Source organism: Vidua macroura, chromosome 2 (assembly GCF_024509145.1).
Source record: "Vidua macroura isolate BioBank_ID:100142 chromosome 2, ASM2450914v1, whole genome shotgun sequence".
NCBI classification, from domain to species: Eukaryota; Metazoa; Chordata; class Aves; order Passeriformes; family Viduidae; genus Vidua; species Vidua macroura.
In genome coordinates this window covers 114902337-114974425 of record NC_071572.1, presented here as the reverse complement: position 1 = coordinate 114974425, position 72089 = coordinate 114902337, and the positions used below count along the sequence as shown (strand labels likewise).

The 72089-nt window shown below is 40.1% G+C and overlaps 1 protein-coding gene across 1 annotated transcript; it reads right to left on the bottom strand.

The window, feature by feature from the left end:
- Positions 1-18992: 18992 nt before the first annotated feature.
- LOC128803183 (uncharacterized) lies at positions 18993-70522 on the bottom strand. The gene is made up of 7 exons (XM_053969839.1): positions 70300-70522; positions 23096-23223; positions 22498-22982; positions 21408-21580; positions 20410-20577; positions 20113-20158; positions 18993-19831 (listed from the first exon to the last, which is right to left on the bottom strand). Exons 1-7 carry the CDS (start codon positions 70520-70522, stop codon positions 19297-19299), a joined length of 1758 nt encoding a protein of 585 aa, XP_053825814.1. The 3' UTR covers positions 18993-19296.
- Positions 70523-72089: the final 1567 nt, after the last annotated feature.

Genomic DNA, 72089 nt, shown 5'->3' with positions numbered 1-72089 from the left:
GGGAGATTGGAAGTTTTACATCTGCCACAGAGAATATGGGACAAATGCAGAGAAGGAGAGGGGCTGAGCAGCAGGAAAGCAGCTGAAGTCATGGACCAAAATAAGCATCACAAGCAAGTTGTACTGTGATTTCCTGCAGACTGTATCTCCTCTCAGATCATTGCAGCTATTTCCTTGTGGGAGAGGGGCAGCAGAATTTATTCCAGTGGTTTCAGAATTAGATTTCTCAAAAGGAGAAAGGAGTGGGGAGGAACACAAACCACTGTGGCTGTATGGGATGCTGATTTAATTTACATTTGTGGTGATTGGATTGCAGTAATTTCCCTGGAGAGCAGCTTCTGAGATAATAATTTCCAAAGACAAGCTTAGCCATGGTGAGCTGAGGACTTCCTGAAACAGGATGGCCTACTGAGAAAAATGTCTTTTTAAACTCATGTGGGTTCAGCCAAATTTAATAGGAATTCAAAGGATAGGAAAGCACGGAGAGACTATCTTGCAGGCACAGTAAGTTCATTTGAGGGAAAAATTCTGTGTTGGTAAAATTGTTTGCTATAAAATGATCTTTCAGGCAATTGCATTCAATATTCTTTAAAAAAGATCTGTGGGGAGTTTGGGAGAGATTAATAAAGAGCCTGGTATATTTTCAGTTCTCCATGCTAAGTATTCAAAATTCTGCACACCCATAAAATCCTTAGAGCACAAGAGTGGACAGGGTTTAGCCATAATCACATGGCGTGATAGGAGAAAAATCTCAAGTTCTGACTGGTTTTGGTTTCAGTCCCACTTTTGTGCCAATGTTGTCACCTGTCTCCCTACAGAGAAGGAGTTTCAGTCCTCTTCTTTTCCTGGATGGATTCAGTCCAGCCCACCATGGTCCACCTCAAGAGATATTAGTCATTTTTTATGAGTAAGAAGAGGGAAAGAGTGAAAACAATGAGTTCTGATTATATGCTAGGATAAACAAAGAGTGAAGCCAAAACAAAACAAGAAAACCTTTTATTATCTGTCTCTGAGCATGGTAAGTTAGAGCATTTATGGGCCAGGTTTGGGGTATATTTGGGCTGCTTTTCCTGTTTGCTTAACACAAGAGAGCTGCAGACTCTGAAGGCCCAGCATAGTGGGGATTCTGGCTCTGTTGCAAAATCACCTTTGGTGTCTCTATTAATTAGGCAGCAGGGCTGTCATGCTGCCTTAGCTATGATCCATTTGTTAAACTCACTTTGATGCTAAAAATAGTCCCCTCTTGTTAGCTTTGGCTTCCATAGGACAGCTCTTGCTTGATTTGTGATGCTGTGTGAACAGGCAGAAAGGAGCTACTGGACAGTCTGGTAAAAAACCAAGCCAGAAGTACTTGTAGCAAGGAAGGTGGGGGAAATTTGTGTCACACAAGAGAAAACCCTCAGGGAGACCTTGCTTCATCCCTTCCAAGCTGTTTGCTTCTCCTACATCCACTGCAGAATGATTGCTATCAGCTCACATCAACACTTGTCATATCCTTAGCCATCAAAAAAACTTCTAATTCACTCTGTACAAAAAAAAAAAAAAAAAGAATTTTTGATGCTGTACACAAATAAAGAGTTTCATTTCAATGATGTCCATTTTAAAAGTGCCCCCTTGGAAGGAAAAACATCAGAAGAAATCCCTTCTATTTGCATTCTTCCAGAATTTTTTAAAACAAAGAATTAATTAAAAAAAAAAAAAACCTGTAAAATATTTCTGTGCTGTTGAATACATTCTTTTCAAACTCATACCCCAAAGCAAAACAAATGAAAGTCTTCATAAATAAAATTTCCCAGAACACTGTGAGTGAGACCTCATGAGTTCACAGGTCATGGTGCAGAAAAGTGAGCATCCAGGAAAGAATGTTAGATCAGCCATCGTCCACAACTGGGCTTTCTTCTGACCTTTGGCGTAAGCCTTTTAAACTCAATCTGATTTTGCCTTACTGAAAATAAGGAAGAATTGGTGGGAAAATTCTAGAAAGGTTGGAAGGGGGATGTTTGACTAAGGAAGATAGTTTCAAGGCTTAAAAGTTTTCAGAAATGCTCTTGAATCCTTTGGTCACTCAGATGAAAGAAGGACAAATATTGTCCTTCATCCCAGCCTGGACTAGGACAGAGTTTCTCAGTGTGGCAAAGCCTCAGCTTTTCCTAAACACAACCCAGTGAACCCAAACAAGGACCAGGCCACCACTGGATTTTTACTCTTGAAGTGTGGAGTTTGAGTCAGGCTGTTTTTTAAGATGGATTTCAAGCACAGACTGCATTGGTATGTGGTGAGAAGAGGACTGCTTCTTTACAGCATTTTCAGATTGTTTTGCTCAGGAGACCACAGCTGTGTGCAGTCCCCAGAAACCTGTAAGAAAAAATAATGATTTGGTTGCCAGTCAGGTGCTTTGTTAAATGCTGACAGTTTACCCAGTTTTGCTGTCACAAAGGCAAAGCCAAGATTAACTGGTAGCTCTTCTGAAGGAACCTCCTGGTAGTACCAAGCAGAGGTGACAGTGGGGTCTCCAATAAGACCAAGAGCACTGACCATGGGGGCAGAGTTTGAACAGATTTCTCCTCCAGAGCAGCTCTCTGGATGACCAGGCCATGTAAAAGCCCATGATGTGATTTAAGTGTTGCAGCAGATGGAAGTGAAGCCCAGAGAATAGATTCATCCCCTTGGTTTTGCTTGCAGGATCCATGAGCAAATCAATTTGGAGAGATCACAGTAATGACATTTCCAGTGTTACTTTTCTGATGGCTGGGGGAAATACTGACACTGGGGTGAGAGAAAAGGCAGGCAAAGAAAGGGAAGAAAAGTGTTAGCATTAAAAAGTGATACAATCACTGTTCTACTTTAGTGTAAATTTCTCAGAATTTTTTCCAGCCCTAATTCTAACCTTTGGGAAGAGTCCTCTCAATTTCACCTGGCTGCTCTAAGGTTTTTTTTACCACGAAAAACACAATTTTGCTTTAACTAACCTCTGTTTTGTCACCACATTTGTTATGAGGTGCTTGCTGGCCTCAGCATGCATAGCATGGAAATGATATATATAATTGAAAGGATTTATTTCATCAAAGCTTCATTTGTCTTATTTATGTAGGTGCACCTAGACAGCCTGGTCTGTCTAGGTTGTTGGAGAGCGATGCTTAACAATTTAAAAAACCTGGCTATAAAGAAAAAAAAACCCACATGCAATCAATCTCTCTTTGCCATCCTGCTGTCTTTTATGCTCTTGCTGTCACTTAAAAATCTTAAGATGGAGGTGTGACCCTTACTAATACATTCCCATACGTGTCTAACACTTCTTCTTAACAGCCCCAGACTTCCTCATGCACAGCCGTGCCTGGAAGTGTGGATTTATTCTTTTATGAAATCTTAGAAAAAGGTGCAAACTGAAGTGTAAATAACATTCATCTCACCAAATCGATTGGAATGAGACTGCTGCTTTTAAGGTGGATTAGAGCTTAGGGGAAAGTTAAAATTTTCTCACTAATGTTATGTAAGGGAATGCTGAAGTACATGGGCCCCGTGTTAGCAGAGACTGATTTGTCTCAGCTTTTTCTGGTGTGTGGTGAATATTATTTGAAATACTTGGCTGTGTGCAAGAATATTTCATATTATAGATGCAAAGTGTGCTACTTTTATGACCCTGTTGCTTTTTGTTACTAATCAATTGTCATACACACAAAAGGAAAGCCATTTGGTGAGAGATGGGCTAGAAACAGAAACACTAAAATGAGAAACCCACTCTGACAGCTCAGAGATAATTTCCTGACATGGCAGAGAATGAAGCAATGGTATCTCTTTGCCACAGTGGCCCATCAGACTCTGAATTTATTTTCAGATGGTTTCAGAGCATCTCTCTAGCTGTCAACACATCAAGCCTGTTCCAGAGCCCATTGATGTCAATATGAGCCTTTCCATTCACTCTTCTGAGCTTTAATCATACCCTTGAAAAGTTCAAACCTCCTAAGTGCTCTTGGGAATTTTTTATGTGTGGGGCTGGATCACTCCTAGTTCCATGTTTATTAGTGCTGTGCCATGGAGGTCTATCTAGAAATACATATCTTATTATAAGGGGGTTAAATAGAAAAAATATTTGGTATCCACTGAAACTTAGGCTCAGCCCACCCAGAGCTGTTGAAGTTTTTCCCAGAAATTATGACATAGTCCTAAACACCTCCCTGTAATTTGTCACTCCAGAATGATGTGCCGCTGACTAAAAACGAACTCGGTGTAAAAATCTGTTGATTGGCAATTTCCAATAGGAAATCTGAAACCCCTGTGACACTGTCTGAGTGATCTGCTGTGGAGAGATGCATCCCACGCTGCAGGCATGTTCAGCTGAATGGGAAATAGGGCAGTATTTATAGAAACTGAACCTTCCTTTATGGCACCGAGAGTCTGCCTTCTCTTCCGCATGAAGACGCTTTGCCATTTCGTTTTTGAAAATGGAATTTCCAAGCTGTTGAATAGCAGAGACCCAGGCAATTACAAGTAAATCTGGGGGAAATTCAGAAGTCCAAAGCAATTTCAGATAAAAGTTAGAACACAGTAATCGGACTTCAGACAGTTCTAAAAATGGGGGTAAAACAAAATCATCTGTATTGCAAATCAGGTTATCTTCACGAGCAAGATGCATTCTTTAATTTTATTACTGAGCTGTGGGACACATTTTTGCTGGACTTTCTGCCCTCCTGACCCTTATTTTACCTGAACTGCATGCAAACATTGTTTCAGCCTAGCAACACTCTTTGCTGACTGCTTCAAGCTGGAGTCATAACCTCACCCTCTTAATGAGGCTGATAATTAAAACCATTGTCAGCAACTTAGTTTTAAGTCAGTTAATTACTCCACTCAGGGCCCTTTTCGTTGGAAAATCCAAATCCCCTCATTCAGTGCTTAGTGAGGATAATTTGGAGATAGGTCCTCATGTATACACGTACATAAATTATTGGCATTTTCTTGCTCTAATAAATTAATGTTTCAGATTAAAACAGTGTTTAAGGAGTTTGTTTAGAAAGACACAACATATTTAGTGGGTTTGGCCTTTCTGACAGGCAGAAACATCTTTGACTGTGGACAGCATAAATGTATTATTTAAAGTTGTAACAGTAGGAAAACCAGGTCATACTAAGATTAGAAAGCATAGTAAAAAGTCTCTGTGTGGACTTAAATCAAGGTTTAATTAGAATTTGTCAGCTGGAGGTGACAGGAAAGGAAAGAGACCAAAAGTGTGTTGGCTGATCTGATCATTTGGAGCTGCAGAATGGAGCTGCAAAATTCCAAGGAGAAATCATGTGCTTCAGGAAATATAAGTACAATTGTAGAATATATAGGAAAATATAGAAAGAAATCAGAATACAGATAGTTCTGGTCATGGTTTCTGAAGAACAAAAAATGAAAGGAAAACAGATCCAGAAGAAAACTTCCTGGGATGATGAAAGGAATGGATTATCTCTCTTATGAAAAGAGAACTTGGTTATGAAAATAGCCAGAGGAAAGCTGAGTGAACCGATGTTGGTAAATGCATCTAGAGCTGAGGGATAATTATCACTAAGGAGGAGGAGACAATTAAATAAAAACTGTTTATCATGGAGGAATGAATAAATTTAGACTCAAAATTAGAAGGTTGCTAATAATCAGAAGAAAGAAGTTTCTGTTCAGAAGAATATGAGCCATTTTGAGCTGGAGTTCTTGAGACTGGGAGCAGAAATTCTGTTGTTGAAAGGATTTGAAACTTTTGGGCATGCTTTTGTTTGGTAATGTCCCATCAACCATGGTTTCCATCAGTTTCCTCCCTCATTGCTTCTCCCTCCCTCACATCCTCAGAACATTTCTCTCCCTATCCCCCTCTGTTCCCCTAGAAAAGTTTACAGAGAGATGATAAAAGGATGGAGCTTTCCAGTACTCCCAAAATCATAACATTTCTGTTATTTTTTTACCCAGTTCACACCATGTAACTGTCAAATCTGGGGCTGGAGAAGAGTTCTTCCTTCAGACTGGTAGCATTTAGATTTTGCTCATTTTTGGCTTCTTTCTGTGGTATGGACACAGTAGCCTGCTTAGATGTAACTGGGGCTTTTATTGAATTTTTTTCTTGCTATGTCAGGAAAGTGGCTTTTTGGATTCTTGGCAATAATTCTAGTTTTGGAGATTTTATTGTAGGTTTTAAGTTTGTTAAGGAAGTTAGAAAAGTTTTATGGTTTCTGTCAAGTGAAATAGATGTTATAAAGTGTTCTACAACTAAACATCTATGGCTTAGTAGCCAAGGACAGAAACAAGACTAGAGTTTTTCTGCTGAAATAAATTGAATTGGAGGATTTTAGAAAAAAAAAAAAACACCCCTTTTCTTTTCATCCAGACCACCTAATATCCCCCTCTTTCACTATTCCTTTTATCTGTAGAGATCTGACTGGACTGCTTTCAGATTTCTTGTATTATTCTTTCTGATACAAAGATTTTCTACATGGCTCCATTCCAATCTCCAGTACATGTCTGACAAACTGATTTGAAGATCTACATTTGGTGATAAAGGTCACAAACCAAAAAAACAAGGCTTTGTTACCTGTTCTCTATGACACTTGTGATACCTGTTAGAGGACAGTGAAATTTCTTGTTGCCAAGGGTTCTTTAATACTAATAGGTGCAAGAAATCTAAAAACAGAGAGAAAGGAATAAGGTCAAAGTGTAAAGATTTTTGAGGTTATATAAAAACAATTATCTCAACAATTATCTTGATATTTTCTGGGGATAGGATGTGAGATTTTCCATCAGTTAAGATGGTGCACGACTCAAATTTGGGTGGAAGCAGTGGAGGTCTCAGGGCAGGAGATTCACACATTTGTGCTGCATAGAAAGCTGCCTGTAAAACTTTTGAACAGAGTTGCTGGAATTATAACAATTTTATTTGGGGAAATACTAAAATTTTTAAACTGTAACTCCTACAGTGGGATTTTTCTCTGCTTTGCTGAAGGACAAGGAGGCAGAATGTCTTGACTTGAAAAGATTACTTGTCATTCCAGCAAGCAGGACACAGACTGGGGCTACCAGGAATAACAAAACAGCCTCTTCCTTTGACATTATTCTTGTTAGATTTTTATGGGAAAGTAGTTTGAGAGTTTGGTATTGATGTCAAGCAAAATAAATGAATTTTCAATCCAAAGCCAATGAAAGTGGCAGGCCCTGCAGTAGATCCTACAGAGTACCCTTAAATTCTTTTTTAGGAAAACAAGCTGTGTGCTTTGGTGTGTGCTAGCTCAGAGTGGGATGCAGTAAAATACAGAAAGCACTTCTCAAACACATGTGTTACATTAAGCCAGTTCAGCCAGGAGGTAACAGAACCACGAATTACCAAGGTGAGATCACCACCCTGGTTATTTGAGTTGCACTAGAAAGCACCACCATGAGGTGTTTCTCTTGACCAGGCAGAGTCCAACAGCTGAGCTGACCAACAGTGCTGTGAACTTCACAAAATTCCTGATCTGGCTGCATTGAGCTCCTCCTCACCTGTGGGAAATGGATTTTTAGGGAATTCTCAAAGCCTGACAGAAGGCTCACACAGTGTGTGCATCTGTATGCAAATCTTGAGATAAGAAATGCTGACTTAGAAATGCCGTGGAACAGGACAGATATTATGGAGAGAGAAATGGAACTAGAAACAAGTTTCAAAGGATGGCCTTGCAAATAAGACTAGATCCTTTGGAGAAATAGAACTATAAAAGATCCATTGTAGTAGGACCCATGAGGAGTAATTTTAGATAATTGGCATTTTCAGCATGGTGTGGCAAAAGCTGATAGGCCAAGAAACGCTTATAGTGTATTGTAATTAAGAAATAGTTCACTTCTGATTGTGATGGTGTGAATTGTAACATCTGTATTGTCTCTCCCTTCACATGAGACTGAGAATGGAATAAAATTTTTTAGAATGTCTCTCAGTTGCCCTATCTCTAGGTCAGAAAAAGACTTAATCCAACACTCACCCAAGCACTTGTTCTGTATTTGTGCTTATATTTGTTGGGTGTGTTGATATTTTCTGACAGGGTACCACACCTAGATGGCTCAAGGAAATAAAATAGATCTTTTCTTCATCCAGAGCTGTAGCAAAGTGTGGAATGCTGCATCTTTTGAGCAAGAATCCACATTTTTCTCCGTTCTGTGAGACAGCAGCAAGTTGTGCTCAGCAGAGTGTTGGAGAAGTCCAGGAGAAGAGGAAAGCACAGCTCTTTTCTTCATTATCACAAAGAATATTTCTTTTTCAAATCCATATCCTGGTCTAAATCCAGATTGTGCTTAAACCAGAAGTTTACCAATTAGATGCATTGGTCAGTATTTTCTGTGGGTTTCCTTCAGGAAGGAGATTTTGGATATTGTGGCAGTGTTTGGCTGGGACTGCTGCATCCAGGCCAGGCTTTCAGATCCAGCCAGAGCAGCTGAATTTAGAAGATGAAAGGAAGAATCCTTCTGCCAATGCAGACCTGGCACTTACCATTTGTCACTTTCTACAAGCAAGAGAGACTTTCACAAGCCCAATAGTGGGACTCCATTGAAATAACTGAAACTTCTTGCTGAGTGAATGTACCAAATTTTTGAATGCAGGGATTCATCTTGACCTACTGAATTTATTCATTTTATTGACCATTTTTTTTCTTCCCTTTAATTTTGAAATTTCTTTTTTGGGAATATTTAGCTGCCGCTTTTAATAACAATACAATTTTAATAACATTTATTTTAGCAGTTTTATTTATTTCTATTTGAAGATATTTGGTTTTATTAAAAAAATGAACTTTTGGTGTATGCTACATACTTCAAGGAAAAAAAAAAGTGTACATATAAAGTTGCTTGGAAAATTATTGATTGATTAGAAGAATAATTGATCTTTTAACATTTTGGAGAAATTTCTTGGTGTTGGTTTCCAGGTTTGGATTTTTTAAAAGCTTTAAAGGAATTATCTTTCTAAACTTCAGCTACATTCTGTTCACTTTAGAGGTTGCCAACAGGGAAACTAAAATAATATAATGTTACTTCAGAGGTTAAAAATCTTATTTCTTAAAGGATCAACTAGTTAAAAGCATTGTGTCATTAATATCACAGAAAGGTGTCTCCTTAAGATATTTGGCAGACATAAGAGTAAAATCAGCTTTGACTTAGGGTTCTTTTAGATTAAAAAGGCACAATTATAAACAGGAATGATCAAATCAACACCTTGATGTCCTGGACAACTTTTTACTTTGTACTTTGACTGATCCACAACAGTAGAACATAACCTAGTGTTGCATTGTTCATTTGTTCTGTGGTTACATTTACATTTCTCAATAAAGGAATTATTTCAGCTAAAATCAGCCATTATCTGCTCAGCTCTCAGTGCGTGTGGCTCAACTATAAAATCTCCACAGAGGGTTGCATTTTCTTGGACAGGAGACCACAAACTCATTTCAGTCAGACCTCTAAATTGCTGAGGAAACAGATTCCCACCCCCATAGCCTGGGTAGTGTGTGAACAGCCAAAATTGATGAGCAGCCTATGAAACATTTCTGTGTCTCTCCCTTGCTGCACTCAGCAACTGCCCTAAAACACGTTTTTTAAGGAAGAAAAGAGGTGCAAAGAAGACAAAATAGTTGTGTCTCCACAAAATGAACCCCAACTGTCCACCTCAGGAATAATCAAGTTTTTTACTCAGGCTGACATTTTCTCCCCTCTAGCTGGAGATATTAATTTATTGTATTAATCTGTGTAAACAAGTATTAATCTCACAGAACATGGCTAGAACAAAGACTGAGACAGAGACAACACCCAGACAGGACAGGTTTCCTTTAGAGAAACTCTAATTAATAGTCTCATTACTTTTCAATCTGGGCTTCTCTGCCTCTCTGAGGGGGAGCAGTGAAGAAGGGAAGGTCTCAGACAAAAAAAATGCTGAAAAGGAGAGGTTTGGCTGTCGTGTGTGTTAGTGATGCATCAGTGTGCCTCGAAATTGATGTTGATGTAGCTAGGAACAGAACCAAAGCCCGGTGCCAGAGGTGGCATATTTATAATGAGACTAAATGAAGGGGCTCATTAGTCTCACAAATGGTGAAGAGCTGCCTGTTCCCTCTCTGATTATCTCTCCTCCATCTCCATTAGGAGGGTGTGCATGCAAAGGGGCGGGGAAGAAAAGCCAACGTTCTCAGGTTCAGGCTCTGCACTGGTCTGCATAGCCCCACTGGGAATTAATGAACGTCCTGGTGACTCCTCCTCCAGGCTCCCCCCACCCCAGATAAATGCAGAATTCCATTCCAAACCTAATGGAAACGAAATATTATGAATTAAACCTTTATGTTTGCCTTTGATTGGGAATAAAAAATAGGAAACAACTCCCAGAATATGTAAGAGCTCTGTGGGGGAAAAAAGAAAATAAATAAAAGGCACTATGGAGTTTGCGCTGTTTAATTCAAATGTTTGATGATCTGTGGATGTGGGTCAGGTCATAACATGCAACAAAGCCATCCTGGGTGTGATATAGCAAAGCAGAAATGAGTTTTGACCCAGAGTGACTGGAAGACTGTGCAAATGACCCTTGGATACGACAGGATGGCACTCAATAAGTAATTGCAAACATTTTTTTTTTTTTTTTTCTTTTACAGTTTTTGTTCGGAGACAAGTCGGGCAAATACTCCATCCTAATCCCAACACTGAACAAATAGTAAAAGCAGCCTTTGCTGCTGGTGCTGGGAGAAAACATTCAATTAAGTTGCTGCAGAGGCTTAGTGACAGCAGCCTTTCACCTTTGGAAACCCAGCCTCTGGTTATCTGTCTCGGGTCACTAAAGAAAACGAGTTGATGTTCTCAGGCTAAGCCCCAGGGCACATTTTGCTCAGAATCACCAAACCACAGGGTAATTTGGAGCTTTTGTCCCTGTGTACTTAGGAAAGGTCTAGGCCTGGAAAAAAAAAAAAAAAGCTGAAATTCAAGATTAGAATGTGTTGAGAAGCAAGCAGCTTCCCAGAAAATTAAAATGCTGACATTCCCAGCAGTTTAATTGACATTAGATAACTAACATGTCAAAGCCTAAAGAAAACTACAGGCAACACAATGATGTATGAATTTGAAACCCAGATGCTGGAAACAGAGGGAGGGTTCATAAATGGTAGAAAATCATGTGGAGAGGGATTTTAAGCAGCTAGAGGAGCAAAGTTTGACTGCCCTCAGGACCAGAGTGATGATGTTTGCAGCACCTGCACTGGAATCTCTACATCAGCCTGTATGATACAGGGACACACCTTAATCCTCCAATTATTCCTGCCTGAGTGGAGAAAAACATCAAATGCAGGACTGGGAGGGACAGAAGAATTGCATCCATCAGTCATCACCATCATCCCCATGCCTCAGCCCCTTCCAGATTGAGACAAGGGATGGATGGGCTTCAGGGATGGCATCCCCAGGCTGCCACTGCTCACAGCTGGGACTGCTGATGCAAACACCCAGTGAATTTTGAGAAGTGTTTATGATTCCCTGAAGTCCTGGTTGGGTGTCTTTTCTTCAAAGTGAGCTCATCAAGAGTGATCAGCCACTTTCTAGCTTTAAAGTCATTTTAGAGCACACGAAAGTATGGAACTGGAACAAGGAAACCTTCTTCATAGGGCAGGAGCTCAGAGATGTGGGGGTGAGGCAGAGCCAGCTGGACAGCAAATATTCCCAAATTCCTGGGGCATCTCTTCCCTCCATGCTCCCTTTTTGCCTCAGCAGCTTTCAGCATCTTTCTGAGCTGCACAAACACTTGCACTAATCCTGTGGGTCTCTGCAAAAGCCACCTTTTTTTTTTTTTGTCACCTCTGACTTTTACCTCTCTACCTGCTCCCTGCCACGGACCAGTCCTCACCAGGCTCTCCCAGTTTTGTTGCACCTGGCCCCAGCACCCTACACCTGCCAGGAATTTCAGCAGGTGTTACATTTAAAAGGAGGTGAGGAGAAAAATACTTTTTTTTCTCCACAGGGTTGCACCTGATCCAAACAGCAGACAGACATTTTCCAGCTTGGAGCCTTTGTTTCTCCTATTTCTTCATACACCAGTAAGTGCTCAGTGGGCAGGGGGAGTTGCTGACCATGGCTTTGTCTGCATCCAAAGCTGACCAAGGTTCCTCTAACTCATCCTGGGTTCTATTCTGTGTTTAATTTTTAGTTTTTCTCCTATCATTTGAGACCCAGAGTGTTCTCATTTTCTAGACTGATAAGCCACAGAGAGGCAGCCAGGTAGAATCAGAAGACTGTTAAAATGATGTGACTGTGTCCCTTGGCTCAATTTACTCACAGGATCGAAATTTAGCAGGCTTTTCTCACTGTAGAATGTCCTTCAAGAGTCTCTGTTTCATTTATTTGATTTTTCAATAGTAGAAGAAGAATCAGTTTATATGTTGGTATATTCCAGTGTGCAGATATAAGCTGGAAAGCAATATAAAACAATCTTGGGATTGCTTGTTATGGCATTAAGATTCCCAAATCTTTGTAATTCAATTTTTTTCCCCATGATGTCTGAAAATGTTCTAGTGTTTCCCTTTCCTTGGGGAGCCCAGCCCTCCCTCCCCATGCTATATACTGCTTTTATTGAAATTAGAGGCCACAGCAGCTTATTACTCTTAGGGGTGAATTTGAGTGGAATTTTGAAATGAGACACCAGTGTTTTCCAGCCACTCTAATGGTTGAATTTACCCTTTCCTCTGAATGGGAGGTGTGGGAGAAACAGGCTATTAATGCAGTTCCTCGTTAAGCAATTGTAATGGCAAGCTTTTAAAACTTGCCAGCTCCGCTCACATCACACCCTGCTTCCCAATGACCTGATTTTGATGTGCAGCAATTTGTGCAGAGGAAGCACTTTGGTAGAACCTGGCACTGTAGGAAGGAGGGGACCTGCCTGGAGCATGATTATCATCTTCCCTTACGTTTTGACCACAGGTTGTCAGCAAATAGCCTTTAGAGTTTAATTATATGATGGAGTTTGCCGAGAAGTGTGAAAGACAAAAGAACAAATAAGTGATGGAAAGCAATTTTCCCCCCTCTGCTTTACTCTGGGGCTGCCATAATTAAACTTAAAGTGCTGCTGCTTTGCTGGAAACGAAGTTAGGGAGGTGAATTGTAATTGCAAACACTGTTTGCTCAGTCACTCTTGGCAACAGCACCACGCTAACTCCGCCTTTGTGTCTCCTGTGAGTCCTCCAGATTGACAAAAACATCTTTTCTTATCCAATTTGTTATCACTGACTTCAGAAAGTCATTAAAGAATATCAGTGGAGCAGATTGGGATCTGGATTAAGAAATCAATTATTGCCAGGAAGTACCTTTGCAGACACTAATTATGCCTCGACTGACATTTACGGGATCCTTTCAATGGGATGTGTGGTCAGTTTTTAAAGGCACAGAGCAGACATCAGTGCTATGTGTAACACCCACTGCTTTTCTGCTGTCTGTGTGCCACCCCATGCTGGAGCAGGTGTGTGCTGCCATGACTATAAAATATGAAATATCTACACATATTTGTGTACATATCTGTGTTTTCATAGATGGAAAAACACGTATCTGTGTTTTCATAGATGGAAAAAACATGTATCTGTGTTTTCATATATGGAAAAACAGTCATTGGCCTGTTGGTTTAGCCAGGAATGAAATGTTATCCTGGCTCCAGATAGGCAGCACAGGCTACACTTAGCAGGATGCCTCCTGTCTCTCATGGCTTTTGTGCAGATTGCCAGAGACAGATAGATTAGGTCTCCCCAGGAAGGAGCTGATAGAAATCCGACAGGTGTATATGGGTTTAGACATCTGTGAAAGAGAGAAAGGCCACAGGATAAGTAATCCTGCTCTGAGAGATGGGAACTGCTCCAGAGATCTGTGACAGAAGCAGCCTAGACAAGGATAATTTAATAGGGAATGGGGCAGTGTCAGGGGACTGTCTCAGGCAAGGTGGGGACAGGGCTTGTTGGCACTTCTTGCTTTATCTCTGATTGATAAACACTGTCAGTGTGATTGTCTGTGGAGGCAAACACTGGATCTTTCTTCTTCATGTGGCCTCAGCTGGGAACATTATTAAATCTTAAGTTAAACTGCATCCCATTCCTAACCTCTCCTCTGTCAAATCTTGCTCAGGAAAATACTTGATGGGTGTATTTGTGTTTTATGAGCCCTTCCCACATCTAAAATGCATAATAGCTTAATAACTGCATTTACTGTAGGCAAAACCTCTTTGAAGAGAATGTTCAGCAGCTCCCCTGCTGCATGCAAACCCCCCACCAAAAAAAACCACCAAAACCCCCAAAACAATAAAAAACCCACCCCAAACCAACAAAACATCCAAACACCCAAAGCCAAGATTGTGAAATAATGGTAAAAAATGAAAGAAACTGAAGAGGAAAGCTCAGTAAAGAAAGATATAAAGGAATTGTGGATTATGTCAGGGTAGATGCAATCAGTATAATTTGTGTAAGACCTAAGGAATTCCAGCACTCTTTTATGTGGCCAACATCAAAATGACCTACAATATTTGTTTGGGAGACTTGTACAGAAAAATTTAAGTTAATAATTTCTAACTCTTTGGGACTCAAGTCTCAAGGTTTTGCATTTGCTTTAGCTGCGTTGCTGGTAGTTAACTGTAAAAGCATTTATGGCATAAATCACAGACAGATTTATATTTCTTATGGTACATGTAAACCACCCTGAAAAGTCATGTCATACTTTTTATTTATTTCACCCAATTTTTAACACTGTGCATTGAAATGCGCTTTTAACTGTCTATGACTAAAAATCAGGCTCTCAAGTAATCAACATAGAGACAGAAATGCTGCTTAGAGCAGTTTAGAATATTGAATTTAAGGTCTATCTCTATTAATAAGACATGGACCTGAAATTTAGCTGTCTGAAGAGAGATTATCCATCATATAAGTGCCAAATAAAAGGGAAAAGACCTCATTTTAGTTCTGCAAAAAATTGAAATGAATAAAACACCTGTGAATAGTTTCCTCTATGTAGTGACTCCCCTAACCAAGCATGGTGAGTGCTGCTTAATGAAAATTCCCAACTTTCTCAGCCTGTCTTTGTAGGGAAGTTCCATGTCCATGCTTTCCAGCAATGATTCAGGATTTAACTGTGGAGAGGCTCCTCAAACCTCTTTATCTCCAGTAAGTTATGATCAGTTTTACATATCCTTCATGTATCCTAATATAGATAAATATTTCTCCTGGATTTGTAAATGAAAATTATCCTCAAGTTCTGAATGAAATCAAATGTGAATGTTTCTAATCTAACAGCAGAAATTGCATCTTTCCCCCAAACCACAAGTAAAAATCAGGGATACAGGACCATTCCTCATTAATTCTCAACCTCAACAAATCCAGCATCTTGCCTTTGGGATAAATTTTTAGTTCAGCGCCTACCCTTGATTGTGTGATTCTGAGACCTCTAATATATGGACGGAGCACATTACCTCAGAAATGTGCTGCAAAACTCACAGTGAAAATCCACATAGATATAAATGTACCTTTAAAAAGATATGTGAGAAAAAATTGTGAAGTCAAAAGGAGAAAATAAGTCCCAGACTGTATGTCCAACTCAGAGCTGTAGCAAAAGCTGAAATTGCCAGAATTATAAGATGCAAGATTAATGCAGGGTTTGTTTCTCAGGGTCTAATGATCTCATTGAAAAGGAGTTATATGGATTAATAGCAAGTTAAGAATAATGGGGAAAATGGGGATTTGGATAGGTTTTTTTTTCTCTTCAGGGTGCTTTTAGACTATCTGGTCACATCTTGCAGAATGCTTGGTGGTGCAAGGGCACAGCTTTGCACCAGGCACCAGCTCCTCAGATATTGCAAGTGAGCAAGCAGAAACCAAATATTTGAGACTTTCAGCAGCAAACCCCACATTACTGCCACGTCTCAAAACATAAGAAATTTCTGTGGAAGGTGTGATGAGGGGAGAGGACAAATATCCTTCTTCCTGGGAGGGGAATGCTACAGCTGTAATTACTGTTCCAATGGTAACCATAGCTGTTGCAACTGTGATTAAGTGGTTGTGGCAGAGCAGAGGAGCAGAGTGATTAAAGATGCTTGTGGGCTCTGCAGGGATGTCAAGGTAAGGCTGCTGAGATGGATCCAGGTTCCTTCCTGTGCCAGCAGAGAGGAGGCAAATGAGGGGAATGCCTGCGGCTTCCTGAACTCCAGTCTCTTGAGAGATGTTTTTCATGGATTAAAAAATGTCTGGGGCTCTGCTACAATTTGAGCAGGTACAATTTTCCAAGAGAAACCAACAAAAGGAGCAGTTCTAAAGAGGTTTAGTATTTCCACTGGCTCCACAAGAACTTGAGAATAACAGGTATAGAAATTTCCAGTCTCAGGAAAAACCACAAATGCCAGAGGCTTATGTCCAAAAAGAAGACAGAGGAGTCCTGCAATTTTATTGGAATAAAAAGAGAGAGTTTACCATGGCACAAGCCTGTCTGGGCTCTGCAACAAACCTGCTGCTTGAAGCTAGCAGAAACACTAAGACCCATTTCAAGGATGCTAACAGCCATACCTTCACCCATCAAATTGTTTGTCAACACATGAGCTTTCCTCTCAATCCCTCCTCTTCTTATTTCTCACTTTTTCTTTACAAACCCTAGTTATGAACTGAACCCTTTTTAACAACCTGCAACACTTGAAACACTCCCTCCTGACTTTTCCACCTCTGGTCCCTGCAAGAGGTGTGGCAAGTAAATCCAGACAATAAAGCAGACACTGGCAGGTCATATTAGGTCATTAATCACTAGAGGTCCTTGCCCATGGCTACTGATAGATGAGGTCTCTCATCTTTTTCCTCCTGCTGGGAAGTCCAAATCTCCAGGGTTTTAGAGACCTTGACCTGAGTGTGGAATGTCCACCTGTGTCCAGCTGTCCTGGATGTCCTGGATGTTATGGACAGCAAAGTCCAGAGGCAGTGTCTCTGCAGACTGGGCTTCCTGTTCAAGCCATCCCAAACTAACTCAAGTAAACATTAAAAAAAAAAAAAAAAGTTAAATTATAAAATAAATTTTTAAATACTCAAATGACCTCAAATAACCCCTCTGACCTAAAGTAACCCCAAATGTGACCTCAAATGACCCCTATGACCTGAAGTAACCCCAATCATGACCTCAAATGACTCTGAGCAGGGTCTCAAATGACCTAAAGTAACCCCTGGAAAAACAAAAAAATTCTTAAATGACCTCAAGTAACCCCTGTGACCTCAAATTACTCCTATGACCTGAAGTAACCCCAATCATGACCTCAAATGACCCTTTTGACCTCAAGTAACCCCTGTGATCTCAAATGACCCCATGACCTGAAGTAACCCCAAATGTGACCTAAAGTGACCCCATGACCTGAAGTAACCTTGATCATGACCTCAAATGACCCTGAGCAGGGTCTCAAATGACCTAAAGTAACCCCTGGAAAAACAAAAAAATTCTCAAATGACCTCAAGTAACCCCTGTGACCTCAAATGGCACCTATGACCTGAAGTAACCCCAAATTTGACCTTAAATGACCCCTATGACCGGTAGTAAACCCTGATCAGGGCCTCAGATGACCTCAAGTAAACTGTACTTCAAAATAATCCAGAATGTCTGGCCCAGCAGCCCTTGGTGGTGGCATGACTTCATTCAGGCCATGGCAACCCATGGTCAGTCCCCATTCCCCACTGGAATTAGGCACTGGCCATATAGGGCTGTTAGAGGGTGAACAAGCTTTGCTGACCACAGACCCAGTTCCCAAATCATCTCATGGAGGGAATCATGGAGAGAAATGGAGACAAGTCTTATTTAGGTTTTTATTTTGTTTTAATTAAGGGAAAAAAAAAAAGACACTTTGCCCTTGTTGAGATGTTCTACAGCAAATTTATATTATGATGAAGAATTGCTGCTGGTGCACTGTTGCTGTGGTGACTGGTTCCTGTTGTTCTTCAGCTCTCAGCAGTCCAACACAGGGGGCTCATCTGAGAGACCAGGCAGGGTATTCAGTTGTCTGTCTTCTGTCTCTACAGCAGCAATCCCAAAAGCCCAACGATGTCCTTTCGGGTCTTTGAAATACCCATTTCTGTCGTGGTCTATGCTGAGGATGCAGGAGGCTCTCTTATCCAGGCCAGCAACTCCCAGATAAATTCACTTCAGCTGCTGACATCCTGCTGTCACCCCAGAAATACAAATGGGTTCTGCTCCCACATACCTTGGTGGCATCAGGGTACATTGGTGTCCACCAAAGCTGTGCCTTTGTGGGTCAGATGTGCCAGAACATGGGATCCACACAGTCCAATAGATCCTACTGTCCCTTTCCTCCACCTGGCTAGAGGCAGGGCTCCTCTAATCCTGGTCCAGGTACACATTGGTCTCCTCCTGTAAACGTGTTCCTGAGGTCCCTTCAAGAGAATCAGAAAAATATTATCATTCCTATACCAACCGGAGTTCTGTCCACGAGAGACCAGAGCACTGCTGACTCTAGATGAGCTGCTTCTGGTAGATGTTCCTCTTTTCTGTTCAGGTACCCAGGGCTGCTAAGGAAGAGGGGAGTTTTCCATCCCATGTTCCTGAAAGAAAAAACAGAGGTTACCTCGTGGAGTGCATCCTCTCTCCCTGGCTGGGGAACATCTGCTCCTAAAGGCAGAGACTGGCTGGTTCTGGTGAGATGTGGTAAATCCCTTCCTGAAGCTCCTGTCTCACTTTCTGGTGGCCTTCTTCAATCAAGCTCCAGACGTGCTCAGGCAGCTTTGTTTCCATGGACAAGACATGGGTGTATAACAGGGCAGTGACAGTGTCCTTGTAAATTCTTAGCCTGCTGACCAGTGCTCCCACCTTGTCCTCTCCTTTCCTTCACTGCAGCATCTCCAGCTAACAGGAGGATCTCTCTGGTCCGAGGCGTGCAAATCTCAACTAGATCTGTGACGTGCACTGTACACCCTTGGGGCTCTTAGGGAAAAATGATCTCCTTGTTCCACTGTGCTCCATTTCCCCTGGTGCACCTGGGGGTCTTCTTTACAAAGGCATCCATCCCTCACACTCATCAGCAGTCACCACCAGAGGCTGAGACTTTCCTGGGTTCTCCTGGTGCCCTGGGCATAGACCACATCCCAGCACAGGGATCCCAGCTGCCTGGCCTCACTCCTGTGCACAGGGGTGTCACTGGCTGTGGTGTCCCAGAGGTGGAGCAGCCAGGCCAGGATGGACTCACTGCTCTGGGGGGCGAGCTCCCTCCACAGGTCTGGGGACACAGAGAGAGTGATGACCCCTGGCTCTGGCTCTTCTGCTGGGTGTGAGGGTCCAGCCAGCTCCTCATCAGTCACTGTGTGCATGGATTTGCTCTTGGATTTCTTCTTCTGAACAGGGGCAGCTGCTGCTGGCTCGGGCTGTCCTGGCTCGGTGATGATCTGTGTGGAAGCACTGACTGCCCTTTGGGTTCCTCCTCCCTCTGGGGCACGCTGTGCAGAAGTGGTGCCTGTTTCCCTGCTTTTGGTTTCTCTTCCCTCTGGGGCAGGCTGTGCAGATGTGGTGCCTGTTTCCCTGCTTTGAGTTCCTTTTCCCTCTGGGGCAGGCTGTGCAGACATGGTGCCTGTTTCCCTGCTTTTGGTTTCTTTTCCCTCTGTGGCAGGCTGTGCAGACGTGGTGCCTGTTGCTGTGTTTTGGGTTCCTTTTCCCTCTGAGGCAGGCTGTGCAGACGTGGTGCCTGTTTCTCTGCTTTTGGTTTCTCTTCCCTCTGTGGCAGGCTGTGCAGACGTGGTGCCTGTTGACTGTCTCCTCTCCTCCTCTTTGAGAAGATGTTGTGCCACACCGGGTCACGTTGCGTTCCCAAGCAAGGTGTACAGGATGCAGGCTGTACAGAGAAGACAAAGCAGAACTAACAAGATTATGCCATCTTTGACATCCAGAAAGAACTCAATGCTTTCAAAAACTGCCGTGTCAGGTCTGAAAGGCTGGAAGAAACCATTCCCTACTCTTACCCCCAGTGGTTGGGTGTGATTGCTGAGGAGGATGCAAATGTAACAGCCCAGACTAGGACAAACAAACAAACTGAATGTATATTATGAATGATGTTCACTGCCTCAGAGGTTATCATGCAATAGACATAATAAACCAATATAGCAATTTTCATACCATTCCCTGGTCTCAACAGGAGCATTACAGCAGGCAGGTAGTTCCCCTGTGCAGAAAAATATAGAGAGCAAGGTATAAGACCCATGTAAGCATGTTGATCATCGTGGTGAATAGGTGTTCTTTTGTAATACAAAATTGTAATTCTGACTTCTCTCAGGACTGGCCCCACATTGGGTGCCAAAATATGTACTAGTCTGAAAATAAACCAGTGGGAGATTCCAAGTCAGAACTACAATTTAATAGGGAAATTAAAGTAAATGCAATAATACAGAAACACTGACAGAGTCAGGATACAACCTGGCACCCTGGGGGTCAGAGTGGTGGCAGCAGTCCTATTGAATGGTGGCTGCAGTCCTCCTGGAGTGACAGATGTGGTTCTGTTGAAGGATCTGTGATCCTGTGGAAGGGTCTGGTCTCCTTCTGAAGGTCCAGTGGTGGTTATGTAACTCTTGTCCCCTGGGAATCCTGTAGAAAAAGTTGCTCTGGTGTTCCAAAACCCCCGGTTATATCCAGGTAGGTGTTTGGCTCCTCCCCCTGGACGGAGCAGCTCACAATGGGATGATGGAATTTATGAGGCATGCAGTGAGACTTGATAGTCCATTAACAGATAGAGATAGCCTCCCAGGGACTGCAGTGACCTCAAGAAACCCCTATCAGAGCTTCCAATGACCTCAATAAACCCCAAATGACCCCAAGAAACCACTGTGACCTCAGGCAGCCCCTGGGGTTCTGCACCCTCAGTTCCCAGGGAGGAGCAGCCTGCAGCAGCCCAGGTACCTGAACCAGAACCAGGTCCCAGAACCAGGCTGGCAGGGGCAAGGAGGCAAAGCAGACTCTCCCACAGCTTCCATCCCCGCCTATTCCCTCCATGCATCTTCCCAAGGAGCTGGCTCCTCAGCAGCAGGATCTGAGCAAGCCAGAGGACTACCAGGCTCGTGGCAGCCCTTCAGTTTTGCCACACACAGTCAGTACAGAGCCTTAAACTGGGTTAAAAAACCCTAAAGCGATGAATATTGTTCCACAGAGAAAAAGTGTAAAACAACTCAGTGGACACAACACTGTTCATGTCTCGTTCTTCCTGGCCTCTCCCAGCCCTGCACCACGTGTTTGAAGGGAATGGGCAGAGGCAGTATGGATATAACACCCAGAGTGCTCATTCCCATCCACACACATTCACCAGTAGTGCTGGAACCAAATGCACCTGCTCATCCTGCCCACTTAGCAAAGGAACAGCTGAACAATTGTTCCCCCTTTGGCATAAAATTCACACCAGAGAGAGAAGTTCCCGTGCTTACCAGGAAACACTTCTTGGTCCAGCAAGGGCTCCAGTGTGGTGAGCCTGGGTACAATAGCAGATCCTGACACCCTTAACAATCCATTTCTAATGTTCTTTCTTACAAATGGCACATCGACTCCTTCCCAGTCAGTGTCCTGGTGGCTGCCCCCTTCCCTTTCGTCCTGGGGCTCCCTGCAGTTTCTCCAGTTGGGTACTGTAAAAACTGTGCCATTATCCTTGCCTGCACCATTGCCTCTTCCTCATTCCTTCTTCCACATCTTTTATATACCTGAGATCCCTTTCTAACCAATTCCTGGAAGACTCAGCCACCTCTCCACCCCTTGCATGTGGGCTCTCACCCTCCCACAGCCACCAAACTCTGTAAAATCACTCAACTCCCCAGTGACCCAAACAAAATCCCTTCGTGTATCAGGCCAGGCTTTGGTGACACATCCTCGCCAAAGGTGGTCCCTGTGCCACACACCACAGCCTGTCCCTGTGTCATACACCACAGCCTTTCCCTGTGTCATACACCACAGCCTTTCCCTGTGCCACACACCACAGCCTGTCCCTGTGTCACACACCACAGCCTGTCCCTGTACCTTACAGGGCACACCACAGCCTGTCCCTGTGCCACACAGGGCACACCACAGCCTGTCCCTGTGTCACACAGGGCACACCACAGCCTGTCCCTGTGTCATACACCACAGCCTGTCCCTGTGCCACACAGGGCACACCACAGCCTGTCCCTGTGTCATACACCACAGCCTGTCCCTGTGTCACACACTGCACACCAAGGCCTGTCCCTGTGCCATACAGGGACACAAATGGGTTCTGCTCCCACATACCTTGGTGGCATCGGGGTACATTGGTGTCCACCAAAGCTGTACCTTTGTGGGTCAGATGTGCCAGAACATGGGATCCACACAGTCCAATAGATCCTACTGTCCCTTTCCTCCACCTGGCTAGAGACGGGACCCTCTAATCCTGGTCCAGGGACAGGGCACACCACAGCCTGTCCCTGTACCTTACACCACAGCCTGTCCCTGTACTTCACATGGCACACCACAGCCTGTCCCTGTGCCACACACCACAGCCCGTCCCTCTACCTCCCACCCCACACCAAATCCAGTCCCCGTCCAGCCGCAGTGCCCAGAGCCCCCCACACACCCAATCCAGCCCCATCCAGCCCCGGGCCGCCCTGCCAGCGCCACAAGCTCTGTACATCACCAGGTCCCTCCACCGGGGTACCAAAATGTCCCAGGGATTGCCGGGGCTGTAGGATCAATACCTCCCTGCTTTCCCTCTCCTGGAAGCCGGCGGTACAAACGACTTGCAGCTGGCCTCTATTAGCCTGCAGGTTTTGAAGGCAGAGAACTTCCCAGTCCTCGCTGCTCTTTCCGTACCACACCGCCTCCCGCTGCTGTTTGCCTGAGCCATGTTTCTCCACGTTCCCCTTGGACAAATCCTTCCCCACACCATCCCCTTGCTGCCCGCTCTGGGCGTGGGCTGCCGCGGCATTTTCTCTTATCTCCCCTCCTCGGTACCCACCGGCTGAGACACCGGGGAGGCACAGCCTTCCCCAGCCGTCTACCTTGAATAATTCCCCCTAGAACCTACTATTTTACCCCAAAGTTCAGAAGTTCAGGTTTGTGCAGACCCACTTCTCTGTTTCAGGAGCCAAGCTGTCTGGGCTCTGCAGCAAACCTGCTGCTTGGAGCTAGTAGAGACATTAAGACCCATTTCAAAGATGTTAGCTCCCATATCTTCACCCATCAAATCATTTTTAAAGACATCACCTTTCCTCTCATCAGCAAGCAGCTCCTGGAGTTTTACTGCGGAACCACATATTTATTTGTGAGCTTATTACAGTGTGAGTGGGCTGGAAAGTTAAATGGCAATTAGTCCTTCAACCAAATACATTAATCTGCATAGCATGAGTCTCCTCATCCTTTTGTTTTTATTTATTTATTATTATTACTTTTTGTGTTTAATGCTTCTCCAGCCCCCCAAGTGCGGAGTTGAGGCAGCGCAGGAGCCTGTTCTGTGTCTCTAAAGAATACATTAGAGCTGCCCCGCACAAAAGGGGGCACCCCCCGGGACAGCAGCCCCGTTAATTACCCCGCTGCTTTCCCTGCCATTCATCCCCCGGCGTGTGAGGAAGACAAGGAGGCAATGACAGATGGGCGAGCACAAAAGCTGTGAAAAGTCAGCGATGCTCAGAGCTTTTGCAAGCGTGATAATGACCTGGAGATGATCTGATTTTTGTAAAGAGAGGCTTGTTCTGCAATTGTCATCACCACAGTCTCACGTCAGAAAAGGCTGGCTTTTTAAATTTATGCATCTCCTCTGCCTTTCTTGAGTTCTGCCAGTCACTTTTCCCATACTTCTAAACAACGCAGAGTACAAACACTAATTCTAATTCCCAGTGTGTCCAACAATCAGAGCAGGATGAGTTGGGAACAAGTTTTAGTCTAGATTTTTTCTGCTGACTGTATGAAATTTAATTCCTATTTCTTCTTCTGTAAAACAGGAAAGATTTATATTTGCAGATTATTTTTAAATGAATGGTGATGTACAGGTTGGCAGTAGAAATAACATTTGTTTATCATGAAAGTTGAAGTTTGTTTGTACTTTGATGTTTTGCCTTTCATTGCGAATGCCATGATTTTGTATGCTTAGAAAGCTCTCAAAAAGCCCATCCTTTTTTCATGCAAATTTATTTAATACATCTGAGTCAGTGCAGAATATATTTAAGAAAGCTTTTACTCTTCCAGTTTAATTATTTTTGGTCTGAAAAAAATTTTAAATTACTATTAGCTTGCATCTTGTGTTCATTTTATTTGAAAGCAAATAAGATTTAAACAAATTATGTAAACCAAATAACCAGTTCAAGTAACTGAATAAGCCACCAACAACCCTTTTAACATCTGCTGCCAATTTTAGTTGTTTATTTAGCAGTTGAGATGAACATGGAGGAAATATTTGGTCTAAGGAGTTACCTGTGGTTTGACTTAGATACAGTCTCTACTGCATTTCAGGTTGAGCTCCTTTTCTTTATCCCAGACACATTAGACCAGGGTCTTAAAATTTTCCTACTGGGGTCCACATTAATTTTGTGCTGTTTTACTTCCCAGCTTAATACCTGTAATTTCACTCAAAGACTAAAAAATTCATCTGAAGCTGAAAAATATCTTAGAAACCATGTTAGGCTTTCATTTTCTTCTATCATCTTGATTTATGGATACTGAATAGAGTTCAGAATATGAAATACTCATATCAATGCAGTAGTAGCGAGAAAAATAAGTAAAAAGGGAAAAAAAAAAAAACTATACCTGTGTTCTGACACAAAGATTTGCAGTTTTTGAGTTATATCAATAAATTACCTTCCCTGAATAATTTAAGCCTTATCTCCCAACATATTGCAGTTAGTGTGGATGTTTAATTTTATGTAAAGTGAACACAGCACCCTTTTCTTCTGCTCTAGGAGGGATTTTTCATGGCACTGTCAGCATTAGAGCAGTGGAGATCACAGAAGCCCAGAGTGGGCCAGGTTGGAAGGGATCACAGGGGGTCATCTGCTCCAGCAGGGCCATCCCAGAGCACATGGCACAGGATTATGTCCAGAAAGTTCTGGAATATCTCCAGTGAAGGAGAATCTTCACCTCCCTGGGCAACCTGTCCCAATGCTCACTCACTGCACAGCTAAGTCTTTCCTCATATTCAGGTGGAATCTCCTGTGCATCAGTTTCTGCCTTTTCCTCTTGTCCTTGCTTGGCTCCTGACACCCTCCTGATACCCTCCCCTCTGATCCTGGTGGACATTGAAGTCCCCCTCTCAGTCACCTTGATGTCCTGAGCTCTGAGCAGAACTTCCAGTCCTAGCTGCTTGCATCATCCCACCAGGATGTATGTTCTATACATCAGGGAATAATCCAACACACTGCGTGTAAAAGTACGCAGTCTTGGCCACTTTCTCTGGCCTTAGGGTTATGCTGTCGTTTCATACAGAAGGTTGGAAATGGTATTTAGCAGTCAAAGCTTCCAAAAATCATTAAAATTTAATTTGCTTTTGGGGAGGGAGGCGTAAAGCACAGGAGATTATGTTCAGTTTATGAGCCCTGACCTTTCCTGCTTAGCCATTTCTCCAGTTTAATTTTGGTTCATGAAGTGCATATTTCATATGGCTCTGGTTATTATTACCTACTTCTTATTTTATTATTACTTGAATGTATATGGGAGGCTATCATTTCCTTTATTGCTGTGGGAGACAGCATCCTGCATCAGGCAGGAAGTGCATGGGGGAAACAGTTAAATGTTCTCCGTGCTGAGACTGCAGCCAGCTTCAGGAGAGGGAGCTGAACAGATGCTCTGCACCTCCAGACGTGTTCCTGCCATCAGTGCTGAGAGGACATCAAGGTTTTTAATAGCAAAATGTCTGGGCTCCCTCAAGCCCTGCTGATTTCCCAACCATCTGAGCGGATGTTCAGACCAGTCACTTAAAGACTCTATTGCAGCTGAGTGATGTTTCCCTTTTTCCCAGTGCTTTTGTAGCTGCTCAGTAATGATCATCATGGGTCACTGTTTATTATCCCAGCTTCACAGCAATGTTGTTTTTCACAGCCCCCCACATGACTGTTTTCATTCCATTCTCTCTATCCTTTTTGGCTTTGAACTCTTCTTAATCCCGGACAGAGAAAAAGCGCCAAACAATCAAAAAATGCAATGTCCCCAGCCAAAATAATGTGCCTGGTTAGTAGTCAGATCCCTAAAACTGAGTAGAAAGATGTGGTCCTATCTCTTAATGCATCCAATTTCTTCCAAACTCTCTCCCCAACTGCCCCTAAGCAGAACTGAGCAAGCAGACAAAGATAAACCATCCGATTAAAGGGACTTTAAGCTGTGAAGTCCTTGTACCTGCACCCATGGTCAAATCTCCCAAGATAAAAAGAGCCAGAGAGGGCTCAAGACTAATGAGCAGGTCTAAAACATGCAGCTGGAAGAACACTGAGTAAATGTATCATGGTGTTGAATAAAATGTAGATAGTGGCACGGCTGCTCTGTTCATTGTGTAGTGTGTGTATGTGCAGGAAGGTCTCCTTTAAGCAGAAAAGGAGAGGGGAAGAGTATCAGAACCAGCAGTGCTTGCAAAAAAATCTGTTCTTTAGCCAACAGGCTTCCATCTCACCATTTAGCATTTCCCAGCAAATTAATGATGGGGGAAAGGTGAAAGGAACTCAGTAAATAAGTCTGAAATCAACTCTCGCCGTGCCTCGTGGAGCTGCAGGCAGGTGATTAAAGGCCTCCTTTCATCAATATTTGATTTACACTGGGGGTTCTTCATTTTAAGTAATTTCTCCCTGTGTCTTGACAGGTGGGTTGGCTGCACAGCAGCCATCAGCACACAACCCTTCAGTGCTGGAATTGTGATTAGCAAACTGCATCCCTGCACACGGATTTGTGCTGGGTTTGACCACCTGCACTCACAACAGAACACACAAAGCTCTTCAAAGAAGCAGCACCTATAGAGGTGCAGATATTTGGAGATACAACAGGATAAAGTGCACCAAAATCCCTTGGAAAGCACTCTTCTTTGGGAACTGCTGTTATGATGTTATAAGATCAGCCAAAACCCATCTTTAGTAAATTTCTGTGTGCCTCAGCTAGCCAAGGATGGTAAGAGTACAGAGCTTACATAGCTTGGTTGAAAGGATTTTTATCAGGAATAAGCACATCAGACAAATAGTTGGTGGCCTGTGAGCTCTGCAGCCTCTTGGATCCAAATTTCTTTTTCTTAAAATCTCCCTGTTTCAAATGTGTCAGGAATTCATTCTCCCTCAGAAAAATAAATAAGTGTAAAATTGAGGTGGTTTATAATTCATAAGCAAATGTCTGAATTGGGAGCTGACAGTTGAAAATTTGTAAGGAGCTAGAAGGTTTTGCTTTTCTAATCTAGTTTAGTAAATTCCATGTCACATTATTACAATGTTTGTGGGCATTTTATTGACATCTAGCTGCCGTGCAGGGCTTGTGATGATGAAGCTTGAAGCAGCAGTGGCTTAATAACAGGAGCTCTTTTGGAGAACCTCAGAAATTGGGGAGCTACACAGGACTTCTTTAAATTAGCCACTGATCACCATTTATTTGTGAGAATGTTACAGGTGAACCCTGAGGAGGATTTTTCCCCACTGCTTTTGTCTGAGGCTGTCTTGGAGTAGGAGGAGAGCATGAACTTGTTTAATTCACTCAGTGTTGTTTGGTTTGAGCTGAGAGACTCCGTGAGGGGCACGGGACAGAGAACAAAGCATTCCTCTTCCCGTGACTCTGAGAATGTGCTGCTTCCCTCTGCAGCCAAGTTCAACTTCAGCACAGATGTCGTCTGTAAATATAACCAAGTGTCCTTCTGCCTCTTACTCCCTGAGCATCTATGTCAACTGTGCTCACCAGTTCTGATGTAGAAATCTCTTTGTTTAAGCAAGCAGTGGGAACAAATGTCTAGGAAGTTAGCAGAGTCCCCATCAGTGAAATTCTGCAGGTAAGTTCAAACAAACTTCTGTGAGGAATGGCACAGCTCAGTCTGATTATGCAGATTTCTCTGATTTCACAGAAAGGATTCTTTCCACGATGCAACTGAGCAAGCAGGCAGTGTCAAAACTAGTGATTGCCATAAGCATCAGGGGGTAAACAACCCAGATATTTAGGATTTAAAATTGCCCTTAACTCTATTAACTGCAGTAGCATTGACAAAGCAGTGCAACACTTCTAAAAGCAAGCAAACAAACAAAACCTGGAAATTGTCTTCATTTAAGCTGAATTTTTAACATTGCTTTCCAAAGTTGTTCTCATGGTCCACTGCCAGTGTGCTGTGCAGCCTCAGAGACTGGGTCAATGAAGGGGCACATTGTGCATCTTCAAAAGAGATCAATTGCAATCCCCTGAAGACTGGGCTGCATTACCATTACACAGGATCACTAATCAGCAGCAACTTGCTATCCTGCATTGGACATGTGTTACTTATCTCCCTGCATTAGCCCCTCTTTCAAAAATCCCACCAATCTCCAGCTACCTATGGGTAGGATTGAATCAGATTATATTTTTACCCTGCTGAACCTGGGGTAAAGCATGACTCTGACACTGGGGGATGCTGGAGTCTGAAAAAAAGCAGGAATTTCTCTCTTTTTTTTCTCATTTTGCAAGGGAAATAGAAGTGGTGAGAACTAAACTAGCTTTCATTAGATGCAGAAATTTGAGTGATAAAATTTATCCACATTCAAGGTGTTCTTCATATTAACATTAGGCAACATTTTCAGGAAGCTGACAACTGTAACTACTGTGTACTTCTGTGACTTTTAGTTTAGTTATTAGATGCCCACTTGTGGTGACATTTTGCTACGTGCTTGCTAAATGTATTTACATTCAGCCATTTCTTTTTTAAACAAGAGGAGAGAAAAATGGGAGGAGTACAAAACACATCGACCTTTCAAGATCGCTGGGATTAAAATACAAACTTTATTAATCACATGATTTGTTGCAGTCACCACAGGGACAACTGCACTTCCAGCTCACCCTGGCATTCTCTGGAATAAATAACCCCCAGAACTCACCACCCCTCAGCTGACTCACACTCTGTTCCCACCACGCACAGGCTGGGCTTCCCTGTGATTTATCACTGCTGCCTTAGCAGCCCTGGGCTCATTGTCTCTAGCCCTAGAAACAATATTCATTATAACTATCTACTAAATTACCTCCATGAAGTAAAACACGGATGTAGAAGGGAACCACAAAGAAGCAGATACAATTCCAACCAAGGAATGGTCTGTATCCTTGCCAGCTTCCTTCCCCCTCTGGTTTGCCACTTCTTTTTCATTTCTCCTTGTCTCTTGTCCCTGTGGTTTGCCTTCTTGGTCAGGCTGCAAAAACTGCTGCCTGTGTCCACCTGGAGAGCCCACGAGGTTGAACCCACCCCCTTCCCACGGCCTCACCTCCCCACCTCCCCTCTGAGACAGCTTTTAATTAATCTAGGGAGCCTTTCCATCCCTGAGCTACCACTCTGAAAAAACAGGGAAACCCTGGAAGCAAGTTCCCCTGACAGCAGCATGGAAACAAGATCCCCTGCACTACCAGACCACATATTCATAAAATAGTTACACAGCAATGCTGCGCTGAACCATAGATCAATAATGTTTCTCACAGCAGACTCCTTGATCAAAAGAATAAATGGTTGCAGGTACGGCACTGATTCAAAATTCTATTTTCATCTGTGTACTTGGATACGTGTATTGTATTCTACAGTGGATAAATGCAGTGTTGAACTGCTGGGACCAGCAGAAATATTGTTTGTCTGTCATGATGATGATACCAGCAGATATTAAGTGGTTAGCAGTATGCAAAGTCCATAAGCACTAATCTGTCATCTTGCAGCAAATGGGGCCTCAATACCATATGTAAAGATTGTATCATAATAATTTCCTCAGTTTTCCCAGGTGTATGAGTGATTTTAATACCACTTGTTCTAAAAGTTAGGGGATTTGCTAATAAAAAGTAATCTTTATGAATTTATTCATAAGTCAGATATGGCACAGAAATTTAAGTTTTGTAAGAAAAATGTGTTTCTAGAAAAAGATAATAATGAATAAAAGAAATGCACAGTTATATGATTTTTTTAGTGAGGAAGGTGTGTTTGAAAGTCAAAAGCTTGCTCCTGCAAGTTAGAAATTGATGTCAATTCTCTTCCTACCTCCATTGCCCTTAGGCTGTGGAAAGTCTTATCCTGCTTAAAGTAGATGACTTTGAGAAAAGGTTTGGTCAACCTCCTTAAGAGCCAGTTGATCTTCTGGGCTGAAGTTTATGAGTTAAGGAATGGATGTAGTGATCTCTTTTAGACAAAGTCAAGGTGTTCTGTCTTGGGTAGAGTGTATTTTTCCTTTTAAATTTTTATTTTAAGTATAGAATCCGGTTTTGAACTCAGGCTGTAAGATAACTTTGATAAAGTAAATGTTCTGGGTTTTTTTCATCCTGCCCTAGTAGCCACTGTTCATTGCACAGAGAACTTTCTGCAGTGCACAGCTGGGAATTGTGTCCTGTTTCTTGATCCTGTCCCACTTTGCTCTGTCTTGTTGAAATGAGGGGTTTGTCTTTTGTTACTACATATGGAAAATAAGAATTCAAATTGATTTTCAATTAGAATGGGACCAGGGAAGCTATAAATACATTAATGTCCACCAATTAATTTTCACAAACATGTTCCAATATCCCACATAGCACAGGCTCACAGCTGCACTGCTGTTTCCATGGTGGTTAAAAAACGAGGCTGTGCTGTACCTGATGTGGTCAGAGCAGGTTTGGTGTGCAGTGTCTGCACAAATGGAAGGCCCAAAGCAGCCATAAAACAGGTTTAAAGCTCGGTAACATCTGAACACTGCTTCCTGCCTCTAGTTCTCATTTTTATATTTGGCATGAGCTGCCATGACCTCTGCTGCTGTCCTTTAACGGGATAACTTTACAGCAGTGAGGCTGATTTGGCCTCAGATGTCTCAAACTTCTACTGAATTCCACTTGCACCATATGTGCCTGTAATTGTGCATGTTGATTTAGTGCTGTGGGCTCTAATCCCACTCTCTCCACCTTCCCATCCCAAAAGAGCTCACAGAGTTCACTTGCACTACTTAATTAAAGACTTTATTACACATAGCTGGCTGTAACCAGGGTTGTTAGAGCCTCTCTCCCTTCCCCCTCACCCTGATTTTTCTACCAGTAAATGTCCATAAGTTTCTGTTGCAAGTGCCTAGAATAATTAATCCTAGCTTGAGCATTCCAGACTGAAGAAATGTATATCTTAAAATCAGATATGTAGCTTTAGAGACCTGTAGACTTATCATAGTAGCAAGTCATTTGGAAAATCAGTCATATTTTAATGGGCTTAGTACACAGAAGTGCCTTTTTCCATGGAAAAATTATTAGGGATCTGCAAGTTTTATAACTTGAAAGCCCCTGAATTAAAGGCAGGTTCTGCAAGAAGAATACAAAGAAATATTTTGTTCCTCTGTTCTTCTGTTTGAGATTATGATGGATCTCTCCTTCCCCACTTAATTCCTACATTTCTGTAAAAATGTACCCTGACTCTAAAAATTTCATTTTAAAACAAATAATTTTGTAAGGGGAAAAAATTAATTCCTCATATTCATATTTAACTTGTTTGAGGTATTCCCTTTTCTTGTAGTGAAGAGGAAAAATGTTACTTCTACATTTGGTATTCTGGCACCTTCAAAACACACTCATCAGAACTAATATCTGTATAATTACCAGTTGCATTTAAGCTCCAGAAAAGTCTTGTCACTACAAATTCTGCAATACAAAATTTATAGTATTTATTACTCACTTTGTCAAGGAATGGTTGGAGCCCAGCTTTCCACACCAAACAAAATGAACCAGATGCCTGTAAAAACTCTGTTTATTTCTTTGTTCTTTCACTATTTATTGCTCGTTGCCTCTTTTGCTGCCTTAACCATCAATCCATCTCTGAACTTTCACTGTCATAGGAGCATCATTAATGCTGAGACATAATAACCATAATAACCAGTGGGGTTTTTTTCCCTGAAACAAAAAAATAAATGCTGTTCAGTCTACAAGATGCAGCTTTGTATTCATCCTTTGCCATAAATAAAAAGAAAAAAAACCCAAAATGTTTTAACCAGTGGCTGTGCTGAATCTTTTAGTTGTATACATGTTCAGTTGTTGACATACTTTTGAGGCACATCATCAATTATGGCTTTCTGTGTTAAAAAGGTGGGATAGTGACATATTTTCTGTAGGTAAACACCTTCCATAGATTAATAGGTGAGTCTATAGAGAAAAGGCATCTACTGGTTTATAAAACAAAGGGTTAAACATGGAGAAATTTGGTTTATTCTCTAATGCTACATGTGGTCTCTGAAAATCAAAGCAGGAAGCATCATGGAGCTTGGAAAATGATGAAACCACAAGTCATTTTTAACTAATTCCTCTATGCCCTGTCACTGAATTTTACAAGATACAGCAGAAAAAAACCCACCATGTGGTTTCATTTAAACATCTGCTGGCTCTCCTAGGGGAACCCCACGAAGCAAATGAGTGCAAAGAGGACAGGATTTGGAGTCTTGCTTGGTACTGATGTAGCCCATGTTCCTTTCTGTGCTGGAACCCAAAATCCAGTAGTTCAGGGGGATCCACAGAGGCTGCAAGGAAATGGAAATGTAATTCCATGCCAATGAAAATATGGAGAAAGAATTGGTGTTCTCTTCACTTTCTTGCCCCTACAGTTACCTCTGGCTGTTGTCAAGACCTAGATCTAGGTTAAAAGGTATCCTGGAGGTCTTGGCTAATACTTTTTTTTTTTCCTTCATTAAATTAAAATATCTGCCTTGCCACATTTCTGTTTCATATCTCTGTGATGAAAATATGAACTTGTTCAGAGCTCTTATCACATAGATAAGCAGGTAATTTATATCAAGATCATGACAGCTTCTGAAGGTGTTTGTGTACAGAGCCTTTTGCAGGGGGGTCCTCATTTCTGGGTGGGCCTTTGTGTGTGGTAATGATTTTGAAAGCTGCAGCACAACTCTGAATTAGGTTGTTTTTTTTTGTTATTGTTGTGTTTTTTTTGTTTTTTTTGGTTTTTTTTTTTTTGTGGTATATGTCCATTTTTGTTTGACTGGCTTTTGAAGTAATCAGGATTTGAGTCTTTTTTTCAGTTACTTGTTCAGCATTTTGCTAGTATAAACCTTGAGTAAATAAGATCATGAACCTTCTAAATTTCTGAGGAAAAAAGTTGGCAAGCAGGCAACATTTTAACAGTCATTTGTGAATAAAAATAGAGCTGAGATAGATTATGAATTAGAAATTGCTATTTTCCATAATATACATAATCCTATTACTTTTTATGCTATTAAATTACCTTGCAGAATTATGGCACGGGCATCCAGCTATGCTGCTGAGGAAAAACACCTGTTTCCTTTTTAAAAATTACTGATTCAAAGATACTGAAAAGATCACTGAAGTTAGTTAAAAAATCTGAAACAAGAATTTAGGCAGTTGGTCCCCTTCTAGAACAATTGTTTCAGTTGTGTCTATAGGACTATGGTACAGACATTTCCAAGTATGTTCAGTCCTAAAGTCTTACAATATTAATTTAGAAATAATGCAATTTCTTTCATCAGCAACATTTGTAAGATTTTTGCAGTGAAATATTTTCTAAGGGCAATATTTACCTAAACTTCATTTGTTACTTTGAAGCTTTAGTGATTCCAGTCTTTTCTTTACTCTTAAAACAGCACAAGATATGAATAAGGTTGTCAATATGAACAGTTCTGAATGTAACAAACAGGACTTCCAGAACAGCAAAAGCCACTTGCAGCCTTCCCTGTCATAAATGAGCAGGAACAAATGTTGCTCAGGTCCAGTTTAAATGATGCAGGACTCATGCACTCTGAGCACCCTCTAACAGCAAGGATTAAACTGTGGTACAGCAAGGATTAAACTGTGGTGCAGCAAGTCTGTCAGGGCAAAAAAGGATGGAGCACACCCTGACAAATGCATGCCCTGCTTCATTTCCAATAATTCCAGAGGCTGATGAATTCTATTGCCAAGGGATTTCGCTATGTAAATCTCCCTGCCTAAAGCTTTGCTGAATTTTATAAGAACAGAGCGTTGTCTTTGTGTTGCTAAACACAATAGTTAGTGGGTCCTGTGACCTCACTCTCCAGGGATTGGGTCTTTAAAAAAAACCCAAAAAAACAACACACCACGAGGAAGAAAAGCTCCACAAATGCACTGTGGAGCATAAACGACGCCCTAGAGATCCCCATAACCAACCTAGGAGTTGACAATAAACATTTGCAAATGCAAGAGGAATTTTGTCAGGGCGTGAATAGCTGCTGGCTGGCTGTGGGGATGAAAGGAGCAGGGTGCTGGAGGTGACAGTTCAGCAGCCACACGCTGTCCTACAGGAGAGTGCCTGGCCCTTAATAGAGTAGTCAGGGGACAGCAAGAGCTGAGGGCTTAAAGGAGGTAATGCACCAAAAGGCTGAGGTCACCCAGGCACGCTGTGGGGTGATTTCTAAAGCAAGATGCAGAATGAATCACCAATTTGTGCAGCTCTTCCTCTCAGCCTCATAGCTGGAGCTTGGTCACTCCTGAGCAAATATCCTGGTTTTGGTGTGAATTAATCTCCCTGTGGCTCCTCAATCTTCTGCCTCATCTTCTGATCTTTCCTGACAGCCCAAGTCCAAGTCTCGGTGGCTGCAGAGACCAAATCTTGAAAGTTGAAGCCAAGCCTTTAAATTTGAAAGCTGAAGGTGGCTTACTCTGTAAAAATGCAGAAAAAAATGTCCAAAAAAATGCAATTACTATAAGCTAAAATTTCAGCTATTTCTTGGTTAACTTTGAAAAACTTGTATTGCTTTGCAGAATAATTAAAGCTTGCCTGTCTTATTTCTTTTTGTTTGTTTGTTTGTTGTTTTCTCTTTTCACCTTTTTCCCTACACGTCTTTCCAGCTAGAGGAATGTGGGAGGTTGGCAGAGCTGGTGAACTCTGATAGGAGAAGGGAAAGTCCTAGACAGAGGTAGAAGGAGATGCTGCTGGAGAATCTCTTTGCAGACAATTTTTAACTCACAGTTTGAGAAGTATCTGCTTCTATTAATTCCCATCTCAGTTCTTAGAAATGCTGATTTTAAAAGGCTGGAAAACAGCACTTTTTTCCCTGCAGTTTAGGACAGAAGAAGTAGTGACCTAAACTCCTTCCTAGCCCTTTACTTTCAAATCAATATTAGGTTAAATATAAGTCAAATTACTCATAAATAGCACACATTTGCATAAAACAAATGTACATTTTCTGAAAGTGTTGTAAAATCTAATGGATTTGGGGTTTTTTTTCTTTTTTTTTTGCTCTTAAAAGTCTGTCATTGTCCCAATAGATGTAGAAGAAAGAGAATTTTCAGTCTAGAAGGTTGTCTCCCAAATGAAAAGAGATGAAAAATTGCTTTACAATTTTGTTTCTGTAAAGAATGATAAAAGCAGCAGCTCAGATGTTCCATCAAAAAAATAATAAAAAGTCTTATCAAAAAAATCCCTAAACCAAAACCAAACCCTTTTGTTTGTTTTCATGTCTTTGAAATTTTTTTTCTCATAAAAAAAAAAAAATACAGGAGTATTGTGTAGGATGGTTTATGTGGTAATTTTAAAAAAGCTGAAGTGAGCTTTTTGAATTCATAGGGACATTCAACTCATCCTGGGTCTCCTCAGTCCATTTTTTTCCTGAAGTTTAAGCCCTTTTTTTCTGAAATCTTCAGCTAAATGCATAGAACTGATTTACCTTGTATTTTTATCCCCATTTATAGCAATGTTTGCTGAAGAGGCATTAGTATTTATCATGACAGGTTCAGTTATCAGAGTAAATATCTGCTGGGTGCCTCATTCTGGTTTTGACTTGATTTATGATGTTGTGGAAACACTAATATTAGTCTTTTAAAGATTAAAACAATGCTTAGACAGAATGGACAGTAATCACTTTTGAAAAGGTTGAATACTGTGATTTATAGGATTCCTTGAATATAAAGATTTAATCTTTGAATGTTTTTATCCAGATGCCATGTCTTATGAATGGTCAAAATTAAGTTGACAATATTAACATATGACTGGCATTGCAAAGAAGTTAAATATAATACATATAGAGATACATTAAGCTGTCCTGAACATTAATATATTATAGGAACAGGTTTATTCTTCACAGCACCTCTTTAATTTTATTTATCAAAGGTACTGTACACTGAGTCCTTCTTTTCCTTATGAATTTAGCATTGATGAGTCTTGCCAGATTAACACAAAAATAGCTTCTCACTGCCCATTCTGCATAAGTCCTGCATAATTTATTGCAGAAGAAACCAATATGACCATATATATATTTATCAATGTAATTTTTTCTATTGGTTTTATGAGCCAATGTGTGTAATTCAGCACTTTTCAGTGCTGGAATTAAGGCTTTTATCTATATAGTTCACTGAAATTTTTCTTGAGAGGGCCCACACCTAAACCAGGGAGTCCTTCTGAAAATGGACAATAAATTGGTGCCTGAAGTTATTGTGGTAACTAATCTGTGGTTGATGTCCCACATGATGTGCCAACCCCTGCAATTGTCATGGTGCCTTTATGGGACAGACGAATTTGGCCAGATCCTTTTGGCTGCTCATAACCTGAACAAAGCCAAAAAGGTTCATGGTTCAGTACAGCTCTGCTCCCACAGTTGTGGCTTTCCAGGCTGGTGATTATGAACTGGGATTGAAGTTTTTTTTAGTAACCTGATAAAACTCTATCAGAAGCTAACAATTTTCAGTCTTGCATTTGTAATGGCCTTAACTTTACTCTTTGATTCGACAACTACTGTTCAAACTGGCATTTTGTGAAGAGTTTCTCCGTGGTGTGAAGGGCTTCATCTGTTATCCCTGTCCCATTCCTGTCTTAGTTACTTGCTAGTCCTGGAACAGTTATTTCTACTATTAATTATCAGTATCACAATGGTATCTAAAGACCCTGGTGAGGACTGAGCCTGTGCTGCACTAAATGCAGTGCAAATGCAAGCGAGGTCTCTAGCCTTGCCCTGGAGATAATAGCTCTAATTTATTTTTCTATCTGAGATGTTATCACCCCGTTATCTGAACAAATGTTTATCTCTCGGCACCTCTGTGAAGGGTGGGATATAATCCCCAAGTCAGAGATAAGGAACTGAAAGATTGTGACTTGTCCAAGGTCAAATGAAAAAAAAAAAAATCTGTGGCAGAGCTAAGAGAACGTAAATGTCTGATCCTGGCTCTCGTGTGAAGTGCATGGCTTCTCTCTGGTTTCAATAAGAAATAGATTATCTCATATTGGCTTTAAATTAGGAAATCTTTAAATTGCAGAGCAGCGAATAAAGTGACCTGGGCATTTGTCTATTACAATTAGCTACTAATTTCTACTTTGCATGGATGCCTGAATCCTTTCCCTTGTCTTGACAGCTACTTTCCTTCCCACCACATTTTTAGCTGGTTTCAATCAGTGTAACTCCACCCATCTCAGGAGCTTCCGTTTGAGTTTCACTTGTCTTAGCCCTCAGAACCCCCCTGAAGTTTACCAAATCCACTTACCTTGAATTGTGACTCACTGTACCTCCAGTGTCTCGCTTTTATCATATGTATGTGGGCCAGATATTCTTGGAAGAATTCAACATTGTTAATTTGCTTGAGATTTTTTTTTTTGTTGTTGTTGTTTTTTTTTTTTTTATTTACTACAGAATGTCTGTTTTCATTAGACATAAAGCAGAGACCTTGTTTTTGTTTTTGTTTTTTAATTGAACTGCTCTTGTGTCACTATTTTTTTATCCTCCTGTTTTGACTACCATGAAAAATTTTTAAAAAACCATGCAGCGGTCCAGGGAATACTTTTCAACTGAGTTTTTTTAAGCAGTAGTAAGGCTTGATGAGCACAGAGTGATGGCACACACGTAGCAATGTAGGGCACACTGTGTCATTAACAGATTTTTATTTTCAGAATAAGAATTTCCATTGAAAGCCACGAGTTTGCACTGAAGAGAAGCACGAAGGTGCCCATGGACATATCTGAGAGCAAAGGTGTAGAAAACTCTGCCTTTGAGGCAGTGAAGTGTGGGAGGCAGGGAGGGAGGTTAAAGGCTCAAAGAGCAGGATGCTATTCCTGCTGCTGTGCCTGACCTGGCCTATGACATTAGAAAAGTCACTTCTCTTTGCTCCTGTTCAGCTTTGATGTGTTCTATGTTCAGCTGCAACTTTTGGGCAACATAACCCACATTCATACCATGATAAATTTCTTGATCATCCTCTAGGCAATTACACAGGAAGTCCACCAGACTGAAGCACACAGACACACACAAAAAAAAAAACCCAAATCAGTTTTCAATTTAACAGCAAATAAACCCAGCAAATTCTGGCTCACTTTTGGTAGAAACAACCTTTGCTACAATTATAGACTGTAGAGAAAGGATCATACTGTGGAGAGACTGATTTCTTTTATCATTTCAAGAATATGTTTCCAAATTATTTTGGCTTATATTTGTCTCTAGGGACAGGCATGCTTGGATCAGCATTGTTCTTACCTTGTCTTTTCTTAACATCTGCCCCCTAAATAACATTTCCAATATATGGATATATATTTTATGGGATTAACTTTAACTCAGGACTATTGAACTTTCCTGCAGATGATTATGTTCTACCGTTTTGGGTTTTTCCTGCAAAATACTACATTCTCTCTGTAAATCATAACATCTATGCTGTGGAAAAATTTTAGGTATTTTTTAGCAGAATACTTAATATATTAATCAGAATCCAAGTGGTAGTTTGAGGAAACAGGATTATGTCAAAGTAAGAATTGAACATGTGTAATTTTATGTTATTTGCCTCAACTGCTAATGTATCCAAGCTACCCATCTCCTCTGGAACTTCTCCTCTTTAGCTGTGTTGCAGACAGTAGCAATTTTATTAGTTTTTCTATTTTTTTATTAATTTTTCCACTTCTACCATAAATACAGCAGTCATCTTTTCCAACACTCATTTGCTCTTTGCCTCACAGCCATTAGAAAGCTCCTGTAAGCAACAGGCAGGGCAGAGTTTTTGGGATTGGCTTTGTAAAAATGTAAATATTCTTCCCTGATTTTTTTTTTTTTAAAGTTACAATTACTGCCTCTTGCAACTTTCTACTTACCTTTGAGGTTTGCACCTTTAACAGGAATTTTCTCACAGCAGTAAACCCCAACTTGCATGCTTCTACTTTTGATTTCTTCAAAATTAAAAACATTGTCTTGTTTTCTCACATCAAACAGCATGAAAAATATGCTGTAGCACACGCCACTTCTCCCAGAAATTCCTCTGGGCTGATTCTGCTGTTCTCATTCCCTTTGTTTTCCTTTGCAAGCTCTTCTAAAGTATTGTTATCATTGAAATTCTTACATCTTATTCAAAATGTTGGCATTGGCTTGGTTTCCAGTGATTCCTGTGACATTTGCTGTTCCCTGTAATATAACTTATTCTTTCCAACTCGGGCCATCACAGATTTTTTTTTTAGAATCCCAATTCTTTCTGGAAATAATTAAAGTTCTCTGTCACATCACAGTGCTGGAGTAGCATGAGCATCCTTTGTTTAGATAAGTCAATATGAATATGTTGAAACAATTTTTTTCTCTTTCAGCAGAGTTTGAGTGTTTTCTCCGTTTCTTTAAATCCTTGCTGTTTTCTTTTTAACAGTTAACCTCTAAAAATTGCTTTCATCCTTAGACTGGTCCGTACATTTTCCACTTTAACTTCTGTTCATAGAAATGTGTGTGTTTTATATTCAATGCCACATGTTAATCACTACCAAAGAGAGTGACAGAGCTGCCTTTTATTTGGTGTCTGAGATTTAAAGGGGTCGCTGTTCTGCAAAATGAGGCTTATGGCTCATACCAAAGTCTATTTCTCCTCAGTATTATAAAAGTGGCTTCTTCTCATCCTTTCTTTTTCTCTCCACGAGCCTTTTCTCTCAACTGCTGGCTGACGCTGCAATGGAAAAGAAAAAAGAATGAACATCTTCTGCTGTGCTGTAATACAGAATAATAAAAAGAAGCCTAACATCTGTCAGCACCTGCTCTGCCTAGAAATTGTATCCCAATCCACAGGTGCTTGGTTACCAGGCTTTGTAATCTGAATCTGTAATTTTGTGTTTCCCAGAAGAACAAGGACACCCTGTACCTTTCACTTGTACTTTTATTTTGTGTTTGTCAACTTTGAGAATGGATGTGATCTGTTGTTGTTACAGAATCTTTCCTTTTACTTTGTTTTTTTTTAAGAGTGCTACCCCATTTCTTCTTGATTTCTCTGCTCATTTGATGCTGACCTTGCCAATTTATTTCATCCCGTGTGTCAGTTACCCTTTGTGTACTGAAAAACACATTCCACCTAAATTGCTTATAGGTTAATCCCTTCCTTATAACTTCAGTCACTGACATCTTGTTTTTGAATTAGTTACTATCATTTTCTTGACCTTATCAATCTCAACAGTGTCCTTCCTTCTTCTAAACCAGCAATCAGAACTGAATGCTCCAGCCTCACTATAATCTCAAATGCACCTCAAAAACGAATGATAATATTTCTATTTTCTCTCCAGACTCTAAAATAAATGTTTGTGATGCTTTAGGCTTTCTTACTGTGCTGCAGAGCAAGCTGCATATGCCAAATAATTAATCATGGATACTTGAGGGGTTTTGAGAGGCAGGAGCAAAGGGTTTGCAAGTCAGGTATGTCTTGGTTATACTATTGAAGTTCCACTCTCCTATTGCAGAGCCACAGAATATAAGAGGGAACAATTTCCAGGTCTCAGACACCTCTTTACTGGGCTTTGGAGGTCTGTGAATGTTATACAAGCAGTTCACTTAACCTTTGGGAGTGGGAATGTCTTCTTGTGCTTTACAGTGCATGATTTCATGAGCAGAATTTATTTATAGGATCTGAAAAAGCAATTTCCTCTTCAGCCCGTGATAGGGGGTTCAAAAGTAAAAGAAAAAAAAAAAAAGAATATCTCTCCAGATCCCTACAGGGTTGTCAGAGATAAGGCACAGACCTTTCTTACTAGAAGTCAAAACAAAGCATGTTTCAGCTCATGGCTATCACTTTTGCATTGGTCTCTTGATACTACCAAACCCCAGCCCTGGCTTCCTGTCTTCAGATTTGTCTTGCTGTTTTAATTTTTTTTATTTAAAAAAACCCCTAAAAGTTGGCACTATAGTTGTAGAGAATAAATTCTATTGCTAGAAGACAATTTTATTTTCAAAGTCTCAACATAGTTAACTCTCCTCCCTGTCACAAACCCCATTTAATTGAGAGTGGCCCATCTCAGACATTTACATTTATGTGTAGTTAGCAGCATTTATGTGTAGTTATCTTACTGTCTGGGTTCATATCTACCAGAATCAGTGTGACAACTGTGACCCTCCTCCCACAGGAATAGCACTGATCTGAAAATTTCAGCCCAGTGATGGCTGTCTCCCAAATTTTAACGCCTGCAAAGCGATGAAGGTGTGACAGTAACAGTCCCAGTGCTACCTGATGATTATCAGGGGCATTATAAGGGAGGTGTTGGCAGAATTTCAAAGCAACAGTGAAAGCAGCCCTTTTCACAAGATGTAGTTGTATGAGTTTATAAAATAGGACTGATAAAATCCTAAATTATAAAGGAGGCAGAAGAGGACAGGGACTAGAACTGAAATTCTTGTTCCAAATACTCCTAAATTCCAGTGTTACATCCATGCACTCTAAATAACATTTCTGTCATCTTATGGCAATGAATGCTATTACAAGATTTCAAATAAAAGAGTCACAGTTTGCATGAAAATTTTAAGGAATTTTCACTGAATTATTCTGAGTTGAAAATCTGGAAGCATTCAACAATTTTTCTAGCAGATTATATTCACTCTTCGATGAAATTATATTACTGCATGAAATAAATGGCAGAGAGAAAAACAATGCAATGGGTCAAACCCTTCTATATTTGCAGTCCTTTGTAAAAAACACTTTTTCTATCCATGCTGCTCTCTCTTTAGACAAAGGGGAGTAATAACTCCTTTCCCACCCGAGGTATGTTGCAATGATGAAATGTTTTATAATATGTGATGCTGATTGTGATAAGGATTGAAGAATACAGGAGATAGATAAATAGATATATATGTGTGGGGAAAAGGTGCACTAGTTAAAATAATATACATTTATTCTTTTAGCAATTTGTTCATTGCAATGAGAAAGAAGCTGAAGTTGGTACTAGATCAAATGTATGGAGATGATGAGGCATTGACAGATGCAAATTAAAAAAAAAAAACATACAAAAGGACACTTTAAGTTTCATACTGAAAAGTGTGCTTGCCATTGGCCTAGCTTGACATTGAAATAGTTTTTTTGGAGAATAGAGAGCGACAGGATCTTTCCACCAGTTACAGCAAACAACAAGATTCTATCACATTTGCTCCAGTTCTTCCCAGGAAAGTCCTGGTACTCCAGACACTTCCTTCTCCAAATCAGATGTCCCTTCCAATAACAAGTGTGAGAAAACATCTTTTCAGTGCACGACTACAGCCTCCTTCCCAGCATGACAAGATAAAAGGATATTCTCAGCTATTATGATATATCTGACGTGACAAATGTTTAATTCTGGGGAATTACATCTTATGTGAAGAATCATACGTGAAGAACTCTGGAAAATCTACTAACATAGATACATCAACATGAGAGATTCCTTAGAGGTTGGTAAGGGACAGGAAACCCAGAGTCCATCCAGCAAAAATAATGCTTTGCAAGAGTCTCTGGCTATGTGACCCCATCCCTGGCAAAGCTGTAAAAAATGAGCCTCCTAATATACTTAAGTTATTGTTTTCAGACAGCTTTAAATGAATAATTGCCTCATGGCACAAACCTACTTAGCAAATTGTGCAGCATCCTGCGTATCACTTCAGTGGGCCCCACTGTGTGCTCAGCTCATCAAGGACTCGCTCACCTTTCACCACAGTTGCTTTGGGATAATGACAGAACATCATCAACACGGCTTCCTGGAGGCAGAGATAAGGATGCTGGAAAAGTGCTAACATGATGGATACAGAGTACATGAGATCCTGCTGGCGATTGTTTTGTTCACAGGACAAAATACCACTCAGCAGACAGACACAGGCTGAACTCTGACCTTAACATCTGACACTGGGGGGCTGGCAAAGCACACAGAGGGGCTGAGACTGTGAGCATCAATGAACTCTGTCTGCATTGGGGCTGGAATCTTGAAAAGTGGTAGAATGCCACAAAATCTATGCCACGAGGATTAAATGATAGCCACATGATATTTCCCTCAGGATGAGAAACAAAAATGCTCAAGGGATAACATTTATGTTATAGGTTTCACACTGGGGAGACTGTTTTGAACAAAGTCAGATGTAAGCCACTAGGAAGTTTTACAAATTTTGTCCACACATCTCATTTGGGAAATTTCGCACCAAAAAATCCAGGACTTGAGAGCAAATTTCACTGTTGGGCTGCAAGGAACAGAAAAGCTGGATTTTTGGGGACTATTTGTTTTGGAAAATGAATTCTATCTCAGTTTATGATACTTGATAAATTACCTAAAAGAGAGAAGACTGGAAAGAAGAAAAGGCAGGCATTAATAGTGTTAACAGACTTTTCCAAATGAAATGCTCCAGAACAAGATGTTCTAATCCAAACTGAAAGTTTGATAGAATTAGAGGTATAATATAACAGTTGTCCAATACTGAAAACGAACAATATTTTCTACTTAACTAGACAAGGAGTCTTGTCTAGTTAAAAACATGGTTTTGTTCACAAGCTGTAGATTTCAGCCTTGTAGGATGAAGCTGCCTTGTAGGTAGCAGCCAGAGTAGGATGCCAGCCAGCAGAACAGGCAAGGCACAGCCCAAGACTCAGCTGTAGGAAAAGTCAAGATATCTGATTTTCATTGGTGGTGCCCTAGGTTATAATGTGAAAAGGTAATAAGTGAAAATCTCCATGTTGTAGCCATGTAAACTCCCGAATAACTCAAAAAACTTCTTTGTTTTTCACCCATTTGCTGCCTTCTTTACAGCAATAGCTTTGACACTTTGCTCCACACACAGTGAAAGAAAACCTTTGGAATCTGATGATCAATGTGCTGTTTGTGTCTGGGATGAGAATTCCACTGGGCTGAGCACACACCAAATTTCTATGGAATGGTAACCCTGCTCCTTAAATTGCTGAGACTTTCTGCCTCATAGTCTGCCCCCACGCATCTTGTGTTTTTAAACAGATTTAAATGACTCCTTTATCTTCTTAGCCTACACAGAAAATAAATCTCATGCCTTGAGCATGATACCTTTGCATTCTACAGAGCTAAAATCTGTGGGGAGTTACTTTTTTAGCAAGACAGAAGGTTTTAGGAACTACTTTGGAGCTGCTGTCTGGGACTATAATTCTTCCCTTGACATCCTTTTGCCTCAGTAACCTTGTGTCTCTTAATCTCTGCATTTTTTAACTTGATATCCTCTTCTTTATTTGTTTTCCAATTGACTCACTTTGTCTAGCAGAATAATCTCTAGCCCCACATAGTGCACAGAATTTAAGAGCCCGGGCAAAACTAATTGGAAAGATAATATAAACACTGTGCTCAGAAGGGGAGACATGACACATAAATTACCAGATGCCTGTGAGCTTGTGCCATTCTCAGTCACTGTTTCTTTTCCCTCTCTGTAATTGCTGCTGGGGGATGGATATAAAGCTGGCAAGACAGAAGTAGTTTACAAATAACTGTGCATAAACATGGAAATCCTCTGTTAGGAAAGACCATGGAGTTCATTGTTTAAATATTTTTTTCTGACAAGACTGTTCTTGAACTTTTTTGTAAATACTGAAACCTTAAGCAATTAGGGAATAAGCAATTCAGCTGAAAAGTTCTGTGTGAAGTGATTTCCTGATGCTTTTCTATTAAAAGAAAAATCTTAATGGTTTTATTTGATAAAGGAGATTAAGACCATGTAAGATGAGCAGCCAGTATCCAATGTAGCAAACTTAGCAAATATAATTGAATGCACCTTTGACTTAGTCTCTTTGTAAATAGAGGTTTTATAAGGGATTAAAAAATTATTAAAAACTGCTACAGACATGATAAACTTTGACTTGACTCTCACAATGATATTTTTTTTTTGCCAAGTTGTCTGGTAAATTATTAATAGAATCTTTAGCATGAAATCAGGATTTATCCAAGAACAACAAAAATGGACTGCATTTGTTAGCCACAAATATGAAAATCTGGGCAAATTGTATATGTTACTATGAATTTTTTGTGGGCCCAAAGTGGATCTCACCCTAGAGCTGTCAATCAAATGAAAGAATTTAGTGGACTCAGACATTCTATGGCTGCAAAGGGAAGTGTTAATTCATAAAGATCAGCAATTGCAAGTTCTTAGTTTGATCAGAGAGGGAGAATTAATTGTGGATGAAAAGTCACCTGAGGTGTAGGGGAGGAAATTGCATCTGGATTGTTTGTTTGGTCTTTATTTCTTAAAAGAAAGGTAAAATGCTAGAGAGGTGCTTTCTTTTCAGGCCCCTTGAGAAATTGTTTCACTTTGGTCTCTACAAAGTATCACTTTTTTACACTTTTGAAAGAATTCTTGCTTAAAAATTATATTGGTGGGGTTGCCTTTCCTGTTAAAAGAACAGAACCCTTACTGTGGGTGGATATTTTCATTTATTTGAATGAGACATGGATTGGTCTGGCTCTGAATTCATGGAGCAGAAGGGTGACTTAAGCAAGAGATCCATGGGGAAAAAAAATCCTTGCACTCTTGTAGCACTTAGGTAATGGGAAAAGGTTTTATAGCTCCTGATGTCTCGTTGAAAAGCCAAGAGAAGCAAATGAAGATGCAACAGTTGTGTTTATTTAGCTGTCATGTTACTCAGGTTTTACTACTGATTCCTTAGATACTGCTAAAAATATCTAAGTTCAGCATACATGTTACCTGTTAGCTGACTGCTAGAAGTGCTGTCACCAGTCAGAAACAGTGATTATTTGATTATCTCATGTTAAATTACTGCCTGCTGCATTTGTAGCAAAACCATGAAGTCTTATTGTCAACTGCAACTTGATTTATTTAGTGTTAAACAAACCAGGCTGAGCCGTCTGTAAACTGTTGGTTTTGCTAAGGGTTTTTCTGTGGTTTTGGGTTTTTTAAAGATTTATTTATTTCATTGTTCTTCTCCCCTCTCTGTGCCTTCTATTGACACCATGACACAGTCAGGGGTTTACAGCATATCTGAAGCAGTGTCACCATGATGAAGTGGTGTCATCAGGCCAGGCTTCAGTTCTTTGTTTTGACAAATACTTCTTTGAAAATAAGAAGTAAGTTGACATTTGCAAGTGGAAAACTACTTTCATTAAACCTTTTCTTTCTAGTTTAAGACCCCCTCACTAATAAATGAAGGTGGCAGGAAATATCTCTGTGTATTGGAGAACAGTGAGGTGCAATTTGAAAGTGACACAGATGAAAAATTGTTCCTGTAATAAACTATTGATTTTGTTCATGATCAGGACTGAAAGAACAGGATATGTAAGAATAAGTGTCTCTGATTCTGAGCAATAGTAAACACAGGGTTTAGTGCTTCAGTCATTATATACATTATAGAAAACACAGAGAAGGGGACGGGCAAGGTAGGAAAAAATACAGATGGCTTTTAGGAGGAAAAAAAAATTGGAAGAATGTCTTCCAGTCCTTGAAATGCATTCACTCCTAGATTAGTAAACAGGGCTGAACATCTGCTACAAGCAAATCACCTCTGGAGCAATGAGGTGTCACTGTGACAAAAAGTGCATTTTCAAAGCATTAGGGTTAACTTGACTGAAGTAAATGGACCAACTGGTTTTAAGTACTAGAGAGAACAGATTGTCATAAAACATGTGAGATCTTGCTCATACAGCAACATTTAAAAACTGTATGGGCAGCAGTTCTTCACCAAATAATAGGTTTTAGAAGAGCACTGCTCAGACCCTCCATCAGGCCCTGTTACACTGAAATGCAAATAAATTCTCAATGGATACCTATTTATAAAGTTATTTTATCTGTGTTCCTAGAGGTTCTTAGAGCAAAACATTAAGAGGATTATCTCTTTTCCTTTGAATGAGCTTGCTGTCTTAAGGGGCAAAATCAATAATTAGTTTACATGTTGTTGAGAGTCCCCACTCTTAAGCTTCCAATATCTGCTGAAATTCAAAACTGAACTTTTAGAGACTGCCTGGAGAAAAAAGCTTGTAACTTGACAGTACAAGACAATTATTTGGAGTTTGGGGTTGATTTTTTGGTTTTGTGTGTATCTATGACCTTTACTGAAAGGTATATGTTCAACATGTACACTTTAGGTTGTCCTAAATCTGACTTCAGCCCCTTAATCTGACTTCGCCCCATCTCCATTCTCAAAAACCCCTCCCAAAGCACAGATAAATTTAAATCAATTTAAAATCGAGGAAAGTCACACACTCCCTACAGTCAGCTGTTGTTCTCCCACCGTTGCCATTTATTTTAAATGAAAAGCTCAATATCAACTGATATTCAGGTGATAAGGTGTGTGTAGAAGCATAAGGCAAAAGATTGGGCAGAACAGATAAGGGAAAGAAAATTCTGGATTAAGGGTATTTTGAGCTGGATGTCTACCTCTGGAGGAAGGAGCTGTTCCTGCCACAAGGGACTGAGCATAGGTTAGACCTCCAAGGAGGTTTAAGTTTTCATGCTGGATCTGGAAGTGCTCCTACCATTGCATTTTCACCTTGAAGAGCATCTGAGAAATGGAATATTCTGGAAAATGACTCTTTAAGACAGAATAAATAATAGGAACTTCTTTCAAATATTGAAGGAACCAGGAATATAAATGGAGATCTGAGGATTACTCCTTTTCTTGAGACTCAACAGGATCCATCAGGAGCTAACATTGTGTGGTAACAAACCATTCAAAACCTGAGCTCTCTGGGGAACAGGAAGCAAGAACTGCTTAATAACTAAATAATGAAAATGTGCAGAAGTGTAAAGGTTCACATCTGCTGAACTGTCCCTCCCCCAGATTGATCCCACCTCTAATTCTTTATCCTCCTAGGACAAGGAAGGCAGATCCCTGACTCATTACAGAATCTCAGCAGAAGTTTTGTTTATACATGTGTTTTTAGAAGGAAGTGCCTTAATGTTTCTAAGTGACAAAAATGTGGTCTGCACTTTGTTTTGTTTCACTTTTTCAGGTTTTTTTTTTTTTTTTTTTTTTTTTAATATGCTTTTTTTCTTGTTCTCCAGTTGTATGGTGCCTTGTGATACTTAAAACAATGCATCCTGTGATTGTGAACAAATGGATGCTGAAAGTTTGGAAAAGTGTTCTAATCATCCAAAGAGTGAGTGAAAGCATGGATGTGTTTTCCAGGTGGGCAGTGCTGATGGGAAACAAAAGTTATTTAAGGTAGCAGTTGATAGCCTGTAAGAGTAGATTTTACAATAAACTAGGAGAAGTTTCAGAGACAAAGCTTGTTTTGTCCAAAGTGCTGATATAGTTAAGGGGATCTGTTTCCTAGTGTCATAGCTATATTCTGTTGATCCCCATGATTTATGAAAAAAAGGGTTTGTGTCATCCCTCCCTGCCTCTTGATGCATATTCTGTCATTTTGTGTGGCTGTCACTTCTCTCTGAATCTCTGGAAAAGGGCTGCACTTAAGAAAAGTTGTTGTGGTATTCAGAGGGAAAATAAGTTCTCCTGGCTTTGGTTTGTGTAACACTGACATCCCAAAGATTACAAATTGATAACCAAGCATCAAGGGTGAGCAGCTGAAAACCACCAGAAAACACACAGAAAAACCCTAAATGAGCACCTATGAATGAGGATCTCTGTGGTATTAGCTCAAAAAACCTGTGGCCTATTTATGGACACTGCCTATCTGCCTTGGAGATGACTGCTCATGCTGAGCAAGAGCAGAAGAGGGCCCTTCTAAGAGAGAGCCAGAAAGAGAGTCCAGAAATCTGATGGAAAAAAAAAGAAAGCAAAGCTTTGTTTATTTATAGTAAATTGATATTTAATAAATCATATATTATGTAAATATATTATATTATGTAAATATAGAATGTATATATAAATTATATCTATTGTGTGAATTTATATAGTTTTAGTTCAGCACTGGAAGTACAAAAGATTGAGCTGGATTGTCAGAGTAGCTGTTAATACTGGAATAAACTGTTAATACAGTTAATACTATTTTGCTCAGTTTTTCTTTACTTCACCTTTCTTCCTTCACAACCCAGAATCTTCAGGTCTCCAGTCACAGAAAGAAAATCTAGGTCAGAATTTGGGAGCCTGCATTTGACAGATGTAGATACACCTATAGGCTTGGCAGGTTATTCAATAAGCTCTTCTGCCACAAAATAGTTTCAGTTTACCAAACTGCACATTGCCAAAGTGTTCTGGTTTGCTGGGGATTTTGTTTGTTTAATGGACTTTGCTGTAATTCAGTCTTTCCTTTCTGTAAGGAACAGACAACTGCCCTTTTGACAAAATTTGTAAAGAAATAGTAATTGTGTATGAGACAACTTTTACTTTCTCTTCAAGGGACATAAAAGAGTGCAAGCTTTAGTTCTAATATCTATTTTGGAAATTGGAAAAATGTGGATTCCAGATTCCTTGGAGAATGTGCTGTGAGTTTGTCAAAGCCTGCAGTGCTGGAGGTAGTGTTAATGGAGAACATTTTGGAACAGGGAGGAGAAAAAGGAAGCATAGGAGTGGGGTGATAATAGCAGATGTAAAAATGGGCTAAGAAGGGAGGAGTAGCTATTTTATGGGGGGAGGGTCTACACAATCATGATTTGGGAGCTTTAACAGGGTATGAGGAATATGCTAGGAAGAAAATGTAACTTGAATTAGGCTACCTGGAAAAAGTATGTCTCATATTTAGAAATTAAGCTGTCAGAGGTAATTAGGTGACTTAGTTTTCAGTGAGCATGTTCTGTTAAGAATGTGAAACAAGCTGACTGTCGACTTTCTTGGTGATGGATGTTGTTTAACAGCTTATGACTAGACCACAGAAATATTTATAGCAAGATGGAGTAATAAACTCTGATTAGAATACCTATTTACCTAAATAAATAAACATAAAAGTACTCTGAAAATTACTTGTGACTGTTTCAGAAAGAGCACGTCCAGGATTAACCTCTTTGACAAGTGTGACAGAGTTTGTTTGTGAGCTTCTTTGCCAGGTAGTTCTGCCAGTAATGTGGGAAATGAACCAAGTTGGCTTCTATAACTCACAGTTGTAGGGGGTGGGACAGGTGGGTGGATATTTTTTGTTTTAATTCAATTATGGCTGACTGATGCCTGTTCTCAAAAAAAAAAAACCACCATGAAGGTTTTGCATTGTTAATGCAAAACACAACGGAGCATTAATGAATAACAACTGCCTGAACCAGTCCTGTTCGATGTAAAGAATTATCCAGCTTCTCAGCTTATCTTTTTGCCAAAGCTGGATGCAAAACCATTTTAAAAAGGCTTTGGTAGGAGTTGCTGCTTTCAAGTTTGTATATTCCACATAGGTCAGAAAAAAATGAACATGGCAAAGAGAACTGCTTGAACAATTTCAATTTATTTTTCAGTGTAGTTTTTCAATTTTCACTGCCTACTGCATGTAATAAAACTAGAGAAACTGGAGTGACAAAAAGATGATCAGGGGAAGGCTGATGACTTATTTAATGGATGTTGAGCCACCTTGCCTTGCCAACCTTGCTTGTACTTCAGTAGCCAGCCAGCTTTGATATCTACCTGCTGTAAATAAATCCTCTCAGTCATGTTCTTTCTATTCCAAGTGAAAAGAGGAGCTGTATGTGTCTGCAAAGTCTGCAAGACTGACATGAATTAATCAATAGATATAGGATCCAAAATCCAGATTTCATGGTGAAGGATCTCTTGAAAAGGAATAAGTGCAGAATGAATGCCTAACCTTGTAAGTAACTGCCAAAGGGCTCTGGATTTTCTGCTAATGGTTTTTGTGGTAGAAATGGTCCTTCTAATATAAGGCTGCTACTTGTTAAGGAAAATATTGAAGTAGTACTCCTGCAGAGATTTCTGACCCTCACAGAAATAAATAACAACATTCCAGCATTTATTCAAGCATATCATTGTGTCTATCTCATTGTGCCTATCACCTGATTCTTCCAAACCCGATTCCCTACTGTCTACAGCAAGTCCTGTACTGGTGCAATAGCATTTCAAATGGATGTCTTTGCTTTCTAGGAAGCTCTTAGCAGTGGTCATTCACATTTCAGAATTCTGCCATTTTGTTTTGCTCAGAGAAATGTACAGACCTGTCTCTGTAATGGAGCAAGTAATCAAGTAATCTGATTTCACAGAATCATAGAATGGGTTGGAAGGTACCTTAAAGATCATCTCATTCCAAGCCCTCTGCCATGGGCAGGGAACCTTCCACTAGACCAGGTTACCCAGAGCCCCATCTGGCCTGGTCTTGAGCACTTCCAGGGATGCACAGTCCACAACAAGGCAACCTGTTCCAGTGCCTCACCATTCTTAAAGAATCTCTTCCTAATATCTAATCTAAACCTGTCATCCTTCAGCCTAAGGCCATTCCCCCTTGTCCTGTCACTCCATGCCCTTGAGAAAAGTCTCTGTCCAGTTTTTGTAGCCCCCTTTAGGCACCGGGACTCTGCTATAAGGTTTCTCCAGGGTCTTTTCTTCTTGGACCGAACAACTCTCAGCCTATCTTCATAGGAGAGGTGTTTCAACCCTGTGATCAACTCCTCTGGACTCATTCCAACAGATGATTACTCTCTTTCAGGTGATTGTTCTGTTTAATCTATCTGCTTATTACCAGATGTTGATGGCAGAAATGAACAGAAGTTCTGCTCTTTGGAAATATTAATTTCGAACATAAAGAAATGCTCATTATTAAGAAAACGTATAAAAGCTGCTTTAAAATCTCATTGGTTTGGCCTTTGCTATTGAATTCTTCCTCCCACATCTATTCACTGTGCTTCAATTTGTACTTTGCATTATAGGAAGGGAAAGCTTATATGTCTGATTTTGGAGGGTAAGATTTAGCCCTACCTGGTTTGGAAAAGAATTTCATCCCATGTATATTTTTTGTTTTGATTTAATGTCAATATAAATTTTCTTCTGATTTGAAAACTTTGAAATTACTGCTTACTATTTCTACTGTTACCTCCACCATTTTACAGACTTATTTACTTATCTCTTCTTATTGCATCGTTTTAGTGCCAATTACACAAAATATGATCCATATGTGGATTGTGGTTCACATTTGTAAACTATGTAAACACTGTCAAGACCTATGAGTTTAAACAGCAGAGTTTACTTCTGCTAAGAAGTATTCTTAAGTCCATTATAAACAACACAGATGTAGAATGATAGCGATTTTTGCAGACAAACTAAAAAAAAAAATCTTAAAGATATTATTTCAAATGTTGATAGAAGGTACAGAAATAGGAACGCAGTCTTTTGGCTTTGGGATGTGAAGTAAGTTTTGAAAAAGAATAACACTTAAGCCTATAAGGAGGCTTTAAATCTGCAGAAGATGTTGAGTGGAATTAGGCCGATTTGAGTCGTGCAGTTTCACATTGAGCACAGCCATTTCCTTAGAAGTGTGCTGCACAGCATGTCAGGACCTGGAAATATGCTGCCTGTGTAATGTCAGGACCTGACTCAATCAGCAGTTTATCTTTTGGCCAAGAACAGTAGGATCAAAACATCAGGGTAGTGCGCCCTGGCACCTTTAAAGATGTTTCAAAGCAAGCTGCTATTGAATAAGTGAAATCTCCTGTGCTTTTCTTTCTCATGGCCACAGAGCACAGCCTGATGTGGCAGTTCCACGGGGTCTGGGTGCATCCACCTCCGCCTATCTCTTTAATACCATGGAAGGATGGATGCAGTGGGAGAATCAGCACAATTTGTCCCCATCTTGTATTAAGCTGTCAGTGAATATCTAAATCACTTCCTTTCCTGTCACTTCATCCCTTGGCTACATCCTTCGGAGACACAACACCATTCAGCAAGAACCACCAGAAATACCCTCTGAAATGATATGTAAATCCGGCAATTCATCATGCTCTGTGTAGTACAGGTTTAATTCTTCCTGCTAGGCCTCAATCTGCTGAAACATTACTCTGATATACAGTACAAAAGCAGTAACAAAGATGTTCATATCGGCCCATTGTGAGCTGGTGGCAGGGAGAGAAATCAATGAAGCCATGGGGACAATGGCTGGGGTTTAAACAGGCTGCAGAAATTTGCTAAGGCGAGGACAAAAGCCCGGGCGCTGAAAAGCGGGCTGCCCAGGAATTCCTCAGGCTCCATTATCCCGCCAAACAATCCTCACTCAGAGAGTGGATTTGCATCTCTAATAGGGTTCAGGGTCTGTTTGTGAAGGGCTTTCGCTGGGGCTGACCCCATCTCTCAAGATCACATTGATACCCGGGCCTGGGCGCTGCCCCGGCCGGCTGCGGGCAGGGCAGTATCATGGGAAAATGCGCCCGCGTAAAAGGGAGCGGAGGAAGGCAAAAAAAAATTAAAGGCTTGAGGCAGTTTTGGTGGTACTTAGCAGGGAAAATTACTCTGGCAAATAATAGAACCTACTGCTGGTAATTACTGCTAACAAGCTTCCCCCAACCCAAATGTGACACTTGGACTGATGTGAGAAAAGCTGATATAGGCCAAGCTTATTAAGCCTGAAAGAAAGGAGGCTCTTCCCTATGAAAATACAGCACTTGGAACCTGCAAATCCTGTAATCCAGTGTTACCAATTATCCATTAAAATCGAAAATAGAGCTGTAATATTTTAGGTCCTTTCTAGTGTACGTAGTGCCAGATGCTCTAATCTGAAGTGATTTTAAATAGAAAAATATTTTGTGTCGTTCACGTGCTCCTGTTTAAACCAAGCTTGGCTTTACTTACACCATCTTCTTCTGGAGATAAGTTCCAATCTGTCTTTTAATACTGCTATGGTAATTTTATTGTTCTAAGTTTTCTGAAAACACAACTGTCTTTACTCTTCAAAAAAATCCTTTGAGTCAATTGAAACCCTCTTCAAACCTTCCTGGGTGTAGATTCCATATGTGGATCTCCTTGTTCTCTTCAAGTGCATTTCTTTGTATTTATTTATTTTGAATTATATATTTAAAAAATTTAGAACCGTATTAATATCCTCTGCAATTTATCTAGAGTATTAAAAAAAAAATTTCCCAAATTCAAGGAAAATGTTTCCAGGCTGGCTATGTGTTTAAAGAAGACTATCTAGGAATAGGACTTAATTCCTGCTTAACCTCAGTATCCCTCATTTCTTAACAACAGTGGCATGTAAGTATTTTTCCCCATGCTCTAGGTACAAGCATCTTTGCACTAAGATCAGCTCATCTGCATTATTTCTGTTTTTTTCTAGAGGTCCTCTTCTACTGTGGTGCTTACATTGAGCGGGGTTCAGTTAATTTCAGCAACAGTTTAAAAAAAAATAGTAAAGGAGGTGATGTATGAGGTGCAAGGCAAGACTACAAGGAGCAACAGTTACAGACTGTCACAAGGGAAACTCCAGCTGAGAGAAAAAAGGAGAAAATAATTCTTTGCTATGAGCAAGGTGAAGCCCTGAAATAAGCTCAATAGGCATCCTTGTAGAAGTCAGTAGCTTGGTTACACTGGACACTGGGCTTCCTGACTTAACTTTGAAGTTGGTTTTGCTTGAGCAGGAGGTGGGGCTTGGAGTCCTCCAGCTAACCTTTCTGTACACCCATGAGGTTTATCTTTGTAATTTGCTCATTATCCCCAACTTGTATCCTGTTGTGACAATGTCTGATCAGGGAGTGACATCTTTAAATACCTGTTACATCTTTGGGTACAACAAAACAGAATCAATAACTGAGAAGTCACAATGTGAAAATTTACAGCTGAAACTTGCTGAAAACAACCTTGAGTTTGCAGTAACCCACTGAATAAAATATTGAAATATTGCCACAAAAAAAAAAAAAAAAGTACTGAATGATTTAAGGATGGGAGGGTTTGTTTCCTTGTTTATATTTAAAGATTGTTAGTAGTCTGTCATTTGTAGGCTTAAATTTCAGGAACTTTGAGACTCTGGCGTCATAGGATTGTACATATAGACTCCTTCTGGATCAAAAAGTGAGCAAACTGAATCTTCAGGATTTTTTTTTTTTTTTTTTTGCTTTGCTGCAAAACCGTATGGAAACTTTCAGTCCACGTGGTCTTTATGAATTTGTGAAGCTGTACTCACTTCATCAGCAAATGCCTTGGATGAATTCAGGCACCCTTGTGTATCTTTACAAAGTTTGACATTGATTAGGGAAAGAAAATTGTAGATTGCAGGGTCTTTGCTTAAATAAAAAGGCAAACTGTGCTCTGTTTGAGGATTTCAACAAAATAACATGTGTCCAAATTATTAGCCTGCAGGAGAAATAGAATATTTGTATTTATATGGCATTTGGATAGGTTTCTAAATCTCACAGTACATACAGCAACATTAACTGTTATTTTCTAGAATGTTTTCTTCTAAGGATTAGATTTGCAGATCTGCTCTTTTCCTTTGTGTTTGGGGAAGCTGTTATAGCTACAAGATGGAATCTCATTACTGTGTATAATTGTAATTATGTAAATCAGGTTATTTCTGCCTGTCTTATGTTTAAAAAGCCAAAGGAAATTGTTGATGATCTAGTTAGTGTGATACATTCAAAGTGATTGTGGATACAGCTGATGAACTTTTCCATAACATTTCTAAAAACTTCCCTTTTCTAAAAGTGTGACTAAAGCTCATCCTGACCAGCTGCTATTTCTGAATTTATTCACCTCAAACTTTAGGAGAAGAGAAATCGGTTTTGTCATCTAATTACATTTAGATTTACAGTCTGTAAATTTAGTCTGTAAATTTAGTTGCTTCCATGAGGAAATTTCATTCCAGCTGAGTTATGTCACCTGGGTACAGACATTAAATTGGTTTCCAATAATGCTTTGATCTCCCAGTATGTTGGGAAGTGGAGTTGGAGTTGTTGTTTGCTTATGCAGATGAGGAGCCAGATGCACAAAGAGGAGAACTCACTTCTCAAGGTCATTTGAATGAAGCTGTGGTTGGGTTTGGGTATAAACTCTTCTAACTCTTAGCTCAGTATCTATCTCTCCATCCATATTGCTATTTTATTTGTGTCCCTGCCTAAGAAGTTAACAAGGTTCCTGTATTTTCTCCTGTGGTCCTAAGCCCACAAAACTCTCTTCCTTAGAATTATATGTGGAAAAGAAATAAATCAAATTGACTTGAACTAAAGCAATGTTTTCTCTGGTGCTAATTGAAGGGAGAAATAATAGAGCTGCAGCTTCTTTTTTGGTACAGCAGTAGATGAAGCTATCCTTGCTGATATCTCGAGTCCAGGGAATGCCTGTGTGTTCACTGGGGGCTGGTGCAGCATACTGAGGTGGAGTTTGATGCTTGTTTTAATGCTCTGAGCTAACCCTGGGACAAATCACACATTCTTAACAAAAACTCTTTCTCTTATGTCCAAGCCATGAGCAGCCAGTTGCTCTAGGAGGATGCTGTGGGAGACTTCATTTACTGAAGTCTATCTGGACAACATCCATGGCTATTCCCTTGTGGGAGAACAGATTGTGGAATTTAGGAATGGGGCTGCATCGAGCCTCATCCCTAATGGGGTACAGCTGTATAAGGCAGGTGACCAGCATTGAAGGAGAAATCTGGAATGCTGATGTGTATTGACCAATCACAGGAGAGTGGAAGGGCATACGGGTGTTATGCATGGCAGAGAAAAAAGGTTTAAAGAGTTAGGAAGAGAGAGGTGGAGTTGTTGGAGCTAGCAGGTCCTGCTATGAGAGGAAAAGTCAGTGTCCTCTGGTGCTGCCTGTGGGATTGCAACAGAGAGGAGGTATGAAGGCTTTAATAAACTGCTGATGCCTGCTGCAATCTTCAGCATCAGCTTTTTGAGCCCCCTGTCAATCAAGGGAAAGGTATGAGAGTTTTTAGATAAGAGGCTGATGCTTGTGTCTGTCATGAGTCCACTGTCAATTCAATTGGTGTCCAGTGTGAGGAATGACACACAGTTTTGTTTTCTCCATGCAAAAGCTAATTAAGCTCTTTTCCACCTATATACCTCAATGTGCAGGTTTGCAATAGCTGGTCACTTACTGAGTACATGAATTTTCATTTTTTTGATGAGGCATTTAGAGTTGTCCGGGACAACATAAATTTGAATGGCCTAGAATCAGTGTAGAGCTGCCTGGCAACAGCAATTAGTATTTAATTCTGCAGTGGAGATAGTTACTTAACCTTCATTCTTACACAGAGATAGTTCTGCCATAGACAAACATATTATTCAGATGCCCCTTAAATTAATTCAGTGGAGCCTCGTGTATCCTTAGGAACAAGCTATGGGTGAGAGAATTATCTCTTTGAACTCTCCCCACATGAGCACCTTGAAGATAAAATTGGGCTCAGATATTATTCTAGCTAATGGGTTTGGTTTTATTTTTCATTAAAGGTATTAAGATCTGGAGTTGGATTAACTTGTCTGGTGGACACTGAGTCTGAACTTCTGGCAGTGTGTCTTGTTTTCATCCTGTCCTTTGCAGTGTTTTTAATCTTCAGTGTGTTAACTGTGTTTGGGTTTTCTCATCTGCTTTTTTACAATCATGATGAACACCAGCTGGTGATGGCTCCTAGAGGTACAGCTAGAAGTTTTGTTCTCATAAATGGGATCAAATATGTAATGACTTTAATCATTCCTGGCTATGAAGTTTGCTAATCTTTTTAGTGAAAAAAAAGCTCCATAAAAGGTGTGCACTGTAGTTTTGGGTGGACTGTTCATCAACTTTGTAATGGAGCTGGCTTACACCAAATAATCTAATAATACATAAGTGAAGTTACCTGCAAAGTTAGTCTTCAGCGGGGCTCCAGTTTTGGTGAAAGAAAATAAAGATGAATGTTTTAATGGAATATTATTAGTATTTCTTATATATTAGTATTTTATGTATAACGTGACTAACATATCCTGTGCCTAACTGGTACCTATTAATTATAGATCCATAAGTGAGTTATATAATTGGAGGACTTAAAGTAAAAGGAAAGAAACTGTTTTCTGAAGGAGAGATCTCTCACATCCATCTCTTCTTCTTGCTTTTATTAAGTTGCTGTGGAAGATTGCAAACACCAAACTAGTGAAAGTGTGCTTTGGCTTTGGGGATTGTGATTGATAGCCCACTGTGAAAAGAAACCCTGTGAAAGTCCTGAATTAAGGGATAGCTCTGTTCTCTTTCTCTTCAGATTGGAGAATCTTGAAATGACTGAGCTCAAACAGCTCCTGTGTTTCTGAATTTGACTCAGTTCTTGAGCTTGCAGTCTCTTTGCAGATGCTGACTTCCCAGCCCAGTTGATGCTCATTATATTAGCTCAGGCATTCACAGAGTGCTGCCTGCAGTCACTGGGACTCTGGTGAGGAAAGAGCTTCATCAGAAAAGGCATGTTTGGGGTTAGGTTAGTTGTGTGTAAAAATTATTTTGACAGGAGGTAGAATACAGCAGGTAAAGCTATTTTTTTTTTTTTTTTGAGAGTGTTTTTGCCTAACTGGCAGTTCTGTGATGTTCACTGTGTATTACCAGCTTCAAAGGGGGTTCTCTCTTCTGGCATCTGTGGCACAATGCTAAAAGTCACCCTGAGCCCAAATTTCTCCTGCCTTGTTCCCCAGTTTGGTTCTGTGTCAGCAAAGCAACCCTCAGCCATCAGCTGGGGAGAGCAGTGGGGACACAAGGGATTCCAGCTCTCAGCCAGTATCTGTGACAGCAACCTGGAGCTCAGTGTGTAATCCTGCTTTAGTAGCCTTGGGCTTTTTTGCATTCATAGGAGCAAACAATAAAACCTTCAGCTAAGCAGACTTCTAGAGCTGTTTTTCTGGCCTTGGTAAGATAAAGACTCACTTATTAGTTGCTGACCCTATGTACCTGTTGTTAAAACTTGCAGGGACAGGCTATATAATTTTAAAAGTCTGGCTAATAATTCTTTAGGAATACAAGTTTTGATTCAGGGTTCATAACCAAAATGGGCTTGTCCTGGCTACTAAAAAGATTTGTTTTGTTAGATGGAATCAGGATAGCTTACGCAGAGGGGAAAAAAGAACATTTCCCTTTGTGCTCATCATCTTTAGAGGTACTTGGAAATATCATTACCAGTAAGGGCTGCTGGGGTTTGAGCAGTTCAAGGAATATATTGTTGGGATGGGTAATATTGAGTAGCTGACAGCTTACTGCTCCATGAAATGCTCTTAGTCCACCTCCTGGATTCCTCTTCCTCCAGCTCTTGTCCCTTTGCCCTTTTTAGTTCATCTTGTCAGAATTGAGGAATGGCTGCACTTGGTTTAGTTTGTGGCAAACAAGAAAGGCAGTCTACATCTGAACTTGAATTTTAGGTCATCATAACATTTCTTCACTTTGAGGATTTTCTGTTTTATGAACTGGACACCTTTGTTGAAGGGAATAAAGGGACAGGGCTTCACACCGAGCAGGGACTGATATCATTGGAGAACAATGCTCTCTGCAAACCACACATTGTACAGGCACGCACAAAATGAGCTTTCATGCAGGGTTCTGTCAGTGCCACTCAGCCCTGCCTGAATGGACAGAGCTCTTGTGATTTATCTTCCATTCATCAGTCAATACCCAGTACTTTTTCAGCCGTGATGGATAAGATCTCTTGCTAAATATACTGCTGCTGCCTGCTGAGTATTGTTGAGCCTGAGAACTGAATGGGAAGGAGAAGCTTAATCTATCTCACACATGGAGCTGCAGGTTAGGGCAGTTACAGGAGGGTTTCTAAGCAGCTTAGAAAAGCACCTGATTAATTTTGGATTTTTTCAGGTGGGGGGAGTATGACTATCCTATTATTTTTGTATTATTACATACTTGTGTTTTAGCTGGTGTCTGTGCAAGAAGGATGTATCTGGGTTTCAAAGCTGTTCTGACTTCCTAAACCCTTCCAAAGCTGCTGCATTTGCAGGATATCCAACATACATTGTGTAGCCCTCTATATTTTCTTATTTTGAGAGATTGAGGCATTTTAAAATGTTTTAAGTACTTTACGTGTAAACAGAGACAGACAGATGTGTTTTATAGCAGTGCCCATTCCCACAGCACAGGGATGCTCAGCAAACCACTCAGGCTTCACTCCTTCACATCACCTGGCTTCTGAAATACAGCATCCTGTGCTTTTAAACTCAAGCCACAAAACAAAGGCCTCCACCTTTTCAGAGCAACCAATTTATCTCACATACTTGTGGCCTCTGGAGTGCAATATAGGGGAAGTGGAAATACCTGTGGGCAGAAACTTTTTCCTCTCCTTTTAAGGGAGGCTCTATACTCATATTTTTGGGGTGAGCTCACATATCTTTACATGACAGTAGGATTATGATCAAACCAAGTATGTTCTGAGCAACACAAACAACTTTTTAGATGTAAGGCTGGGCATGCAAATGGAAACATAAGTGTCAGAGGGTTGAGGCAAATGCATAAAAAGTACTTTCTGGCTCAGCTCTGGTGCCTCTTATTAGCACCTTGAGCAATAGTGGCTCTTTTAATTATTTAAGTAGAGGGACTAATTTTTCTATGGAGGAAAATAGCATTTCAGTTTGGAAAAAAAAAAAAAAAGGAATTTTATAGGTGTATCCTCTGTTGAGGGACTTGATAGCCAAAGGGTGCAAAGGGAAAGCAGCATCCCTCCAGAAACTTCTCTTTGACCTGATTGTCAGTGCCCCTGAAACATCATATTTCCCAAACAACCTAGGATTTTATTCCTTAACTGTGTGCCTAAGTCGATTTTGCTGTTCATAAATAATGCCAACACGTAAATACTGCCCCATCACCAAAAACTGTGGACAGGAGCTGGTGAATTCAGAGCTGACTGCTTGTTCCACATCAGTTAATGTATTTAAGAGCAAAAGCCCATACAGGAGAAATCCCCAGTCAGTGTGAGTAAGGAAATCAAGCTGTGTTCTGGGTGAATCTCTCCCTTGTTTTTTTTTTTATTCCAGGAAACTTGAACACCAGTGTCAGCAGTCTGCTAAGAATTTCAAGGTAGTCAGTAGAATGTGCTTTGAACACAATTTTTTAAGCTACATAAATGATCTGAGAAACTCAGATTCATGGGCTATAGGTATTTATTGCCAATTTTAAGAGTTCATTTCCAGCATTTTATCACAGGACATAGGACACTGAAGTAACTCTAATAACCTCTTGTAAGGAAAAGAAGGGAGAAAGGTTTAAAAAATTTCTGCTGACAGTAATGTCTATTTCAGATACTTAAATATAATGATGCCAGTAGGTGCTGCTTTAATATTGCCAGCTATAGTAATTTTGGAAGATGTTCTTTTGTTTCAGGAAGATCATAAGTATGGTGACATGTGATATATTTAGTGCAAATGAGTACTTAAAGAAGCAGCTGTTAAAAGATTAAACAGTCACATAAAAACTTCTCACGGCTTTATAGAAATTAAAGCTGTCTCCAGGTAATCTAATTTTATATGCACTTCTTGTTCCATTTTTTTTAAGATTTTTTTTTTTTCCTTGGAAAATCAGCCAGAAATGTTTAATGGTAAAAAAGAGGTTTCTTGCCAGAATAGTAAGGCTTTCTGCTTCAGGTCTTTTCTGTCACTGACTCGGTGGAAGACAGCCAAAACCCACATTGTGTTTGGTCTTTCTCCTGGGCTTAGGGTAGATTGTGATCTCTTCATCAGCTCTTTATATGGATAAGAGGGAGGCCTCAGATAAGAGAGAGCCACTGGTGGCACTGTCAGGATTGTCTTTAATGCATGTTTTTGTCTAAATTGTGTTGTAGAGAAATGCCACATGTAATAATCTCCTGCTCCAGCCAATTTAACTTGAGAGCCTGTCTGATGAGTAGTTAAATAGCCTGAGTTTTCTAAGTCTGAACATCTTGGGGTGAACTTCCAGTACCCTCTTCCAGGACAAAAATTCCTTGAGTCTTTCTGAGTTTCTACCATTTGTCAGGGCTTCCACAGTGTGGGAATTTCCAGGTGGGCAGGAGGGACTTTTCAGTGCTTTCAGGACTTCTGCTTATTCATATTCACCATCTTGAGGGTAAATTTCATCTCAAAAATTCAGAATTTTGATTCAGTGTGGCAAGTTGATGAGGTGTATTAGTTAGGCATATCATGGTTCCCAAATGGAATTTTAATTTATTGGGTATGTTTCAATGTTTTGTTTGGAAGTGGTGAGCCACATTTATAAAACAAAAAAATGGAAAAAAAAAAAAGATGAATATTTTTAACTGCTTTTTTGAGAGATTTGTAATCTGCAAGGGACATTTTTACTGAAGTTGGGACTATCACCTACATTCCTTCATATGCAGGGCACTTTAGTGGACAGCTGACTTTCATGGGCTTAATATTTCAATCTAAAATGTGCTTTATGTAGTATATTCTTATGCTTTTTGTTCATGGATGCAGCAAAGGGGTTCTAGCTGTTTTCTGGTTGAGGGTTTGGGTTTTTTTTCACTCTGGATTATCCATCTGCTTAATTGGATGAGGGTTGTGCATGTTGTTTCAGTGAGTTAATTTCTGGAGCATTAATTATTTGATAAGCTCTAATGAGGATTTAGGCTTGAAGACTCCCATAAATTTGAATATTCAAAGTTTAATAAAATAAATCCAAAAAGTTAGCTTTTCTTTTTTTTTGACAGCTTTGGCAAGAAGGTGGGTAATTAAGAGGAAAGCGCTCCATGCCATTTGCATGAGAATGGAATAGACAGAAAGAAGGATGACATATTTGTCCTCTGCCTTCAGAAATTAAAATCTCAGGGAAGGGAGATTGCATGGCTATTGAAGCCACCTCTTGGATCTGATTTCCCAAATTACCCTGGTGTAAATGAGAGGACAAATCTGTTGTAATTTCCCGAGCCTCTTGGGTGCTGCCCACCCCACCTTTTGAATTGCTCCAACCCCAGCCATATTCCTGGCAGACTCGTGCTGAGGCTGGCCAGAAACCTGCACAGGGCTAAATAAATATCCACATCCCAACTCATTTCAGAGTGTTTCAAGATGAATATCTGCACCTTTATTTTTTGTGGCCTTGGTCCTGCTGGAATCCCTGTCAGGATTTCCACGAATGTACTTTAAACTGAGATGACAAAGACTTGGGTAGGAGATTTATTCCCTTTAGGTCTCCTGTAGGCAGAAGTTTGCAGACTGTTTGCAATCATTTCCCTTTGAAGTTCTGGGCCCTCTTTGCTGAAATGGGGAGAAACAACAATTGCAGGACTGAACGTTGCTGTAATGAGCTCTGCCAAATATTCTAGAGAGATTGTGCCAAAACCTGAAAGTTTAAGGAAGGTTCAGTTTTGCAGCAGTGTGAGTTTGTAAATAAAGTTTTATTTCATGGTGTTTTCCTGTTTAGATAAATGTTTAACAGTTTCAAGGCTCCTTGGAATGAGCAGCTGTGTTGGAACCATTCCACCAATTAAGCTCTTCAGAGTAGCTCCTATGCCTTGATATTGAAATGGTTTTATTTGGAATATGGCACAAGGCTATGATTATTTAGTGGCACAGAAGTTCCATGCTTTAATTTGGAGTAAATACCTGCCACTCAGATTGTACATTTTCAGCTATGATTATTAATGAATTAACACAGTGTTCCAGGTTTCCTCATATTCCTTTTATTGGGTTGTCTTTCCACTTGGGTCACCATCCCAATTAAATATAGAGTCGCTCAGAAGAAATGGGTGATAACACTGAATCTTTGCAGATGGATATATCTGATGAGACACCCAATTTATTTCTCTTTCCTGGCAATTGATGATAACTTTACAAAACCAGACCAGTATTAGTTACAAAGGTACTGCCATGATTTTTTTTTTTCCGAAAAGAGCTTTATAGAGCCACGAGTTTCCCAGTCTTTGTTAATTCTTCATTTATTTCAGTTGGTCTTACATGTTTAATGTTTGGTGCTGATGATTTACAAGGTGCACAGATTTATCCTTAAACATCCAAACTCTCAAAAATGGGTAAAAAAGAGAGAAATGAAGGAATTCTTGCTTCTCTGAGACATAAGTTGTCTTTGCATTGCTTTTATCTTTTTATGTGATGGAAAATTGAATTTGCCCTCAATGAAAATAGTTATCCTGTAAGTATTACTGGGTTTGGATATGACCTTACAGATTAAAATTAGCACCCTCTCTGTTAATTATTTTTCAGCTATTCTGTTTGTTTTAATTTTTTTCTCTTCTGAGTTTCTATTTGATCCAAAGAAACCCTTAGAATTAGATTAAGAAGTAAACAGTGTTTACCAACCCCTTACATTATAGAAATGGCATGAAGTAGCCATGCAGGGTAGTAATAAGAAAAGAGTTACTCTGTGTTTTCCAATGTACATGCTGAAACTGAATTCTCTAACTTAACAACTGAAGGTTTGTTTTTTTTTTTTTTTTCAATGAGGATTTTCCCTAGTAGAAGCACAATTCAAATCTACTTCTGTCTAAAGATGATTGTGAAAAGTTTCATTACAGAAAAGCCTGAGACATCCTTTCAGGGGATGTGCACTTGCTGACCTGGTTTCTCTTGCTGTTCTGGCTGTAAGGGTTGGAAGAGATGATCACAGACACATGGAAAATGAACTTGACATGCAAGTGTCTCCAATGTTTATTGGGCATATCTGTTTATAATCTTTTCACTTTTAAGGTTTATGTTGCTCAGAGAAAAAAATCACAATTGAGTCAATAGCAATTGTACATTTGGAGCACTGTACAACTCTGCTTTTAATCATGAAGTAATTGCAAGAAATAAACATTTGTAAGTAAGCTTGGAGTAATTTCTCTTGCATTGATATGCCTTTTGATGTATCTGACCTTCCTTATGAAGAAAATATCTGAGTCTCCCTTGTTATGTTCCATCTATAATGACTAATTTCTGCTGTTTGAGTTCAGCATCCCTGCTGCTTATTCAAAAGCTTTGGTGTTTTGGCAGCAAAATCTGAACTATCTCTGCAGGTTCAAATCTCGGCCACCAACCCACCAGCCTAAACTACACGGGATTCTGTGCAATGTTAAATTTTTAATGGAACAAGACTGCAGAAGGACTCAGTTTTCCTTCCCCTCACAGCTTTCTGGAGGGTCTGATAACGACTTCTCAAATTTCAGGCTTTAGTTTAAACTCACCTCCAGCTGCTGTTCTTGTGAAACAGTGGAAGTCAGGAGAATACTCTAGAATTTCATTTAAAACATAATCTTTCAATACTCAGGTGCTTGTACACACCATATCAATCTCTAGTCATTCAGGTTTTACAAATACTAATATTTCTAATCAGTTTGTGGTTCCAGCTCATTGAAACTTTCTCTTCTTCCTCTATTTAAACATCATCTACTGATGCCACCACATACTTTTACCCATTTTCTTAGAGACTGATGTACAGAAGACAAAATCTCTTTCCAGTGTAAGAAATATGAGGCAATCAAAAGTCTTAACCTCCTCCTTATGTGCAAAGATTCTGAAGGGAGGAAAGTCTTGTTTTGAGGAAACAATATTATCAGTGGTCGAGATTTGGCTTTATCTGCTTGTGTAGCTTCATTACAAAGTCAAGGCAGTGTTGTGCTTTCCTTTCAAATGTTAATTTAAAAGGGTAATAAGAGTCTTTCACAAATATCACTTTTATTCCCTCGAAGCTCACCATCAAATATAAATATTTTTGGGAAAAAAATTTCCATTAAAAGAAAATCTCTACCACAGAAACTTTTTTTAAAAATCATAAATTTCAATGCCTTCCAATCAGATTTAACTTTAATAGCTATATTTGGGTCGATTACATGGTGGTAGAGTTCTGCAGAGACAGCTACTGGTGCTCTAATCACTACTTACTCTGATTTTCAGGGAGAATTTGATCCAAGTCATTCATGGGTGTATGGTTTTCTCTGCTGTGCTCAGTTCTGCAAGTACAGTTTCCCTCACTCCATTGATAACAATGAAGCATATGAAAGGAAAGGCCTGTGGAGTAGAAAAGATTTCATTAATCATGAATCATTACATTTGTCAGTTGGCAAAGGGAGACTTCCTCATTTATCCCTTGAATGAAATTAGGTCTGGCCTAGCTGCAGTTAGAAATTCAAAATTACCTTGGCATCTCTGTTGCTGTTTATATGTGCACCATAAAATGGCAGATGGCATTTTATTAATAGCAGATGAGCTGAGCTTTTCAAGCTACCTTTTTTTTTCTGAGTTTTGGTTTCTTGGAATTTGAAATGATACCTACCTACATAATTTCATGGTGCTTCTGTATAATTTCCTTATTTAGACAAAAAAAATATGCTTAATGTGGTTTTAACTTCACCTGCCACTCTCCTCCCACATCTGAGGTGGCTAATAAAAACCATAATGAAGATGAAGCTTGAAGAATTCATAGTTTTTACTTCCTGCATAGTTTCTTTTTGTACTGGAGGTAGCTAAAAACAGGAAGAAATTGGCTTGATGCACAAATTCCAATTTTTATTGTAGAGCTAAGTTTAAACACTACCTTGGTAAAAGCATTGCAAAATATTACTGGTGTTTCCAGGTTGTTCTCTTTGGAAAACCTGATTGTCAATCAGATGAAACACATGGAGGGAATCTTATATCCACAGTCTTTTCTTTTTTTTTCCCCATCTCTCTTGCTTAATATGCACACTTCTAAAGGAACAAGCCATGCATACAAAAATATCTACATTAGTTTTGAGTGACAACCACTTAGGATTTACTCACTGGAGGGACTACCACTACTCATAAATAGTTACACCCAATAGATGAAGTCAAATCTATCCCTGTGATAGCCACATCAAATTCTGTACAAGACAAATTCCCCCTCCCACAGGCAGGTTATTGACACTAGAAGCTGTAGTGTCCTTTTTTCCATAGCATGTATTTGGAGTGATGTTAACTGAAAATCTTATTTTTCCCTAGGCCTGCTATAGATGTTCTCAATTCTACCCATAGCTGGAAGGTGCCTATGTTGCATGAAATGTTTTTGTGTTGATTTTTTTCCCCAAATTTCCAGTTTCATACTGCTTTGAAAAGTGAAGAGGAAGTTCTGCAAATATCTTTATTTTCCCCTTGCTATTCCTATAGCTGCTCAGATAGAGCTTGTCTATTCCAGGAATCAAAAATCAGTAATTATCTCTCTTTGAAATGAAGTGCTCTGTGTTATCCAAAGTCCTGAAAAGAAAATAAAACCCCAATCCTTAGGAGAAATTTATGAAGAGATTCTTGAAAAGGGGTGGACTTGAAAAGAAAAATAATTGCAGTATTTGGGTCAGCATATTAGACCATATTTAGTGTGCATTCATTAAGGCAGATGGAGTTCAGGGCAAAATACATGTGAAAAATCTATTATTTCATTTGTCTGAGTCAAAATTGAGTGTGCAAAGTAACCAGCCCACATTGATAATGCTGCTTTCATATCTGGTAATATTTCCTAAAAATAGAAGGGATTTAAAGTCAGTAGAGTCAAAGACTCCTAGGACTTTATTGCACTGAAGGAAAGCAAACCGATTTTATTTCTCATGAAATGGGGAAAAGACCCCAAACAGCCATCACCTTTCAGAATGTTGAATGTTTCAGAATGTGAGATTTGCCTAATAAAACTCTTTTCTTCATTATCAATACTTTCCAGATTTTTCTGCCATAGAAAGAGGCAGGCCAGCCACTTCTGATGAGTTTTGGATAATAAAATAATAACTAGTTAGGATTCTGTATGATATTTTCTTGTCTAATGGAAATCTTACATTTATAAAGGAATAGCTTGACTGTGCTGATCTTCCCCTCTAATATTGTTGGATTAACTAGTGTTATATCATTGTTTTTCTGTTTTTGTTATCACCATCATCTCATTTTCCTCTTGTGGGTGCAATCTATTCCTGTTAAGCGACCCATTATTTTGAATTAATATTTTATTGTCTATACACAGCTTTCAGGCTATCTGCCAAACCTATAAGGTACCATCCTATATCCTAAAGTGCTTTAAATCATTGATTTTTTCGGGTCATTAACAAACTAATAAGCAGCCTATTTAACATTGATGCTAAATGTGAATTGTCAATGACAGCAGCCAGTGGTATCCTGCTGACAAGTGATAATGTCATTTCAACGTGTCCTCAGAGCATGGTAATTACTGCTCTATTCATGAATGTATATGGCTGGATGTTTACCTGATTTGAATATGAAAGGCTTCCTGAAAACTTCATACGTGGTCTCTGCATGCTGAATGCACTGGGTGAAACAGATTAGGCCTAACAATCTGCAGAAAACAATTAATTCAGATCCCTGAACTGACCTGAGGCTGCCTATTGTGGTCTCCAGACAGCATCAGCATTGGTCTGCATTGTTAAAATGTTGCTCTGGATTCTGTGTCTCAAAGATGAAATTGATAGTGAGCAGGAATGGCAAAAGAAATTAGGCAGGACATAGATGGTGAAGTGACCAATAACCCTTTGTTATTTCCCTCACACTCCATAGAAACATGTCCCACACAACTGATGGTCAAAAATCTGTTGTTTTAAAAAATGATTTCAAAATATGCACATGAAAGTCAGCATTTCTCATTTTGGTGCTAGATAATTACTAGTTCTGTACCAGTGTTGGCTCTATTAAAACAGAAGAAAATTTTTCAAATGGTTTTTAAACAAGAACAGAAATAACCGAGCTGGCAAATCTGGCATTCAAATTTTAGCAGACAGGGGTTGGGAGGACTCTGAGGCCTTGGGATCTGAAGGAATGAAACATGGATGCAGAGAATGGGAAGACTTTACTTTTTTATCATTCTGGATTTATTTTTGCATCACTTTGGAGTGCTGGAATTTCTTGTAGCTTCTCCGTGGCAGCTCTTAGAAATGCTTCAAGCTGTACAAATGCAACGTTTACTAGCTATGCTCACTTTCTGATGAAGACCTGATGGAGAGACAAAAAAACCATGCCATCCAAAATATACGTGACTGACTTTAAGATAAACTCCCAAAATCCTCAAAGCCTTTCCAATGTTGAAATAATCAGAACTTTCCTGAGCAAACAAGGAAACAGAAGAAATTAAATCAATTACAGTCCGTATCCTATTTTTGCCTCACCAGGAAAAAAAAAATAAAAGGCCTGAGGAAGCAGATTAAAATCTAGTAAACATCAATTTATTTTTTAATTGCATTCAGAAAGGATGCCTTAGAAACAGATCTAATTTGCTTCCTTGGAAAGCTGTTCAAAGCTCATTACCTAGTGCTTATATACCTTCTTTTAATTTCTGTTTTGAATATGCTCATGACATCCTTTGTTCTTGTGTTGGCTTTGTCCTTTTACACCCTGATTTTATTGTACTCTTTACTCTGCTCTTATTATACATAGAGAAAGAAGTCCCATTCCCTGTCAGCTTTTCACAGAGCTGACCAAACCAGCTGGTTTCACCTCTTCACATAAAAATCAGCTCAGCTTTTGCCCTCCCTGTGCATGGCTGGCTGTGATTTATCTCTCACTGGGCCCTAGGATTGCTTTCAATTCCTCCTCAGACATGTCACGCTCCTGGTTCATAATGCCATGTGATTGAGGAGCATGCACAGCCTTGTCTTCATTGTTTTGTGCTGATGGCCAAATTTGTTGGTCCCCAAAGGCACAGCCCTTCACTTTGTTTTATGCAGTTTCTTTTATTCTCTTCCTTAAGACCATGCAGTGCTTCCTGCAGGCCCCTGGTAGATAGCATTTCCAAATGGTGAGATGCTTGGTTAACTTGTAATTAATGATCTCAGCAAAATTTGTCCCCAGATTGCTCCATGAGGAGCTGCAGCACTCATCTCCCTCCAGTCAGTAGCTCTTCCCTTTAACGTTATGGGGGGCACAATCCTTCTCTTGTTCTCTTAAATTCCAGCCTAGGAAGCAACTTTGATGTGCCAATAAGTCAAGATGCTTTTCTAAATCCCAATAGAGGATCCCTTTGTTCTCTGCTCCTTCTGGGAAGCCAGGTATGCTATGAAAGAAAATATACAAGGTCAGTTAGGATCAAACTCTTTCTTTTAAATTTGGCTGTACTCTACCCTTTCTCCTTTAGGGCCTGAGCCAGAGTTTTATGTGTTATTAAAGCTTCAGCCATCAAAGCATTTCCTTTCCAAAGTTACTGCATTTGCAGATTTCTAATTACAGGCAACTCCATGCATTGTAATAGATTACTTAAACATCCTTGCTACTGTACCTACAGCTTCATGTGCAGCTTGTTCCAATCTTCTAGACTGGATATTTTCCAGTCCCTCTGGCTCACATCAAGCAGTGCTGTTACCAGTTTGTATCTCTGTTTCCTCTTGATATTCTACTTTATGCAGTCTGGCACTGATACTGGCTCTTCTTGCTTTGTTACATGTCTTGTTGTCCAAGGCAGCTTTGTCTGTGGAACTCTTTTCTTCCATTCTGTGTAGGGCCTCAGTTTGTTCCCAGTTTTCTTCTTGAGATTTGGAATCTTTCCCATCTTTCCCCAGCCCTTCCTCACTTCGCAAATTCCTCATAACTGTAGCATCTTTCCCTAAAGAGAACCAAATCCTCTGGAGCTTCATGTACCTCAACTACTCCAGCCTGGATTCAGCTGAATTCAGAGCTTGGTTAATTTTTAGTCTTCTCTTTTCAGGACCACACCAAAAATGTCTGATCTGATCATTTTTCTATTTAGGATGAAGTAATTTGTAAGAGCTTCATTCAGGGTTATTCTATAAACCCTTAGAGGAAGTGCTCAGCTACTTATCAAGACAAGATGTCATCTCTTCACACTTCTTTTTGGCAGAATATTTCCCAGCTGAGATCTGCTTTTGTGGGCATGCATCTGGGGCAGCTGAAAATTTCCTTTTGTGAGGCAGAACTTGGTGCTGTTCCTCTCTGCCACAACCTGTCCATATCTGAACCTGGCTCTGGCACAATTTGTTCCAGGTCTACCACGATGACACCACCATTATCAAAGTGCTCTTAATCTAAATGGATTATTTTATTCATTTTATTACAAATGAATAAGCTAGTAGGAAACTCAAGCTTAAACAAGAATGAGCTTTAAAAAAATCTGTTATTTTTTCTCAACTTCATTTTAACTTTTATAATTCTATTTTACATGACTGCATTTTTCAGCAGTGTTCTGAATTGCAAGTGATATTTGTCTCTTCTAGATCACTGCATCATTTTCAGGAAAAAAAATGTTTTCATTTGGTTTTTATTTTTTTTTGTTTTTGTTTCCATACAATATTTGTTGTTGCCAAAACAAGCTATTGTGAAAATAGGAGTTACAGTTTCCTTCTCTACTTCTCTCTTCCTTTCTTCCCTCAGCCCTCAAGTCTGGACTCAGAGGAAAGAAAATGCTTCTTTGTACTCTATTTTTAGGTAGATGTGTAGCCCATTATAATCTGATCCTATATGATCAGCCCATCTTCTGAGAGACTCTGTTTATTCCAGATGTCAGCTAATATTTTGTCCTGGCTCTTACTTAAGTCTCTGTCATTCTTCCTGTTCTAGCAAGCCCAGTCGCATATTTAAATACCAAATCTGCTGAGAGGAGCATCTCCTGCAGTGGCATGTGCTGGCACACTCCAGTTATTTAAACAGAACTGTAAAGGCCTCTTTCCTCTCAAAAACTGTTTAGTGGATCCAGATAATTAGGGACTGATCTACTTTTTTATTAAGTAATGGAGAAAGGGGCACTGAAAAGGCCTGCAAGTTAAGATGTGATTTCCATAGTCAAGAGAGGGGAGAGAAAGAAGGAATAGACAAAAAAAAAAAAAAAAGAAAAATTCAAGAACAGTGCTCGAAAGTTTGTTCATGAACATTTGCTTGAATGGTGAGAAATGCCTGGATTCCAGGTGTCATTATTACTGGCCCCTTTTCCAGATACTGCTCTTAAGAGTCAGAGCTTACTTTTGGGGGCAGGAGAGAAAAAAAACCCATCTCCCAAGGTTCTATCTGGCAAAAACAGTTTTATAATCCTGCTCCTGGTGAAACACAGATGGCCTTTCAGCAGCAATCCAGATGCTCCTGCAGGAAGCTCAGGCTCTCTGTGGAGCCATTTGGAGGGTATCCGTGGGTGCTGCTGCCTTG

Bases quoted from the DNA above. Each gene is read 5' to 3' on its own strand.
- LOC128803183 (XM_053969839.1), bottom strand. From the start codon at position 70,522: ATGAGGAATTTGCGAAGTGAGGAAGGGCTGGGGAAAGATGGGAAAGAT. The intron at 21,581-22,497 runs GTAGAGGGACGG...GAGAAACTGCAG, and splicing joins GATTTGGTGTGGGGTGGGAG to GGAGCCCCAGGACGAAAGGG. The intron at 20,578-21,407 runs GTAAGCACGGGA...CTTTTTCTACAG, and splicing joins GGACCAAGAAGTGTTTCCTG to GATTCCCAGGGGACAAGAGT.